Below are 71952 nucleotides of genomic sequence, written 5' to 3' on the forward strand. Positions count from 1 at the left end.
TGTGTAGTGAAAATTCGATGACGAATTTTCTTAAGGGGAGATTTGTAACATCCCAAAAAGCAGGCTAATGACTAAAATGTAGTTTTTGAAACTTTGTGATCAATTTTTTTAGGGACTTAATTGGGATATCTTTGTGTAGGATTGAGTATCAAAGAAGTAATAATAAAAGGGTATAATGGTTATTTGATAAGAAATGAATTAAATATCTCAATTTAGGGGTCCAATTATAAGTTTCTGAAACTTATAGTCAGTTTTAGAAGTTGCGGGAAATTCAGGGACCTTGTCCTGAATTTACCCATTTTTCTTATATGTTGAAAAATAAATTCCTTCCTTGTTTGTAATTTGGTTTTCTCGATAACTTACCCAATTTCCCCCTATAATTATCTTCCCCATGACCTTCCTTTGTTGCCCCGATTCTCCACCGTCCAACCAATAGACTCGCCATTAAGTAGAGAACAAAACCCGACCTCTATCCCATTGTGAATAGGCGTCGTTCGCCGTAAAACTCAACCGGAAGTTTCATCAGTTTTAACTCGATCACCGTTGGTTTTCCGTCGATTTTGGTCAATCCAGCCACCCGTTCATCACATCTCCTACACCATCGAACTCACCATCACCGTACGTTCAAAACCCAACCGAAATCGTCTCGTCGTTATTGCTATATCATCGTCACTAACCGGCTATCGTCAGATAAGTTGGTACGTTTTAAAATTCTACAATCCGTTATGTTTTGGTGAAAAATTTCACGCCGAACCAACGATCTAAGCCGCCGCACGCGCCGCCCCTTGAGAGTGGGCATCGTCTGCCAGCATGAAATGTGTTGAACCGGTATGAACCAGCTAGACCGAGCCAAACTGAGCCGAACCGAGCTGTTGACCATTGATCGACCGTTAATCGTTGACCACCGTTAACTATTGACTGACCGTTAACTTTTTTCGCCTATACCTATCCTGAGTTCATTTTTGAGGTCTATTTTGCCCAATTCGAACCTGATATGTTGTTTTTAACTTATCAATCACCCGATTTGATCCGTTTTCACAATTAAGCTTCGTTTCTGATGAAATTCATGTTGTTATATATCTGAGGAATTATTGGAAGTTGGTTTCAAGTTCGAGAGTGATCGAATGGTGATTAATTGGTTGATCGATATGACACGAAAATCGAGATATCGATTGAAAGCAATAATCAGACGGGTCAACGAGATAAGATTGATGAAGTGAGAGATAAGAGTTATAAGTATTGTTTTGACTAATGAGGCTCAAGTGAGTGCAGTTTATTTATTTAATTATTTTGATCGATGATGACTTGCGATAAGTCAACCTCACATTATTTTTTTCAAAGATATGATTTATGTTTTAACTATGGAATTATATCCATAATATTTTTAATAAGTTTTATGAATGATTTTGGGTATGAACTGCCCATGTCACATTTTACGTATGTGAATTAAATATATATCTGATTCTGATATGATTTTTATCAAATGATTATGAAATGAACTAAAAAGTACGTTGCATGTTATATGGAGAGTCATAGGTACAATTGGCATGCCATGAGGTGGAGTGATTATATGTACTGATTCTGATGTACTGTGGTGTACCGGAGTGTACACTAGTATATATATTCTGAACTGAATGCACTTTGTGTGCATATTGTTATTTCCAATGCGATAACACTTTGTGTGCTTATCTGTTTCGACTCTGAAGATCTGAGATATGTATTGCGCACACTAGTCTGACTCACGTACCTTATATTCTCTTAAAATATACTTTGGGCTAAAATACAGAAGTTCTGAAAAGTGTCTGATTACAAAAGAATATGTACTGATTATTCTGTCTGATCTGATTTATTATGATTTGTTGAAAATCATCAGATGATTCTTTTCAGGTTTCTGATAAAGTTGAACATGATATATCTAGTTTGAAATTCTGAAAGTTTGTTTATTTTATTTTAAAATAAATTTATATATTTTTTGATAATTTATTTATTTGTTATCACCTTTAGTATTACTATCTCATTAAGTTATACTTAACGCGTGATGATTTTCATGCGTAGGGTCTGATTTAGATACAGACGTTTTACGAGGAGCTTTCCAAACATCATGTGCATATTATCTTTAATACCAATATTAGTAAGACATCATTGAAGTTTCTTTTGACTAGTAGTGACATGTATAATTATGTCAGTAATTTTTATTTATCGTATTTATTTTAAATAATTTGTAATAGTAAACTAGAACCATTTTAGTTTATTTTACTTAGTTTAGTTTTATCAGTATCTAGGAATGAAAATAATATATTACATTATTATGTTTTTAAAAAATTTCACGAAAATACATGGTTTAGAAAAATTACTGATTAACAAATGAATTTACTTTCCTGTGACAAAAAAATAAATTATAGTTGAAATATACTGTAAAATAGATTTTTAAATTTAGAATAAGAGTGTTTATAATGAAACAATTTTTTAGGCAATTTCAGTTCAGTAAATGCTTTTAAGTTGATGTAAAATTCTTTAACTCGTATATCGAGACGTATATAGGTTAAGAGTGTTACACGTTCCTCAGATCAATTGACTGACATCTTCACAAAGACTCTTCGACCTCCCATACATCGTGGTTTTATTGTCAAGTTGGGTCTTCTTAACATCCATGTACTTCCAGCTTGAGTGGAGGGTATTAGGATATATCAAACTGTAATTAGTTAGTCTATAGTTAATTGTTTTAATCTGTTTTAATTCGGTTAGTTAGTTAGTTAACCTTATAACTGCTATAGCTGTATATAAACAAGCTATGTAATCTTCTTTGTATGCAAGTAAAGAAGGTATTCTTTCATTTCTAATCTTCTTGAAGCTGAAGCTGAGGAAGACGTCCCATTGGCGCCTAAAAGACGACGGAGTTGAGGTTGAATCTGCAACGTCGTTCGTCATTTTTTGTTTTGATTCTTTGCTTTTGAGTTTCCACCGACTGAATTAGTGGTTTTCGAACTTTATCTGCAGTAATTAGCTGAGGAAGAACAATATGTTTTACTTTTCGTACTCAAGCTGTATGTGACGGAAATTAGATTTATAAAATTATAAATAAAAAATATTTAAATATTAAATATAAAACGTGTAGTTTTGTTAACCCATAATTGAAATTCATTATTGCATTTGGTCCGCATAAATTATTAGTTCAGCGACTTGAATAAAGAAAAATCTCATTTTATTTTATGGATTATTTCTCTCTTGGAAAATATCATACAATTAATATATATATTTAAAATTATGAAATCTTATATTTAAATTATTTAATTTTTAAAAAAAATTAATTTATAATATTTTAGATATTATAATAATAACAATATAAATTAAAATAAATTTCAATAAAAAATTGATTTAAATAATTTTAAAAACCAAAAAACCAATTGACTTAAAACATATGGTGGTAGGAATTGATTTGACAGTATGTTGACTTAGCATATTGGGAATAAGATATTTAAGGTTAATTTTTATTTTATTTTATAATAAAGATAAATTACGATATTATTCACTTAAAAAATTCCTTTTATGAAAATGAAGAATTTCTAATATTGATATATTTGATTTTGTGACTGGTAATTTGAATTTCACTTTTTTCTATCGTTATATATGTATTTTTATTCAATTTAATAGTTGGATTTTTTTAATATGATACTTAATTTTATTGTTTTTACTTAATACTTTGAATTTGACCTTTAATTAATAAAAACTAATTATTAGCCTATTAAAGTATAAAAAAACAGATATTCATTCATCTCTTTAATACATAATGTCATAACCATTTTTTTTATAAATTATTTAATTTTAAAATGATTATGATTTTTTTAAATTTGAAATTTGGAGACGCCATCGACCTTTGAGTTAGGTAGGTCGAATACTTAAAAAATATTTTAAAACAATTTTAAGAAAAATCATTTTTAAGACATAAATTAGTATGCGCATTACCAGAAATTCGTTTCAAGGATTTAGGAGTCGATTACGAGTAGTGAAGAGTGAGCACCCCTATAGCGTCCAAAATTGGTAACCTCAATTATATGTTATCTAAAATGATGGAATTCTACGTATTTGAACTCGAAATTTGAGTTATGATCCTTTCATTTTGATGAGTTTTTTTAAATGAGAAAAATAATTGACTCGATAAATGATATAATTCACTCGACTTTATTTGAGAAGGATGTCATCTCACTACGTGAATTAAAAAAATAAAATATAATTATGTTGGACGTAATTTCGTTAATACACGACGCAAAACAAATTTGATAATTTTTTTTGAAAACAAGAATATGATGTATGAATGCAACATGAATAAATGACATATATAAAAATGGATGAGATATTAATACGATGTAACAAGTAACTAAATAAACCGAAGAATAACAAGAACTAAATAAATAAAATAGATAATAAATATTTATTTATTAAAATAATTTCATGATAAAAATAAAAATATGAAAATTTTACATTCATTTAAAGTGAATAAAATATATCTAATTAAATTAATATAACATAAATATAGATAAATTAATAATAATAATAATAATATTTTTATTTGAATAATCCTAGAAAGGACACCTTAGGTGTTTGGAGGTCTTCCATAGATTAGTTGAATAATTAAAAAATAATTAATATTATAACTTTATAGTATTTGATAATATAAAATATAAGTTTCCAATATAATATTTAAAATACACATTTTAAAGAAAACATGCATAAATTTCTCACATAAATACATGTCACATATTTAATACTATATAAAAATATGGGTTAATTACCCAATTCATACATGAACTATATCCGATTCTCAGTTTCATACATAAAGTTTAAAAATTCTCGATTAAGTACATATTGTTTTCTGTCCTTAATGTGTATGCTTATTTCCGTCACGGAAGATGACGTGGAACCCTTTGACCTATAACAAACTGACACGTGACATTTAAAAAAACATGTTTTTATTTTTTTTAGGTAAATTACATCATTCATCATTCAACTACCTTCTCACTCTAATTTTAGTCACTAAAATTTAATTTTTTTAATTTGATTATTATCCAGCCATGACGAGTTTTACCGAATTACACTGAGTTGTGTCGGTGTTTTTCCTCATGGGTACTGCTCCAACTCACTGCCCATCTGGAATCACTGCAGGTTTCCATGCCAAATTTGATAACAGAACTGAGTTTTCAAGCTCCAGTTTCCCATCCACTCTTAATCTTATGAAGCTTAGCTTTCACCCCCAATTCCAAGATATTATCAAAAAGTTGCTCCATGCGTCTTCTCTAAGAAGCCATTATCAAAAAGCTCAAATATCATCCACCATTGCTTCTCTATTACTTGGCCTAAACAAAGGAAACGCTAATTTTTGATAAAATGGTGGCCCTCTGTAGACTTTTCAGAACTTTATGTGCTTGATTGCACCTCTCATCCCATCGTGTTTAATGCTGCAAGGAAAATTCAGTGTTGAACGATTCAACATTAGGAATCAGTGGTTTTGGTTTCTTACCATGTAGTAAGCTCTATTTCAAAGCAACTCAGCCTCCTCTAACTCGGAACAAATTCATCCATGGCTTCAGTTTTACATCATTTACTTTCAGCTTACCTATTGTTGCTCCTACTTATTGTTACTGCTCAAAGTGGTGCCGGTGAAATCGGGGTCGGCAGCTCCATCGAAGCGTCTCGGGATGCAAAACCCTGGGTTTCTCCTTCCAGTGATTTCGCATTTGGATTTCAACAGCTTGAAAATAACAAAGATCTTTTCATCATCACCATTTGGTATTATAAAGTACAGAGTCGTACCATAGTTTGGTATGCGAATGGAGATAAGCCTGCGCCAACGAGATCAAAGACCGACTTAACAGCCGATTGAGGACTCGTACTCAGTGATCCTAAAGGTCAATTGATATGGAGATCTGAGATTGCCACTGGTGAAGTTGTTGTTGCAAGAATGAACGATACAAGTAACTTTGAGATTAAAAATATATTTAATCTTTAGTGACTAAAATAAGAGTGAGAATATAGTTGAGCAATGAATAGTATATTTTATCTAAAAAAAATAAAACATGTTTTTAATGTGCCACATGTCATGGTTATAGGGTTCCACGTCACTTTTCGTGACGGAAGTGTGTGAATCAGTTAACGGTAAAAAATATTATGTAGTTAATCGAGAATTTTTAAACTTTATGTATGAAACTGAGAATCGGGTATAGTTCATGTATGAATGGGGTAATTAACCCTAAAAATATTATATACGTTTTTACTATACTCTATAAAAAATAAAATAAAATGAAATAAAGATAAACAAAATAATATGAGGACTAAATTGAAACAAAAAAAACATACAATGTGTTATTGATATATTTAACCTTAGCATTTCACTAAATAACCAACATATATAATGATTAAAATGAATATGGAATAAATTTGTGAGGATCCAAAACATAAATATAGCAAATTCGAACATATATCAAACAAAAGGATTGGAATATAACAAATATCAAAATAACAAGCTAAACAAAGGATTTAACCATAATATTTAAATATGCACGCACAATGACTAAAATGTAAGAATAAAAACATTCAAGCTTTGAAATCAGAAATATCTCATTGCATTTTATGACTACAACAGAAGGTTACAAAGCACCAGGGACCAAAAATGCAATTTACCCCTAAAAGTTCAAAAACAATGGTAAGGGGAGTGTGAAACTACATCGTTTTGTGCACGATATATAAGCCTCAAAATAAGGCTAAAAATCCAAATCTTAATCATTTTATCGTTTTGTTTCAAAAAAGGAGAGATAGAGAGAGTTCATAAACTCTCTAAATTTCTCCTCGTTGGGAGAGATGACAATTGTTTACCAGCGGTGTGTCACAGCCACTCACGATGACCAGAGGGAGTAAACACTCCCAAAACTTCCCCTTTTGATTTCTTAACCTGAATCAGGGGCTACCCTCACCTAAAACTCATCTTAATATTCTAGATCTAACCATATACTTTTAGAATTTTTGAACTTCGACTACCCTTTAGCTTCCGACGAGCGTCGAGCATGGTAAGGCATTCCCTCATTTTTCTTTTTGTTTTTCCAAATGCTTTTGTGCTTTCTCTCTTCCTTTTTTTATTCCGATTTGAAAAAAATTGTTAGTTTCTTTTTGTTTCGTTCGAATACCCTCGTTTTTAATATCATCTGTCTGTGCCATTTGATGGATTTGATAATGTTTGGTGTGGCTAGAAGGAGGGGAATGATTTCCCCTAAACCCACATTCAAAGTTCCAAAATTTTTGGGATTTTGAAATTTTTAATAGGGTTTGTAGTTGATTTTCACTGTAATGATATTGTTGATTTTGTTGTTGTAGATGACGATGATGGAGTGATTGGATCGACTTTTTGATAGTAACGGTGAACTACAGTAGTTTGTGGCGGTGGTGTTCCTTTTTAGTAGTGGTGACACATATTTTGTTAGGGTAAAACCCTAAAAATTAAAGATATAGACTGTTGGATCTATTTAGATCCAACGATAGGGATGGCAAGCAGTTGCTTAAAAAAGAATAAAACCCTAATTGCTGCTTAGGCTAATCTAGTTTGGGCTTTTGGTCGTAGACTTGGGTTGCATTTGGGTCTAATTTGTAATTTGGGACAATCTTGTAACCTATTAACACATTAAAAAATAGTATATATATATATATATATAACACGTGTTTGATATACTAATACTAACATAAAACCATAAATTAACTTCTAATTAAACGTAATTAATATTAACAATTATCAATTTTTAACAATTAAAATTAAGACGTATAATTTAATAAACAATAAAAACCCGAACAAAATGTAATGTCTACACCTGCCCTTCTTTGCCCGTTATCGGGTGATGAGAATTGGGCAAAGAATCTATTTTGTCCGGCCTCGATGTTCTTTTTTAATATGGAGTTCTTTATTCCGAGGTAAAGAATATGAAAATGACTTTGTTCCTTCTTGTCAAGGATGTCGGGTCGCATTTCGATGATCCAATCTTTTATTTTAAGGACTTCAGTCTTGCTGATAACATTGTTCCTTCATATTGAGGTAATTTAGTTGTGTTTGAATGAATGTATATCTGAAGACAACGTGGCTCTTTCGTGTTGAGGAAATCTAATTGCCTTTAGATAATTTGCCTTTGATGATGACATTGTTCCTTCACGTTGAGGAGGTATAATCAACAAACGACATGATTCTTTTGTGTTGAGGACGTCTAGTCGTATTTTGATAATAGAGACAACACTTGTCCCTTCGCGTTGAGGAAGTCTAATTGTCCATGGATAATTTGATTTTGTAAACGACACTACTCTTACGTGCTGAGGAGATTTGATCACTTCTGGGTGATTTGATCGATGTCAAATCTAATGATGACATTGCTCCTTTGTGTTGACGAAATCTAGTCATAATTGAAAGATGATGGATCTACTACTGAGATGGATTTCTTGAATCCTGTTAAAACAAGTAATATGCTATGATTCTATACATGTCATATGCATCATGTCCTAAAAATGATCTAATGTGGTTTGATATGATGAATGTTGGAGATCTAGTCATAATTAAAAGATGATGGATCTACTACTGAGATGAATTTTTCAGATCCTGTTAAAATAAGTAATATGTTATGATTCCATACATGTCATATGCATCATGTCCTAAATATGATCTAATGTGGTTTGATATGATGAATGGTGGATGCAATTTTGTATGATTTAATCAGGGAACTATGAATTCATCGCTTTTGGTGAATGATCTTTAGTCATAGCAGATGGAGTTTCCCCTATTGTCTGATTTGATGGCCTTGGTCCCTATAATATTTAACCCTCGTGGCCAAGTCCTTATACTACTTGGTGATCAAGTTCCTATATTTAGCGGTTAACCGCGGTAACCAATCTGCTTATTGTTGCCTTTAATTCACTTTCTCTGATTTGATAGGAGAACCAGATCCCTTGCAAAAAATTAACTTTTATTAAAATTATTTGAAGTCCAACCAAGTATATCCTCAATAAGGATTTGCGTTGAAGGCAAGTTCATGTCTTGATTGTTTCTATTTTGATGAATTGATTAAAATCACTTTGGTTCATATCCTGATCTATCATAATGGACTACTAAGGGGTAGATTCATTTGTTTCCTGGAAAACACTTGTTTTTGATATCCCTATACCCTAAACTTTACTCAAAGCAAAACACAATAATCCTTTTGTATAAAAAAATTGTTATTAATCAATATTTTTATATGCATGATGCTTATGAACAGAAGCAATAAAATATAATCAACTGGGACAATACTTTTGAGTCACTTTTCTTTCAAGGAGAAGGCAAACATTACAACAAGAACCAGGTACTCCTGATATCAAGTGTAGGAATCCTTCAATCTCTTTACCGACAACCTCTTCTGAGGATTAACATGTGTCTAGAGGATTCATATCGTACTAGAGATGTTTGAGAATGAGAATCTCTCCCATAATTGTCAAGCTTCTAAGGGAATCCACCATTCATTAGCCTAACCCTGAATATTTAAGCCATCTTTTACGAATTTTCAACTTAAATCATCATTTAGTTTCAAGAAATCTATTTTTGAGTTTTCATATTGAACCCCCGTTTCATTCTCTCTTTTTTCATTTTTTTCTTTTTCATATTTTTTTCTTTTTTTTCTCCCTTTTTTAATTTTTCATTTCATTTTTCATTTCTTTTCTTTTCTTCATGTGTAGTATCGTTTGACTGAATCAGAATTCATATGATTAGGCAACTCATCTCCATCCATTTAAGTCAAAATTAGAGTTCCTCTATAAAAAGGCCTTTTTCATGACATAAGGGTCTTCCCAATTTGGCATCCACTTCCGTCGAAACTCCTTTTGTATAAGGAGAATCTTTTTCAACATCAAATCTCCCTCATGAAATTCTCGAGGTCTAACCTTGTTATAAGCTCGCATCATTCTCTATTGATACATCTGGCCATGACAAATAACTCTCAACCTATTTTCCTTAATTAAGTTCAATTGATCGAGCCTATTTTGTATCCAATCTGCTTCCTCTAATTTCAGCTCCATTAGTACTCTCAATGAAGGGATTTCCACTTCGATTGGTAAAACCACTTCCATCCTATAGACTAATGAGAAATATGTTGCCCCAGTCGATGTATGAACAGAGGTACGATAAGCTATTAATACAAAGGATAACTTTTTATGCCAATCCTAATATGTCTCAATAGTCTTTGTAACAATCCTTTTGATGTTCGTGTTTGATGTCTCTACTGGTCTATTCATCTTTTGGCGATAATGAGCCGATTTATGATGTTTGATTTTGAACTTTGTGCTTATTTCAATTATTTAGTCATTGTTCACATTTAAAGCATTATCTGAAATAATTCTTTCGGGTGTTCTATATATGTAAATGATCTTTTTTTTAAGAATCAACAGACTACTCCCTTTGTGACACTGGCATAAGATGCAAATTTGACCCATTTGGTGAAGTAATCGATGGACATAAAGATGAAGTGATGCCCATTAGAAGCCTTTGGTATGATTGGTCCAATGACATCCATACCCTACATTGAGAAAGGCCAAGGTGCAATCATTATATGTAAATGTGAAAGAGACACATAAATTTTATCATCATAGATCTGATACTTATGACATTTGCAGTCATAGCTGATACAATCCCCTTTCATTGTAGACCAGTAATATCCTAACCTCATGATTTGTTTGGCCATTGTGAACTCATTGGCATGTGTTCCAAATATTCCTTCATGGACTTCCTCGAGTATCTTTTTAGCTTCAACTCTATTAAAGCATCTCAATAGTATTTGTTATTTTCCTTTCTTGCAGAGGACTTCCCCATCGAGTACATACACATAACTAATCTTCTCAAGGTTCTTTTATCGTTTTTAGTAGCTTCATTCGGGTAAGCTTGGTATTTGACATATTAAAGGATGTCATAATACCATGGGAGACCATTTTCTTCATCTTCCTCAATGTTACAATAATGAGATGGAGATTCTCTTTTGCTCATTCGGATTGACATCATTCGAGCGTGATCGTTAACTTTGAACATTGAAGCTAACCTAGCCAGGGCATCAATCATTTGATTTTCTTTACGCGGGAGACAAGTGAAAGTAATTTCAAATTCTTTTATCAAATCCATGACCAGATTCTTGTATTCTATCAATTTGAAATCTCTAGTCATCTGTTTTCCATGAAGCTGATAAATGACTAAGGCTGAGTCCCCAAATACTTATAGGATATTAACTTTTTGCTCAATTGTAGCTTGAATTCCCATGATACATGCTTCGTACTCGACTATGTTGTTTGTACATTCAAAAGCTAGCCGGCTAGTAAAAGGATAATGATCTCCTTCTAGTGAAACCAACATTGCCCCAATTCTATGCCTCACAACATTTGAGGCACCATCAAAGTTCACCTTTCATACTTATTTTCTTGGGGCCTCTTCTTCTTTTATGTTGGAGATGAATAATAAGTCATCATTAGGGAACTCAAATTTCATTGGTTGATAATCCTCCAATGATTTACTTGCCAAGAAGTATGCAATGTCATTATCTTTCACTGTCTTTTGGCTCACATAAACTATGTCGAATTTAGACAACAACATCTGCCACCTGGCCATCCTCCAGTTAAAGTTGAGGATTCCATCATGTATTTCAACGGATCCACCTTTGATATTAACCAAGTAGTGTGATATAACAAGTATTGTATTTGTCAAATAAATACATTGTGGTATCTAAATAAATTAAATAATTTTTATGTTTCATTATCATTGATGAAAAATAATGACATTAAAAATTTACTTTATATATTTAAGAATTCACCTAACTTGATTTTAAATTTAGTTGAACCCAGAATAATAAATGAATAGCCTAGAGTCCAACAAATTTCGTTAGAAGATAAAAGGGGTGTTAAAATTGAAGTTGGTGGAAGAGAAACAAGTTTTAATGTGATTTATTTATTTTGTTGACAATTTAATGTGATTTAATACAGCTATGAAGGGGACCTCCAAACTCCACATCAATTCATCATCTCTTGCTTTATTTGTTGGACATTTATCTTGGGGTACAACTATTGCTTTTGGGCACGAGATGTTGCTAATTATGGGATTAGATATGCCATTCCCATTTGGTACATCCAAATCAATTACTATAGTTAAACAGTATTTAAAAGCTTTTAAATTTCAGAAATATTGAATATCTCATTAATTATTATTTAGAAATATTAAAAAAAAATTAATTATAGTTGAGGATTAAATGAGATATTATTTATTAATTTAATGTGTCATATCATTTCTTTAACATATCAGTGGTTAAAAGGATGATTGTTATCCTTAGAGATATCATATTTGAATATCAGCGACTGCAAAGTATTTGAGCATTTGTTGTTAAATGGTTTAGAGTCTTTATAACATATACTACCACTTATAATCATGCACCTAAGATTAATAAATTTTTTATGCAATGCTCATTTTATAAAAAAAAAAAAAATCAAAAGTTTAATGTCACCAACAACAAAGTTGATTAGTGAGACAAAACATTAGATTCCTTAAGTAATACTAGAGTTTTAAATACTGACGTTGTGATTTGAGTAAAATGGGTTGAAAGAATCACTCTCATAATGGGCATTTGCAATACCCAATTTAAATTAGTTGATTAATAGATTTTGTATCAATTATTAATCTAAAAGATACAATGTCTATTTTATAAATTTTGAAAGTTCAATTATCAAAACAATGATTTTATCATAATTTAATGATCATTTTGAACTTAGCACAAAATATTTTGCTTTTCATGTTTTAAAGTGCTATACAAGGGGCATGAACCAAACAACCTAAAGAAATTGTTGTTATTTATTGAGGTCTAAAGTTTAAGCATCAGGAATGTCAATGATATGACTATGTGAGTGTTCAATGTTAAATGGTTAAGAGTTATATTTAAGTAGACATTATATTGTACTTAGCTCAAATTAATAAAAAAAAGGTGATATAAAATGAGTAAATTATATTAGTTGATCATTCAACTATAAAAATATTTCATATTAGTTATTGAAAATAAATAAATTACAAACAAATCAATTCGATTTTTATTTTAATACCTCGTTTTTAATTTTTGTTAGTGATGTGTCTTCATATACTATTGACACTTGTCATCTTTTGATTTTTATCTTGATAAGATATTAAATTTAAACCTAAGTCCCCAAAAATACTTCATACCTACTAACCACTACTCTAGATTTTTTACATTTATTAAATTGTTGACAATATAATATTTGAAGTAAAATTGAAACAAAAACATTTTTGTATGACTAATTGTGTAGTTTACCCAGAAAAATAAAGTAACAGAATCAGTAGGTACTTGAACACAGCAAATGGACTGAAAATCGGACCGGATCGGCTGGTTCAACCGGGAACCGCTGCCTAGTCCGATTCATTCTACACCGGTTAAACTGCTACTAGTGATCCGGAAGGAACCGTTGAACCGGTTGTGAACCGTTCGAACTGAACCGAACCGTGAACCGATTGAAAACCGGTTCTGTTTTTTTTTTCTAAAAAATATTAAATCAAACAACGTCGTTTGTTAAACGAGCCGAGTTGAACTCGAAAAATTTAAAAGTAAGTTCAGCTCGACTTAAAAACTCACGAGCTAAAAATTATCAAGTTCAACTCAAATTTGAAATATAATATTAAAACTTGAACTCAAAAAGGCTCAAACTCAAAAAAAATTTAGAAGCTCGATTAAAGCCTGAAATTTGAGCTCGATTGAAGCAAAATAATAGTTCGCTCTGTGCTCACCAAAAGGCTCCATGATTTTAAATGTCAAATTACCTCTATTATTTATAGAAGTCAGTTGGGATACTCTTCTATGTTTCTTAGTCATATGAGATTGTTTTGTTTTCATATTTTTACTCTCTAGACTTTTGTGATGCTCTTCTATTTTTCTTAATCATGTGAGATTTTTTTTTTTAAAAAAATTAACCAAACGACATTATTTGTTATGATTTTTTTAATCCCAAATTTATTTTTTGATTATAGTTATATAATTATATTTATTACTTAATATGTTTTACCTTAAATATTATGTTGTAGTTGATTTGAATCATTTTGTTTTACTTGATTTTATGATTTTTAACTTATATATGTTATAACTTGCTTTGAATATAACTTGTGATATAAAAAAAATATTTTTTATTAATTTTTTTAATATTTTTTTAATTTTTTAAATAATTAATTAATTATGACGTTATCCGGTTCTTCTGACTGATTCGACCGGTTGAACTAATAAATCGATAGCTAAATTGATTCGTTGACCGATCCGATTCCGAAAATCATGGGTTAGACAGTTCGTTAATCGTAATTTCGCAAAATTCTTGCATGTCTCATCAATCGCCACAAACAAAATATCCCATTAATATGATCCACTTTCCCACAAATTGACACTCAAATCCGATCATTTTTGCTTTTAAAATTTTAATCATTAATCATATCACCTTAATTTTCTACTAATCAAGTAACACCAGTATATTTATACCCTGGATTTTGTAATCCAATGGTGGATAAGTGAAACGAGAGATGTGAGAAAGATAAGGGTTTTTTCTTCTTCTACAAACCATTAAAAAAAACCCAGTAAACCTCACTGGAAGTGACTCAGTTCGCAACTCCAGAGGAACTCTTTCAAAGCATCAAAGTCGAAAACAAGTAAACGCAGTTGCTAATAAAAAACCCCATCATCTGTTGCTAATAATTTGAAACAAAGTTTGCATTTTTGCTCCGTTTTGGGTTTTTTATGTGAGGTTTGAGAGTGATTTTTTTGGTGATGGATCCACCGGCTATGATGAGTGATGGGGGATACAATCTAACAGAGATCTGGCAGTATCCCGTTCCTGAATTTGGGATAAGGAAGGGCCAATTTGGGAATGTGTCGGGTCATTTCGTGGATCCTAATCGAGAGGTATCGGGTAATGATCCGTTGACCTTAGAGCAGCGGCAGCAGAGAGGGGTTGGTTTGAGGAGGAGGCGCAATGGGGAAGATGAGTCAGCTAAGATTGTCTCCACCAGTAGAGGCAATGGCATGGCATTCATTTTCATTTCAATTTGTTTAATCAATTGATTTTCATTTTTTGTGATCCTCAATTCTACTAATTCACATATGCAAATGCTCTGTTATTGGCAATGTTGGCTTCATAATTTGGGCAGGATATTGATGATGGGAAGAAACTTAAAGCATCTGAATGTAGAGACGAGAATGGTGATTCTAAAGTTGAAGCAGAACCCAGTTCAGGCAAGCTAGTGGGACAGAATGCTCAACAAGCTGAGCCACCTAAATAAGATTTCATCATCCATGTCCGAGCTAGAAGGGGTCAAGCCACTGATAGTCACAGTTTAGCAGAAAGGGTAATTTGCTTTCATCATAGCCCTGAAATCATTTTGCAGTTCTTGCAGTGTATAAAAACCGAGATTTCGATAACGAAAGACAATCCTTTATATTTCATTGATCTGAAATTGTTTGATTGGCAGGCTAGGAGAGAAAAGATTAGTGAAAGAATGAAAGTTCTTCAGCATCTGGTTCCTGGTTGCAATAAAGTATATACTGATGAAATTTCTGAACTGTTTCGTGCTACAAAATCTAATTTTTTGTGTATAAGGAAACCTATTGCCTGGTTTGCTTCTAATCCAAAAGCGTATCGAAATTTCTCTTCAGTTCCCCTGATTATGGCATTCTTAAGCCACTTGCTAAATAGTTTGTTGTATTCAGGTTATTGGCAAGGCTCTTGTTCTTGATGAGATAATTAATTACATCCAATCACTACAGCGTCAGGTTGAGGTGTGTATCCTTTTTCTTATCTATCACTGTACTTATTTTACATTTTCACTCCACTAATCCCGAACTTATATTCTGAAACGTTATTACTGGTGTTGCAGTTCTTGTCAATGAAGCTTGAAGCAGTTAATTCAAGAATGAACCATGCCATTGAAGTGTTTCCTCTCAAAGATGTTAGTATTTATTCTGTCGTTGACTATCTAGTTTTTATTTAATTAAACTTATGATCGAAAGTTTTATCACTTTCTTTTCTAGCTGCTAGCATCGACACATGCTTTCTACCTCCAGTCATACATCTGAAGTTAAAGGTTCATAAGTCATGTTGAACTTGAACCATATTTGGCTTAGAATTCCTGCCTGGTTGAAGAATAAGCCTTCTTGATAGTTGATAGCCAAAATAAGAAGAGCAGATCTATACTGTGTTAAACAACTAGTTTCTGTAGAAGTTTGTTGGTTGATCTGTTTTTCTATAATAATTGTGATTAGATTAGTTTTGGATTTAGATTTTCTGAAGATAACATGCTATAATGCTATTATTGTTACTCAAATCCGTTGCTTTGTGTTTGTGTTTGTGTTTGCTATTCTTGCTTTGTGTTTGTGTTTCCGAATAAGTATATTGCATCCTGGTAAACCAAAGAGACAGTATATTTTCTTTCGCACAACATGAGGCATCGAGTCGCCATTGCCATCTAAAAGAATGCTAAAGTTAGTATCCGAACATCTTTGTTGTGTTTTGGAGAATGTGTTCTTTTACTCCATATATGAAATGTCAGGCTTTACGGCCTTCCCTGTACTAAATACCCGAACAGAATCTGCCAGAATCATTATTGTTGTTGTACAAGAAAGTTGCCTGTTCAGAACTACTGATGCTTACATGTTGAGTCAACTCTGTGTTTGTTAACAAATAAGATTGTAATAAATAAGTGCCAGTTTACTGCTATCTGAAAATTTTCTGGCTTCGGCGCAATTTCTGCCGATGCTGCACCTTGGTCCGAGATTAAATGCATCTGCATATCTAATGACAGCGCCTCCTCCACCTGCTCGGCTGGTGTTTTTGTTCCTTGAGCACTTCTTTTATTTCATGGCCGCTGTCGTTTTGGCGAACAACTCCATCATTTTCTTCAAGAGAGCTGAAAAACTTGGCTAATCTCTGAGACACAGTCTGCTGGCTCTCATTCGGTGATTCTTCATTGCCATCGTAATTGTCGTCGTTCTTGTAAACTAAAAAAATCCCAGCCTTCTTCAGCTCTACGCCCTTCACATAGGGAGGGTTTCGAGCCGTCACTTTAATCTTAAAGCCATCATTCAACAATGAAACCAAGGGGCGATGAGTAGGATATCGACACAAGTGAACATGGTCTTGGTTCATATTCGGTACCCCAATCAAGTTCAGGACAGTGGTGTGTATTGCCCTGTCACCATCAAAGATCTGTGCTTGCCAATTCCTAGGAAATATGCTGATTTCATTGTTTTCAAAGAAATAAAATTTTATTGCATTATCTACCACTGAAGCAGAATACATTTCAGCCGGTAGTTGTTGTGCACAAGTTTTATGGATGAAACAACAACTTTTAGATTATAGAATTGATGTTAGTACCATACCTATCAAGTGTTACAATACTAGTGACATTTGTCTCACTAAAAATCCCATCCAACACTCTAGAACTAAGCACATTGAAATTAGACATTATTTCATTAGAGATCATGTCATTAAAGGAGATGTAGTTCTAGAATATGTTGATACTTTGCATCAATTAGCTAATATTTTTACAAAACCTTTAGATAAAGAGAGATTTTGGACACTTAGGAGAGAATTAGGTTTAACTAACCTACCTTGACTTAGTGTTTAAAATAATTTTAACACTTTTAATTATAATTGAAAAATGCTTATAAAAATAACACTTTTGATTGCATTCTTTGCTATTAGTTAAGGGGAGTTTACGATCTTTAGTGAAAATTAATTATATGTTCAAATAAAATTTAAGGATAGATTTGATTGATTAAACATTGTTAATTTTTGATATATGAGTTGTCAATACCACTAGAGCTAATAATTTAGCATTTTGAGTGTTTAAATACAGATTTTAATATTTGTGTGCACAGTGCATCCTTACCTATGTATCGATGCATCATCACTATGTATCGATACACTATGATAGTGTACCGATGCATTCCTTGAATGTGTATCGATACACTCAAGAGTGTACCGATACACTCGTCGGGTTTTAGGCTTAAAATCCCTAATATCCATTCATTTTGTCAAAAACCCCAAAATATACTCATTGTCATCGTTCCTATACAAATCACCCCTACTCTCTCTTTTACTTAAAATCAAAAAAATCTAGTCGGAATCCAACTATTCTTTAACTTCTAAACCTGTTAGAATCATCAAATATGTGCAAACATCATCTAATCTCACTCAAATCCGAAAATCTTCAAGGTATTTTTCTAAAACTTCTATTTTATTAATGTTTAACTTAGGACTAGTTTTAATTAGTTCTAGGTTGAATTAGATATCGGGCATTACTCATATTATGTTTTTAACTAGATTCTACAACTAATTTCGTCAAAAACACACAATTTTTGTCAATTTTTTTAAATTCAAAATAATAAAAAAATGTTTTGATTTTAAAATTATTGTTTTTGATTTAATTATGTTGTTTTCATGAAAAATATACATAATATGATTTTTCAAACATCATTTGCAAAATAGTTATTAAATTTTGCTCATTAGGATATTATTTAGAGAACCTTAATTATTGCGGATTCATATTAAGTTTTGGGATTGATTATATTGCATATATGTGTTTTATAATTGCAGGTAACTCTATCCATTCCGATTATGTCTAAACGCCCTACGTCATCCTCTAGTCGGTCTTCAAACCAACCTCAAAACCGACCTCCCATTCCACCTCCCAATCCAAATCTAAACCTGAACGAACTGGAAATGACAATTCTAAATTCTTATTTTAACCAACCTGGTCGTAGATAAGATCTCTACCATAGGTATGTTAATTTATTCCAGTCATATAAAATTCGTGAAGAATGTATCCCCTCTATCCAAGTTATGGTCGATATAAATTCGAATATCTTCCTACTCTTAAATCTTGGAAATTTGATAAACTCTTTCACCTCTAGCCCGTCGTTTATCACCAACTAGTCCGCATTTTCTATTCCAATGCGGTGTGTGTCCAAAACGAGTCTCGTACTGAAACCATAGGTATTCGGTCTTATCTCTTAGGCCAATTTGTTTACATTGACTCCGACACAATCGCTTCCACCTTTGGGTTAGATAACGAGGGTCTAGACAATGAAAGAGAGAATGTGGCTACTCCCTATAAAGCCAAAGCTAGTGCAAGTACACTTTTAACCTATCACGAGCGTTTTCTTCACTTAATCATCTGTTGGTGATTTAGACCATCCGAAGGTAGATTTTCTACGCTTAGAGTACTAGATCTTTGGTGGATACATTGTATCCAAAAGAAAAAGAAAATAAATCTGCCACAAATCATCTTTGGTGAGCTAGTCGAAACCGTGAACAACGTCCTGTCTAAATATGTTGAAACCTTAGTTTACGGTTGTCTTCTTAGAAACATGTTTATCAAATCCAACCTTAGGGTCTCGCTTGATATAGGCATCCCGCTTAAGAACCAAATAAATTTCACATCCTTAAAGAAATCGGGATGGTTCGAGGATAAAGATCATTGGGTTCGATGCAATGAGAAAACACCGGGAGCTAGCACTTCACAAGCTCCTCCGACACCGACAGATGATGATGATCCAGAGCTTCAAGAGCTTATGCGAGATATTGAAGATCACATACCTGATGACGAGCCGGCACAACAAGAGAGTTAGATGCCTCCATACTTCCGATCTTTTATGGAGAATCTTGACATGAGGTTTGCATCCATCGAGTCCCATTTAACTGCTAACAACAAAGCGATGAATAATCGATTCGATGCTATGGACGAAAGGGTCAAAGCGCTAACACGTGATGTGGCCAATATATGGGCACATTTATCACCTCTTGCTCCACCGATGGATGATTAGACCTTCTTTCTTGTTTTGTTTTCTTTGGTTGATTTAGACCTTAATTGTTAAAACATTTTGAATGTTTTTGGATTGATATGTTTTGGATGTTTCAATGTTTGATTTTAATATTTGGTTTGAACTTAAATGCTTATATATATATATATGTTTGGTTTTGGTTGTTTGAATTTGGTTTGATTACTTTATGTTGGTTTTTTTTAGATTTTGCATCATTTACATTTTAGTTGAATATGACCAATTTATCATTCCACATTGTTTATGAATATTGATTTTAGAACTAATGACTAATCTTTCTCTTGATTGTGATCTTAGCAGCTTAAGCTTTATCTAAATATCAATTGGCTAATTTTCTTATAAACTTGTTTAAAACGTTTTATAGAGTCTTTTTGATTTAATAAAAAGAGGGAGAATAAAGTAAGAGGGAGTAGTAATTTTCAAAATTGATTTCAAAAATGATTTTCAAAGAAAATCTTAAAATTACTTAAATGTTTTGTTATATCAAAAAGGGGGAGATTGTTGAAAACATTTTGATGTTTCGATATAATAAATAGAGTATAAATGATTTTAAGATTTTATATCCAATTTTGAATATTCGATTAAATTATTTGAATATCAAATATATATTACTCCAAGTTTTCAAATGTTAATTTTAATCCTTACTTAAGTGTAAAATTGTGTATGGGTCTTAAAATATTTTTGAAACAATTTTTACAAAGTATTTCGAACTTTAATAGAGCCAAAAATGATTTTTACATAGGGATGTACCGATACACTCTTTGATGTATCGAACACACCAAACATCGAATGCATTTTGTGTACCGATACACAACCAATGCATCGATACACAAACGGTCGAAATATTTGAATTTTACACTAAGTGTATCGATACACCTTGAGAGTGTACCGATACACAGACACTCCTAACTGATTTTTAAATGATAATTACACCATAACGGCTCTATTGACTTCACCAATGATCCCAAACATTCAGAAGTGATTCAAGACGTATTTAAACAATATGAGAAGCCATTGATCAAGAAAAAAAAATAACAATTAAGAAGATAAGCTAGAGAATCAAAGAGAAAGCATCAAACCTCATTGTTTGAGCATTTCAAGCTTATTTTCCATTCAATATTCATTTTGCTTTCAAGAACACTATTTGTGCTAAATTGTATTATTCTTGAGTGTTTTTTCTTTGTTCTAGAATTGTGCAAATATCCTACCTTGTGAGGTTTTTCTGTACGTTTGCGAAATTTATAATATTCTCTTTGGGAAAGAGTGTTATCAAGAATTTGGGGTATAATTCTTGAGGGAGTTGTAAGGTTACTCTTTGTCCTCAAAAGAAATAACAAATTAGTGAATTTGTTGGAAAATCCTTAGTGTAGATAGCTAAGGTAGTGGAAGTAGACTTTAGTTGTGAAAGTCGAACCACTCTAAATCGTTGTACAAATATTTTCTATTTTCTACAAAAGCTTCCACCAAAATTTTTAATTGTCAATTCTCCCCCATCTTGGCTATTTCATCGATCGATTAACTCAACACGTTCTTTAATCTGAATGGCATCACCTTATAGCAAAATGTGCCCTACATTGTCATAAATTTTGTCTTCTTCATATCTTCGGGGTCTATCTTGATTTGATTGCACCCTAAAAAGCTATCCATAAAAGAGAAAATAGTATGTTTAGTTGTGTTATCAATCAAGGTGTTAATATGAAGAAGTGATAAGTTATCTTTGGGACTTGTATGATTATGATCCCAATAGTCAACGCACATTCAGACCTTCTCATATTTCTTTGGAACATGTACAATGTTAGCTACACATTCTAGATATCTGGACACCTGTAAGAATCCAACATCAAATTGCTTTTTCACTTCTTCCTTTAACTTTAACATGTCTGATCTTATTCTTCGAAGCTTCTACTGTATTGGCTTACATTCTTGCTTTATTGGTAGTTTATGTAGTACAATGTCTGTATCCAAACCTGACATATCCTGATACAACCAAGCAAACACATCTTTGAACTTATGTAACATGTTTATTAGGTCTTGCCTTCTTTCTGCTAAGAGCGAGGTGTCAATCTTGACCCCTTTTTTATCTTCCTCCGTCCCCATATTCACTGTATTAGTCATCTCTTAATGAGACAAAATTTATTTATTTTCTTGCTCAATCATTCTGACAAGTTTAGGGTTTTATTTACATTCTTCATCATCCTTATAACCCTCATATTCCTTTAGATACATATCATTTTCAAAATCAATATTTGGTTCAAAAATATCATTATTTGAGCACTTGTATCTAGAGACCTACGAATAAAAAAGAATGTGTTCGGGCTATGGAGAAGAATTCAATTATATATTTATCAAAAGAATAGTTGTAATAATGTAATAAAGAAATAAATAAAATGTTTGTTATAAAGAGAATGAGTGAAATGAATTACTTTGAAACGAGCTTGTAGAATATAGGGAGTAGTTCAACAGTATAGCTGTTCAAATCATATTCAGGAGGACAAAGATGAATCAAAGCTCGTGAACATTCAGCAGTTGATACATCTGTGATAACATTGATGCTCAAGTTTTCTATTTTATCTCGACTTCCGCAACACGTGGGTGCTCTAACGTATAAACCATGAAGCCCCTAGATGAGAAGCTCTGAGTGATGTGCAGTATAACCATAGGCTCCCAAGTAATATCCTGACCACCTATCCTTGCCATTCTTCTTTCCCTAAGCTTTTTTGGCACCCCTAACCCTGTCCTGATAAATAGTTTTTGTACCTAATTCCAAAGCCATTTATCTTGGACACCGGAGCCGGACCCTCAATGATTCATTGTAACCTTTTACTGAATCATTTTCCAACTCGAGCTCCACGAGCTATGGTTTCTTTCAGCTGTATTATAGTGGTCTTTGGTAGTCTAGGGGAGGGCATATTCTTTTCCTCGAACAAAAAAATTAGTATTAACAAACTCCAAAGACTGGAATGATTATTCAAGTGCATTCTCATTTACCTCCACATATGGTTCATCAGTGGTATAGACACTATGATTTCTTTTTCAGCTTTGACGGTCACCAAAGTTCTTTTGGAAATGAATTGAAGCTTCTGTTGTAATGAATAAGGAACTGCACCAGCCATATGTATCCACGGTCTTCCTAGCAAACAGTTGTAGTTTGGATGAATGTCCATGACCACAAACTCTACATTAAATGTAGTTGGGCCAATACGGAGGGGAATTATGATTTTACCCGTAATGTTCCTTTTAGTTCCATTAAATGCACGAATAGTGTTTCCACAGACCTTCATGTGTGAAGTCTCCACGGGGAGTTTATTCATTGTTACCCATGAAATGACATTCAAAGTTGATCCATTACCTATCAACACTCTAGAAAGAATAACCCCTTTACAATGAGCAGTTATATGCAACACCTTGCATCTACCTTTACCTTCCTCGTGTATCTCTTCATCATAAAATAGATGAAGTTGTCAGCGTTGATGTGATTTACCAACTTATCAACGTGTTCTACTAGTATATCCTTTGGCACAAATGTCTTATTCAACCCTTTCAACGTGTTTCGATATACCTCAAAATGCAGAAGAAAAGATAACATCAAAATTCATGTCGGAGTCATTCGGAGCTGATCTACAATGTTGTATTCACTGTGTTTAAGAAATTTTAGGAATTCTCGGGCCTTCTCGGTGTGAACAGGCTCATTCACCCGAGATTTCAATAAAAAAGACAATCCTTTATATTTCATTGATCTGGAATTGTTTGATTGGCAGGCTAGGAGAGAAAAGATTAGTGAAAGAATGAAAGTTCTTCAGCATATGGTTCCTGGTTGCAATAAGGTATATACTGATGAAATTTCTGAACTGTTTCGTGCTACGAAATCTATTTTTTTGTGCATAAGGAAACCTATTGCCTGGTTTGCTTCTAATCCAAAAGCGTATCGAAACTTATCTTCAGTTCCCCTGATTATGGCATGTTTAAGCCACTTGCTAAATAGTTTGTTGGATTCAGGTTATTTTTTTTTTGATAGGAATAGTAGGACTCCTTAGGAACCTCCCTCATAGTTTACATTTGATGTAAACTGATTGAGGGAGGAAAAGAGCACCTCATTTTATTGAAAAACCAGAATTACATAAGATACACAAAACATCCTGATCCTGAGAAACACAGGATAAACATAACACTCTAACCCTCGAAAATACACCATGACCATAATACAAAAAGCGATGGGGAAAAAAACACCCATCAGCCTAACCCCACACCAACACTATCGTAACGAACAACACTAAGCCTTCAACACTCAACTGATTCCCTGCTTAGCTAACCTATCTGCCTCCATATTGCAACTCCTAGAAACCCATCTCAGAACAACACCCTTTGTAGAAACAAGAACTCCTATTTCCTCCACCAACTCACTGAAAATAGTAGGGGAAGGACTCCGTTTTAAAATCCAATCTACTGCATATTTGTTATCACTTTCCAAAATAAGTCTTCCCTTGTTGGCCCAATCGGATGAAAAGAAGAAGAGCAATCCTTTCTTAATCGCTTTCAGTTCAGATAGAATAGGGGGACCAGGGCCCACTGCGGAAGAAAAATTAGCTAAAGTGCAGCTGCAGGAGTCTCTCAAAACCCCACCAATACCACCCTGCATCCCATCTCCAGTCACTGCCCCGTCGACATTGAGTTTGAACATATCAGATGGAGGAGGAGTCCAGCAACTAATCTTCTTAGAACTCGAATTAGAGGGTAATAAATCCGCCCGCGTAGGATCCCCTACTAGAAGGTCTGTCAGAATCCGAACCCCCGGGTATTTAGCCAAGAACCATTTAGCCAATCTAAATCTAGTAATGAAGAACAGAACAGTAGAGTCACATATGCCATTTTCAAATACAACCTCGTTTCTGGCCTTCCAAATAGACCAAAATATGACAGCCGGAATAAACCTCCAAATAAGGGAATTATTCCTAAGGTTCGACCACGAACACAAAATTGAAGAAGGGTCTTGAGGCATCACCGTAGAGATATTCCATAACCTTAGAAATTTACTCCACAATTCCGAGGCAATAGGGCACGTTAGGAACAGGTGTGCAACAGTTTCATCCTGATCATGACACATAGGACAAAGAACATCCGAAATCTGAAGTCCTCTTCTCTTCAATTCCACTCTCACTGCCACTTTCTGATGACAGATCTGCCATAATAAAGTTTGAACTCTTGGAGGCGCCAATCCATCCCAAACCCACTTCTTCCATGCAAAACTCCCTTCCGACCTATCTTGTAACGATAATCGACAAGATTTGACCGAGAAAATGCCATCCCCCTTTCCTGACCAGCCCAAAAAATCATCCACACATCGTGACAGCGACGACTTGTCAATCAAGACATAAATGCAATCCACTGGTCCAATTCCCAATCACACAACATTCTTCTAAGTTGTATATTCCACACCCAAACCTCATCTTCATACTCACCAAACTCAGAGATCATCCCCCATTTGTTTGTCGACAAAGCATAAATTCTTGGGAATTGTCTTTTTAAAGGCAGATTAGTAATCCAAATATCATTCCAAAAAGCAATCGACCGCCCATTCCCTACAATGACCTTTGAATTATTTCTCAAACATCCACCAATCTTATCATTCTTATTATAGTTACTGAGAATACCTCTCCATATCCAGGAATCAAAAGGTGTAGACGCTTCTGAAATTGAGAGAGACAAAGTGCTAACGTTGGATTTGCTGCAAATCAGATTCTTCCACTGACTATATTTTTCATTAGCAAATTTCCAAACCCATTTCCCTAGAAGGACCCTATTAATCACCCTTAAATCCAGTATACCCAGACCACCCTCTTCGATTGGTTGACAAACCGACTTCCAATTCACCCAGTGGATTCGTTTTTTTCAAGATCATATCCCCAAAGGAAGTTGGCCATCAGCGAGTTCAACTTCTGAGACACTTTGTGTGGAATCTTGAAAATCGATAGGTAAAAAATTGGCAAAGATGAAAGCACCGATTTAACCAAAACAAGTCTGCCCGCCAACGACAGTGAATTTACTTTCCACCCAGCTAACTTCTTATTAAAATTCTGGACAACCGGATCCCACATACCCACTGAATTTTTCCTAGATCCAATCGGTAAACCAAGATAAGACATTGGAAAATACCCCACTCCACATCTTGCTTTCCTAGCACAATCCTGAACCCTATCAGCATCCATATTAACCCCAAATACAGTACACTTTGACAGATTTAAATGCACCCCAGACATCACACCGAAGACCCTCAACACTCTTCTCAAGTTTAGAAATTGCATTGTTGAATCGCTGCAGAAGAGTATTAAATCATCAGCAAACTGTAGATGAGTCAACTGGAAGGAATTGCCAATCCTACCAATGCTAAACCCTTGAAACAGCCCTTTATCAACTGCCTTAATCAACATAAGATTTAATAATTCCCCCACTAAATTGAATAGGAGAGGGGAAAGGCTGCACCCTTGTCTCAACCCTTTACTAATATTGAATTCCTCGGTAGGGGAACCATTAACTAACACGAAATAGATGCCGTTGAAACACAACATTTAATCCATGAGATCCATTTATCCCCAAAACCCATGTCCTTCAATATCCTGAATAAGATAGGCCACTCAACCGAATCATAGGCCCTACGGAAGTCAGCTTTAAAGACAATTCCTTTCCTCCCTTGTTTTCTCCAATATTCGATTCCTTCATTTGCCAAAAGTGCACAATCTAGCAACTGCCTACCCGGAATAAATGAGAATTGTGAAGGGCTAACCAAACCTTGAATAACAGAGACTAGTCTTTTCGAGAGTATTTTAGAAATAATCTTGTAGAGACTGCCCACGAGACTAATGGGTCTGAAATCTTCAATTCCCTGTGGGTTAACCTTCTTTGGAATTAACGTAATGAAGGAATGATTCACTCCCTTTTCCCATAATTTCCCTCTTTGAAAATCTTGAACAAACTGCATGACAAGGTCTTTCAATATAGTCCAGTATTTTTTAAAGAAACCCATAGTAAATCCATCCGGACCAGGTGCCTTAGCACTGTCCGCCTTAAAAACAGCATCCCACACTTCCTGTTCAGTGATACTAACCTCTAATCCAGCCTTTTGTTCCACGGTCAATTTGGCAAAATTCAGATTACATTCCTCCACCTCCAGAGATGATATCTCATTGTAATTTACTTTAAAGTAATCAAAATAGCCGATTTAATCATGTTGGGATCAGAAATATCAATCCCAGCCACTTTCAAAGACGAAATAGCATTCATTCTGCTCCTATTCAGAGCGCAAATGTGATAAAATCTGGTATTTCTATCCCCATCCTTGATCCATTTATTACGTGATTTTTGGAACCAAATACTCTCCTCCTTCCTATGCAGACCCCACAATTCATTCCTCCAAGCTACTAGTTGACCCCATTCTTGTGTTGAAATTCCCCGACCCTGAGACTTTAATTCCAAGTCGTTTATCCTATTTTCGAGCTCTGAAATCTTTTCTGACATCCCCATATTATTGTTGTATGGCCACTTCTTAATGGCTTTCTTCGTTCCATGAAGAATACTCAACATACCCCTTCTTGCATTCTCCCTCTTTAAATCACCCACAGCATCATGAACCAACCCATCAAACCCTTCATCCTCTAGTAAATAGTTAAAAAACCGGAAAGGTTTAGGGCCCCAATTGTTGTGGTCATCTTCCAGCATTATAGGGTTATGATCAGATAAGGATTTCGGCAACAATTTCTGGATAACTTTTGGAAATATCTGGAAAAAAGCACCACTTAATAGAAACCGATCTAATCTAATCCACGTTGAAGCTTCTCTATTGTTGCACCAAGTAAATCTCCCTCCAACTAAAGGAAGATCCATAAGGTTAAGATTAAATACAAAGTTGGAAAATAACTCCATAGAATGCCAATTCTGTTGGACTCCAATTTTCTCCTCGGGATCTAGATAAGCATTGAAATCCCCCCCTAAGCATACAGGCAAATCAAGCTGTTGTGTAAAACACATTAGCTCACTTAAAAACTCCTCTTTATCAGACTCAACCGACGGCCCATACACATTAATAACCACACAATCAAAGTTAACAGTCTTAACCTTTCCTGATAAAGCAAGGAACCTATTATGCTTAAACTCCCTGCTCACTTCAAACAGATTTTCGTTCCACAGACAGATTAGACCCCCTGCAGAACCAGTAGATGGCTGAAAGCTAGACCCTTTTAGGAAATTTCCCCCTATTTTCCTCAACAATCCCTTTCGACATTTGTTCAACTTAGTTTCCTGGAGAAGCAGAATCATCGGTTTGATTTTTGAAACTAATCTAGCAACAGCTCTTGATTTTTCCTTTTTTCCAAGCCCTCTCACATTCCATGAAATCAATTTGATTTGTGACATAATTAATAAAAGCAACAACCTTTACTATCTTGAAAAAATCAGTCAATAGCTTCTACTATTCTCACTAAGCTCCATCTTCAAGATCTCCTTTTCCAGAATTTGATTACCCCCTTTGAAAGAGATCCCCAACATATCACAAACATCTCTAGAAGCAGCAGCCTCCAGTCTTGCTTCAATACATTTGTTTGGGGGCGCTGAATTAACACTGGTTCGATCCAAACTTTCCCTATCCAGACCTCTATCAAGTCTTTCATAAACTCGATCATGAAAACTAAATGACACTTCACCCTCCAAACCAGAACTATCAGACCTCGTTGGAGCAATCCTTAACTTCTTTTTCTTTATAATCCGCCCCTGGAAACCAGTTAGTATAACTGGATTCTCAACCCTTTCCACCTCTGTTCCGTCCGCATTACCCCCTCCTTTATCCCGAATTACTCTTTCCTCCATCAAGACCTCATTAGAAACAATATTCTGTAAACTGACTTTCGTACCATCCTTAAGCAAAAATGGTACGCAAAGCGGCGTAGCTCTATCCCGACCCTGCCTATTTGAGTAATCCATCTCCTTTTGCTGTAAGTCTCCAAGTTCCACCACCCCAGATTCTATTAGATTACCACAGCCCAGCTGCTTTAAAATAACAACTGGACCAGCCGTAGAAAGTCTAATGGGCTCACTCAAGTCCTCTGATTGGGCCTTATCATTTTCATTAGAAAAATATTCCTAATCCCAATACCCTGATAATTCCCTCTCAAATTCAAATCCTCTGCTGGAAAGTCTGACACCTTTACTCCACTAGATTGACCTTCTCCCTCCTTCCACAGTAAATTCTGACCTGCTTCATCGCCTACTAAAGCTGAACTTCCATCCCCTACTAACCATCTGTCTACTCTGTCCCTAGTATCCTCAACTGGCAGGTCTGGTCTACCACCCCCAACAGCGCACTGTTCTTCTTCATCCTCTGAAAATTCATCATCTCTGGACCTATCCTCTCCGGCAACCATTGAATTTCCTACCAAAAAACTTTCCTGTTTAATAAAGACCGACCCCACGTTAATTTTAACTTTAAAAGATCTCCCATACGAGCCCAGCGTAACAGACTCCTGAACATCATAGGGACTGGCCACCCTCAGTAAGGCCCTGGCCATCGCCATGTCCTCTCTTTTCACCGTCGAATCGTGGATACAGACTAGCTTCCCCCACTTTGAGACAAGTTTCTCCATAAAGAGGACATTCCAGCATAATAACGGGATACCAATTAACTCTACTGAACAGAAAGCCATCGGTACCCCGTCATCATTCAGAAGGATATCAATCCAATCAAACCAGAAGGACAATTCCACTAATCTGCTCGACCACGCCTCCTTAAAATCTTCCTCCGAATCAAAGGTTAATATGCAAGAGTTCCACGCATAACCCCAACTAGCTCCCTTAACCTTGAACCCATCACTTGCCAATCCCTTCAGCACTAGCTCCAGATCAAAGTGAGGTTTGATAATCCCTGTCAATGCTCTCTTCACCCAATCCCTTTCATCAGAGGGAATTTGCATCTCCCAAAGATTTCTAATTCCATTATCTTTACAAGGGTGACCCTCCCTACCCTTTTCATCAACCGGGACTTTCCTCATCCCATCAGACGAGGTTAAAGCAACCATATATGACCTCTCATCCCTAAACCGACTAAAAGACTCAGATCCCGCTCTACTCCTCTGTTTCGCACCCTTAGTCGACTTATCTTCATCTTTTCTGGACTTACTTCCACCAACTTGCAAGGACCTCTGCCTCCGATATTTAGCTACACATACCGAAACTCTCTTCCTGTCAATCCAAGTACCATTGACCTTCTCTATCGCCTCCAGCATTTCTTTTTCCTTCGCAAACTGAACAAACGCAAATGAATGATCTCTATAATTTGGTTTGTTAGAACTATTCGGGATATAAACTCTCAAAACACTCCCATGGTGACTAAAAATTTCCTTTAATGATCTCCAAGTGACTCTTTTGCTAAGATAATCAACAAACACCGTCCACTCCTCGCCAGAGTGCGGACCTCCTAAGACTCTCTCTCTCATTGTGCCCTTATCTCACGTTACTAATGACTTGTTGGATTCAGGTTATTGGCAAGGCTCTTGTTCTTGATGAGATAATTAATTATATCCAATCACTACAGCGTCAGGTTGAGGTGTGTATCCTTTTGCTTATCTATCACTGTATTTATTTTACATTTTCGCTCCAGTAATCCTGAACTTATATTCTGAAACGTTATTACTGGTGTTGCAGTTCTTGTCGATGAAACTTGAAGCAGTTAATTCAAGAATGAACCATGCCATTGAAGTGTTTCCTCTCAAAGATGTTAGTATTTACTCTGTCATTGACTATGTAGTTTTTATTTAATTAAACTTATGATCGAAAGTTTTATCACTTTCTTTTCTAGCTGCTAGCATCGACACATGCTTTCTACATCCAAGTTTCATACATCTGAAGTTAAAGGTTCATAAGTCATGTTGAACTTGAACCATATTTGGCTTAGAATTCGTGCCTGGTTGAAGAATAAGCCTTCTTGATAGTTGATAGCAAAAATAAGAAGAGCAGATCTATACCGTGTTAAACAACTAGTTTCTGTAGAAGCTTGTTGGTTGATATGGTTTTCTATAATAATTGTGATTAGATTAGTTTTGGATTTAGATTTTCTGAAGATAACATGCTATAATGCTATTATTGTTAATCAAATCCGTTGCTGTGTTTGTGCTCTTAGCGTCTAGTTGTCGGTAGTTTAATATGTCGTCTTGAGTTCACACCTTACCTGAAATTCTTGTTGCTATTTACATTTGAATTAATTAGTTGTAGAAATCATTTCCTTTTTCCCCAGGCTTTGTATATGTTATAACAATTGATTCTGCATTTCAGTATGGACAACAAACGTTTGACACTACTGCAATGGCATTTGGTTCGAAAGCAACAAGGGAATACAGTCGCGGTTCATCACCAGAGTGGTTGCATATCCGCGGTGGTTTCGATAGAACAACATAATCTTGAGAATTCCTCATCAATAAGCGATAAGAGCATTAATTTCTAATGATTCGTCCTTCAGTCATCATGCCCGAAGAAGTATATTGCATCCTGGTAAACCAAAGAAACAGTATATTTTCTTTCGCACAACATGAGGCATCGAGTCGCCATTGCCGTCCAAAAGAATGCTAAAGTTAGTATCCGAACATCTTCATTGTGTATTGGAGAATGTGTTCTTTTACTCCATATATGAAATGTCAGGCTTTACGGCCTTCCCTGTACTAAATACCCGAACAGAATCTGCCAGAATCATTATTGTTGTTGTACAAGAAAGTTGCTTGTTCAGAACTACTGATGCTACCGTGTTGAGTCAATTCTGTGTTTGTTAACAAATAAGATTGTAAATAAATAAGTAAAGCCAGTTTACTGCTATCTGAAAATTTTCTGGCTTCGGCTCAATTTCTGCCGACGCTGCACCTTGGTCCGAGATTAAATGCATCTGCATATCTGATGACAGCGCCTCCACCTGCTTGGCTGGTGTTTTTGTTCCTTGATTTGGACTTGAAGCACTTCTTTTATTTCATGGCTGCTGTCGTTTTGGCGAATAACTCCTTCATTTTCTTCAAGAGAGCTGAAAAACTTGGCTAATCTCTGAGACACAGTCTGCTGGCTCTCATTCAGTGATTCTTCATTGCCATCGTAATCATCGTCGTTCTCGTAAACTAAAAAAATCCCAGCCTTCTTCAGCTCTACGCCCTTCACATAGGGAGGGTTTCGCGTCGTCACTTTAATCTTAAAGCCATCCTTCAACAATGAAACCAAGGGGCGATGAGCAGGATATCGACACAAGTGAACATGGTCTTGGTTCGTATTCGGTACCCCAATTAACTTCAGGACAGTGGTGTGTATTGCCCTGTCACCATCAAAGATCTGTGCTTGAACGTCCACAACAGCAGGTATACGATATCTTAGTTCATCTGGTACATGATGGTTAATGGAAACAACTACCATTAGTATCACCCCGGTGATATCAAGGCTTTTGTGGCTCGAAAAAGTAACCGTATCTTGTGAAAGCCAATCCGGAATTATACTTCCGGGCATGCTTAGATTTTTCAGATTCTTGAGATAAACCTTTGAGAGACTTTTCTTTGCTGCTGAAGCACATTTGCTGCAATTACTCATGTACAATGTCCTCAAGGATTTCAAGTACTCAAGGCCTGGAATATCCACCAACATTACACAGTTTGTGAGGTTTAAATCTCTTAAGCCCTCTAAATTGGAGAGATCAGACAAATGCTTCAATGAAATACAGTTTGCAAGATTCAGATTCTCCAAACTCGAAGGAAGTGGAGGGAGGGACTCGAGCTTTTCGCAGTTGGGCAGCTGGAGATCTTTGAGAAGTGATAATCCGCTTAGGCGAGACGGAAGTTTATGAAAATCGTTGCTTCCTAAAAACAGAACCTCTAAATTCGACAACTTCTCGAAATCATCCGGGATTTCACCACATATTCTCCAGGCCCAAGCGTCGAATTCTTGTAGCGATGACAGATTCGTGAAAGATGACGGCAACGCTACTAATGGTGAATTCGGTTGCACTTGTGTACTGCGTTTCTCTCCTATTGTCAGTACCTGCAAGCTTGTGAGCATGCCAAAGCTTTCCGGTAATTCCTTCACCGCGGTTTCTTTCATGTATAAATGATGCAAAGACTTCAAATTTCCCATTGAGGATGGAAGTTTATGAAGCTTTCTACATTGGTTCAATCTTAACGTTATAAGATTTTCCAACATCCCGAAAGAGTCCGGTAACTCTGTAATACCGGCGTTGTATATGTTCATATATGTAAGAGCAAACAAGCTCCCGGTTGACTCTGGCAGATATTCAAGTGAAATGCAATTCCTTATCTCAATCTTCTCAAGTAATGTCAATTCGCCGGTATAACTTGGGAGACGAGTAATGGATGTGTCTGCGATATCAAGTTTCACAGCAGACGACAGCCCTCGAAATGAATCTGGCAACTTGCTAATATTCTTGCCTCCTACAAATAAGCTTTTCAGATATGATAAATTGCCTATAGAATTTGGTAACTCAGTAATTGCACTGCCCTTTATGAGCAACTCTTTCAATAATTTGAGATTGCCGACGGTATCAGGAATCACGGTGAGAGATTCACAAGATATTAAACTCAGTCGTTCCAAGTTCTCCAAAGATCCAACAGAGTCGGGCAACTTCTCTAATGCAGAGTGATTGAGACGAAGTTCCTTGAGAGAAACGATCATTCCTAAGCATGTTGGCAACCGTTTGATCCGAATGCAACCATCTAGGATCAGTTTTTCGAGCTTTTGGAGGCGGTAAATAGATTCAGGCAGCTTGTCTATGCCGGTGTGATCGACATAAAGTTCTTTGAGTGATCTCATGCTGCCGATGCCCTCCGGTAACTCCTTCAACTTGGAGCAATCGCTGAGGACGAGGGTTTGAAGATTTTTCATTCCTAAAACATCACTTGGAAATTCAACAAGGTTTGAACAACGTGTCATATCCAAGTGATGTAATGACTTTAAACTACCAACTGATTTGTGAATGTTTGTCAGTGCCACACAGTTCTTGAGAACAATCTTTTCCAGCTTTCCATGTCTAGATAAATCGGGAAGAGACGCCAAATGTGCGCAATAGCTCAGATTCATGACCTTCAAGTTTTCAGCAACCTGAGACAAAGAAATATTCCATGACAAGGAAAAAAAACAGTTCATAAATTGCCACAAACTAGCTAGTTACAGGCAGCGGAAACCGGGGTAAGTAGCGTTACCTCGTTAACATTCGAGCTCCACAACTGTTTAATTTTGCTATCCGAGAGATCAACGACAGCTAGCTTTTGGGGACAAAAATCAGAAGGAAGAGTGTCCAGTGCACATCCGTGCCATTGAAGCCACTTGAGTTCACGAGGAAGGAATTTAAACTTCCCTTCCAAGTTTACATGATTGACTCGAAGCAATCTCAGATTAACCATGGATTCGAAAGACTTGGTACCAAAAATCACCTGTTTCCGGTCGTTATCAGCTTTCTTCATGTTCACCACAATACCCTGAATTCTTCTTGTTCCCTATTGTCAACAATGTCCACAAAATCAATGTTTCAAGCTCAGTAAATCAGGTCAAGTATTATACATGTATGTGAATATATATTTATATACCTTGTGATTTTTCAAGACAGTGACGATTTCGTCATGATCCCACAGTCTGCTACGCATTCCGGGATCGGAAAAGCTCTCATCTTGCACGATTTGTCGTCCCATGTCCCGAAGCTGATCATGCATCCAAATAGAATCGTCTTCATGGAACTTGATCAGAGATTTTTCTTCAAGAACTCTTAAGCCTATTTCAGCTTTGAAATCACATCCTCTCAATACGTCAACTACGTCTTCTTTCTTGGTTTCCAAACTGGCAAACAAGCACGCTACATCTAAGAATATGCATCGATTTTCTGTGTCGAGCGCATCAAAACTTATCTTCAGCACATCTTGAACCTCGTGTGGACGAATATCTCTCAACTTGTTCAATGCATCTTTCCATTCGGTTACCTTCCTTTTGTCGAACAAAAACGACCCGAACACTTCCAATGCCAATGGTAAGTTCCCTGTGAGAGACACGATTTCCTCGGACAATTTCAGAAACTCGGTTGTTGGTTGGTCTCTTCTAAGCGCATGATAGCTGAAAAAGTTGTAGTGCCTGATCAAAATGCAGCTCCCTGACCTCGTAAATAAAATTCACGTAACGTTCATTCAAAATTCCTTTATTTCTTGTTGTGACAATGATTCGAATATTTCCATCTGTTCTCCATTTGAGTTCTGCACCCAATGCACTCAGTTGGTTTTCGTCGTCGACGTCGTCCAGGACGATTAGAACCCTTTTTCCATGAACATTCTTTCGGATTTTCGAGGCATTGACGTCGACATCGTTCGCAAAAAGATCAATATCAGCAGCGGAACCGAAGAGATCACCAACGAGTTTGTGTTGGAGGGACACTAAACCATCTTTTTGTTTCGAAAGTTCTCTAACATTCGAGATAAAACAGCGGTGCTCGAACTGTTCGAGTCCGAGTATTTTGTTAAAGACGGCCTTGGCAAGGGTCGTCTTGCCAATGCCGCCCATCCCATGAAGGCCGACAACTTTAATACCATGGGACTTCACATCTAAGAGATTTATGAGCCCCGTCACTCGCGCATCGAGTCCGACCGGGTAAGCGGCTACTTCCACCGGTGTATTGCTCAGATGTTTCAGAACTTCCCTCAGCAGAACCCGAATCACTTCCCCACCATCACTGCAATGGAAACTTGCAACATCTTAGATGAATGTTGAAGAAAAACCTTTTGACAAGTTAGAATTTGCACGTGTGACGTAGTTATATCTTTATGAAACAAATGTAGTATACACCATTATTAAAAACCTACGATTGAATCCAAGATTTTTTCATCCTATTATTTTTTTTAGGGCAGGTTACACTAAAGGTCACTCATGAATATAAAATTATTTGATAGTCAGCAGTCTTTTATTGTTATAAAATATCGTTCAACTTTTTAAATATTTATAAAATGATCCCTTGTAATCCTAAAATAGTAATAAACTTTGATAAATTTAAAGATCATTTAATAATAATTTAATAAATTTAAAGATATTTTATGATCGTTTTAGATGTCTGACAATCATTTTATAAGGTTCGAAAGAACAATAATAAAATCATATTTACAAAATTTATAAGATTTACATACTATATTGGTCCCTAATAAAGTAGTCAATAATCAATAAAGTTTCTTGGGTGAATTATGATTTCAACTTACTATAAAATTGTTTAATAACAATTCAGTTGAATCGAGTAAAATTATCCAAATAATATGTTAAAAAAAACTCTTCATACAAGATGTTAGAGAAATTATTATTTTTATCTAAGATGTTTGTTATAGTATTCTGTAGAAATCGTTTGGATTATCTAACACCTTCTGAAGTCGTTTAAATCATCCGGTAATTTTTGGAAAAAGATAGGATTTAATTGTATTGAGCATGCATGCATCTTGAGTCGCTTAAAATGTTTTATTTTTAGAAGTTAATTTAATAGAGACATCTTTTTAATTTTAGGAGCTTATTTGATCATCAATTTATAAGTCATATATTTTATTGTTCTTTAATAAGCATTAATTTTAATGGTTAAAAGATTGTAGTTATCTCTTAAGATTTAGAATTTGAGCAAAGTGGCATAAATATTGGTCGTTAATTTTATTTGTTGGAACATCGAACTTGATAAATCTGAATGAAAACCCCTAGCATCGTCTACTTAAATATTTGCAGATCTAATTGTATTAAGCATGTGAGAATTGAGGAAAGCAAGTAAATAAAGAGATAAATAACCTCTTGTTTTTGACAACGAAACCAGCAAGGGAGCCAACGTTGGCCATGGCTTCCCTCCACTCTTTGGCCTTGTCTTTTCCGAATCTGTTCTCGTGGCAGAGGAACGCATCCACAAAAGGCCCTATCTGTTTCCGAACATGCGAAGGATCAACCTCATAGAATACCGGCAGAACCAGTCGCCGGATCAGGCTCCGCCTCCCCAACTCGCAGATCCGGGTCAATTCTTCCAGGCACCAATGGGAGGAAGCGTAATTTTTGGACAGAATAACGATGAAAGCGGCCGAGTCTTCGATGGCTTCCAGCAACCCCCGTGCGATCTCGTCTCCACGGTTCAATCCGACGTCGTCTAGGAAGACGCGCACGCCTTTTCCGTCGAGCGAGCGATACAGGCTGGTCGTGATGCCGTCGCGCGTGTCTTCGCCTCTGAAGCTGAGGAAGACGTCCCATTGGCGCCTAAAAGACGACGGAGTTGAGGTTGAATCTGCACCTTCGTTCGCCATTTTTTGTTTTGATTCTTTGCTTTTGAGTTTCCACCGACTGAATTAGTGATTTTCGAACTTTATCTGCAGTAATTAGCTGAGAAAGAACAGTATGTTTTACTTTTCGTTCTCAAGCTGTATGTGACGAAAATTAGATTTATAAAATTATAAATAAAAAATGTTTAAATATTAAATATAAAACGTGTAGTGTCGTTAACCCATAATTAAAATTCATTATTGCATTTGGCATTTGGTCCGCATAAATTATTAGTTCAGCGACTTGAATAAAGAAAAAATCTCATTTTATTTTATGTATTCTTTCTCTATTGGAAAATATCATACAATTAGTATACATATTTAAAATTATGAAATATTTTATTGATTTTTTTTAAAATAGTTTCATTTATAATATTTTAGATATTATAATAATAAAAATAGAAATTAAATTATTTTTCAATTAAAAATTGATTTAAATAATTTTAAAAACCAATTGACTTAAGCATGGTAGTAGGATTTGATTTGACAGTTAGTATGTTGACTTAGCATATTAAGAATAGGATATTTAAGGTCAATTTTTATTTTAATTTATAATAAAGATAAATTACGATATTATTCACTTAAAATATTTCTTTTATGAAAATGAAGAATTTCAAATTTTGATATATTTGATTTTGTGATTGGTAATTTGAATTTCACTTTTTTCTATCGTGGTATATGTATTTTTATTCAATTTAATACTTGGATTTTATTTTTTAATATGATAATTTTATTGTTTTTACTTAATACTTTGAATTTGACCTTATAATTAATAAAAACTAATTATTAGCCTATTAAAGTATAAAAAATAACAGATATCCATTCATCTCTTTAATACATAATGGCATAACCATTTTTCTTATAAATTATTTAATTTTAAAATAATTATGATTTTATATTAGAAATTGTGAATTTTGTTTAATTTGAAATTTGGAGTCGTCATCGACCTTTGAGTTAGGTAGGTCAAATACCTAAAAAAATATTTTAAAACAATTTTAAGAAAAATTATTTTTTAAGACAAAAATTCGTTTCAAGGATTTAGGAGTCTATTACAAGTAGTGAAGAGTGAGCACTCATATAGCGTCTAAAATTGGTACTCTCAATTATATGTTATCTAAAATGATGGAATTCTACATATTTTAACTCGAAATTTGAGTTATGATCCTTTCATTTCGATGAGTTTTTTTTTTAAATGAGTGAATTTATTAAAAATAATTGACTCGATAAATGATATATTTCACTAAGCTTTATTTGAGAAGGTTGTCCTCTTACTACGTGAATTAACAAAAATTGGAATCCAGTTATGTTGGATGTAATTTTGTTAATACACGACGCAAAACAACATTGTATTTGATAATTTTTTTAATGCAACAGGAATAAATGACATATATAAAAAATGGATGAGATATTTATATGATGTAACAAGTAACTAAATAAACCAAAAAATAACAAGAACTAAATAAATAAAATAGATAATAAATATTTATTTATTAAAATAATTTCATGACAAAAAAAATGAAAATTTTACATTCATTTAAAGTGAATAAAATATATCTAATTAAATTAATATAACATAAATATAGATAAATTAAAAATATTAATATTAATATTATTTTTATTTGAATAATCCTCGGAAGGATACCTTAGGTGTTTGGAGGTCTTCCATAGATTAGAATTTATTTGAGAAGGTTGTCATCTTACTTCGTGAATTAACAAAAATTGGAATCCAGTTATGTTGGATGTAATTTTGTTAATACACGACGCAAAACAACATTGTCTTTGATAATTTTTTTAATGCAACATGAATAAATGACATATATAAAAAATGGATGAGATATTTATATGATGTAACAAGTAACTAAATAAACCAAAAAATAACAAGAACTAAATAAATAAAATAGATAATAAATATTTATTTATTAAAATAATTTCATGATAAAAAAAATGAAAATTTTACATTCATTTAAAGTGAATAAAATATATCTAATTAAATTAATATAACATAAATATAGATAAATTAAAAATATTAATATTAATATTATTTTTATTTGAATAATCCTCGGAATGATACCTTAGGTGTTTGGAGGTCTTCCATAGATTAGAATTTATTAAAAATAATTGACTCGATAAATGATATATTTCACTAAGCTTTATTTGAGAAGGTTGTCATCTCACTACGTGAATTAACAAAAATTGGAATCCAATTATGTTGGATGTAATTTCGTTAATACACGACGCAAAACAACATTGTCTTTGATAATTTTTTTAATGCAACAGGAATAAATGACATATATAAAAAATGGATGAGATATTTATATGATGTAACAAGTAACTAAATAAACCAAAAAATAACAAGAACTAAATAAATAAAATAGATAATAAATATTTATTTATTAAAATAATTTCATGATAAAAAAATGAAAATTTTACATTCATTTAAAGTGAATAAAATATATCTAATTAAATTAATATAACATAAATATAGATAAATTAAAAATATTAATATTAATATTATTTTTATTTGAGTAATCCTCGGAATGATACCTTAGGTGTTTGGAGGTCTTCCATAGATTAGAATTTATTAAAAATAATTGACTCGATAAATGATATATTTCACTAAGCTTTATTTGAGAAGGTTGTCATCTCACTACGTGAATTAACAAAAATTGGAATCCAGTTATGTTGGATGTAATTTCGTTAATACATGACGCAAAACAACATTGTCTTTGATAATTTTTTTAATGCAACAGGAATAAATGACATATATAAAAAATGGATGAGATATTTATATGATGTAACAAGTAACTAAATAAACCAAAAAATAACAAGAACTAAATAAATAAAATAGATAATAAATATTTATTTATTAAAATAATTTCATGATAAAAAAATGAAAATTTTACATTCATTTAAAGTGAATAAAATATATCTAATTAAATTAATATAACATAAATATAGATAAATTAAAAATATTAATATTAATATTATTTTTATTTGAATAATCCTCAGAATGACACCTTAGGTGTTTGGAGGTCTTCCATAGATTAGTCGAATAATTAACAAATAATTAATCTTATAACTTTATAATATTTGATAATATAAAATATAAGTTTCCAATATAATATTTAAAATACCCATTTTAAAGAAAACATGCATAAATTTCTCACATAAATACATATATAAATATGTCACATATTTAATACTATATAAAAATATTAATATACCGCTAAAAACATTATATAAATTTTTACTATACTCTATAAAAAATAAAATAAAATGAAATAAAGACAAACAAAATAATACAAGGACTAAATTGAAACAACAAAAACATACATGGTGTTATTGGCATATTTAACGTTAGAATTTCACTAAATAACCAACATATATAATGATTAAAATGAATATGGAATAAATTTGTGAGGATCCAAAACATAAATATAGCAAATTCGAACATATATCAAACAAAATGATTGAAATATAACAAATATCAAATTAATAAACTAAACCAAGAATTTATCCATAACATTTAAATATGCACTCACAATGACTAAAATGTAAGAATAAAAACATTCAAGCTTTGAAATCAGAAATATCTAATTGCATTTCATGACTACAATAGAAGGTTACAAAGCAAGAGGGGCCAAAAATGTAATTTATCACTAAAAGTTCAAAAATACGGGTGAGGGGAATGTGGAACTACGTTTTTTGTGCATGGTATATAAGCCTCAAAATCAGGCTAAAAATCCTAATCTTAATAATTTTATCATTTTGTTTCAAAAAAGGAGAGAGATAGTTCATAAACTCTCTTAACTTCCCCTCGTTGGGAGAGATGACCATCGTTTACCGGTGGCGTTTCACAACCGCTCACGATGGCCAGAGGGATTAAACACTCCCAAAACTTTCCCTTTTGATTTCTTAACTTGAATCTGGGGCTACCCTCACCTAAAACTCACCCTAGTATTCTAGATCTAACCATATATTTTTCAAAATTTTTGAACTTCGACGACCCTTTAGCTTCTTTCGAGCGTCGAGCACGGTAAGACGTTCCCTCATTTTTCTTTTTCTTTTTCTGAATTCTTTTGTGTCTTCTCTCTTTCTTTTTTAATCTGATTCAAAAAATAGTTGGTTTTTTTGTTTCGTTCGAATGCCCTTCTTTATAATATCTTCTGTCTGTGCCATTTGATTGATTTGATAATGTTTCGTGAGACTAGAATGGAGGGGAACGATTTCCCCTAAACCCACATTCAAAGATCTAGATTTTTCGGGATTTTGAATTTTAATAGGGTTTTTAGTTGATTTTCACTATAGTGATATTGTTGATTTTATTTTGTAGATGACGACGGTGGAGTGATTGGATTGGCTTTTTGATAGTAATGATGATCGACAATAGCTTGTGGCGGTGGCGTTCCTTCTCATCGACGGCAACGCATGCTTGGTTAGGGTAAAACCCTAAAAATTTAAGGATTTAGACTATTGGATCTATTTAGATCCAACAAAAGGGATGGCAGGTAGTTGCTTAGAAAAGAATGAAACCCTAATTACTGCTTAGGCTAATCTAGTTTGGGCTTCTGTTTGTAGACTTGGATTACATTTGGGTCTAATTTGTAATTTGGGTCAATCTTGTAACCTATTAAGACATAAAAAATTAACATGTGTTTAATATACTAATACTAACCTAAAACCATAAATCAACTTCTAATTAAATGTAATTAACATTAAAAATTATCGTTTTTTAACAATTAAAGTAGAGACGTATAGTTTAATAAACAATAGAACCCGAACAAAATGCAATATCTACACCTGCCCCTCTTTGCTCATTATAGGGTGACTAGAATTGGACAAAGACCAAAGAATTTATTTTGTATGGCCTTGATGTTATTTCTAAATCTAGAGTTCTTTATTCTAAGGTAAAGAATATGAAAATGAATTTGTTCCTTCTTGTTGAGGATGCCGGATCGTATTTCGATGATCTAGTAATTTATTTTGAGGACTTCAGTCTTGCTGCTAACATCGTTCCTTAATACTGAGGAAATCTTTCGTGTTTGAATGACTGTATATTTGAAGACAACGTGGCTCCTTCGTGTTGAGGAAATCTAAATGCCTTTAGATAATTTGCCTTTGATAAAGACATTACTCCTTCGCGTTGAGGAGGCCTAGTCAGTAAACATGGTTCTTTCGTGTTGAGGACGTCTAGTAATATTTTGATAATAGAGACAACACTTGTTCCTTCGCGTTGAAGAAGTCTAATTGTCCAGGGATAATTTGATTTTGTAAACGACACTGCTCCTACATGCTGAAGAGATTTGATCACTTATGGGTGATTTGATCGATGTCGAATATGATGATGATATTGCTCCTTTGTGTTGAGAAGATCCAGTCATAATTGAAAGATGATGGATCTACTACTGAGATGATTTCCCGGATCCTATTAAAACAAGTAATATGTTATGATTCCATACATGTCAAATGCATCATGTCCTAAAGATGATCTAATGTGGTTTGATATGATGGACGTTGGATGTAGTTTTGTATGATTTAATCCAAGAACTATGACTTTATCACTTTTGGTGAATGATCTTTAGTCATAAAAGATGGAGTTTCCCATATTATCTGCTTTAATGGCCTTGGTCCCTATAATATTTAACCCTAGTGGCCAAGTCCATGTACTACTTGGTGATCAACTTCCTGTACTATTTAGCGGTTAGTCATGGTAACCAATCTGCTTACTGTAGCCTTTAGTTCGCTTTCTCTAATTTGATAGGAGAACCATGTCACTTACAAAAAATAACTTTTATTAAATTGATTTGAAGTCTAACCAAGTATATCCCCAATCAGAATTTGCTTTGAAGGCAAGTTCATGTCCCGATTATTTTCATTTTGATGAATTGATTGAAATTACTTTGGTTCATATCTTGATCTATCATAATGGACTACTAAGGGGTGAATTAATTTATGTTTCCTGGAAAATGCCTGTTTTGACATCCCTATACCTTAAACTTTCCTCAAAGCAAACATAATAATTCTTTTGTATAGAAAATTTGTTATTAATCTATATTTTTATATGTATGATACTTATGAACATAAGTGATAAAATATAATCAACTGGGAAAATCCTTTTGAGTTAATTTTCTTTCAATGAGAATGAAAACATTACAACAAGAACCAAGTACTCCTGATATCAAGTGTAGGAATCCTTCCATCTCTTTACCAGCAACCTCTTCCAAGGATTAACATGTGTCTAGAGGATTCAGATTGTACTAGAGATGTTTGAGCATGAGAATCTCTCTCTTAATTGTCAGGCTTCTAAGGGAATCCGTCATTCATTAGCCTAACCCTGAATATTTAAGTCATCCTTTATGAATTTTCAACTCGAATCCTCATTTGGTTTCAAGACATTTTTTTGGGTTTTCATCTTGAACCCTCATTTCATTCCTTTTTTTTATATTTTTCCATTTTCATATTTTCATATACTATTATTTTTTCTCTATTTTTATTTTTTATTTTATTATTTTATTTCATTTTTTCACTTCTTTTCTTCATGTGTAGTATCACTTAACTAAATCAGAATTCACAGGATTAGACAACTCATCTCCGTCCATTTCAGTCAAATCAGAGCTCCTTTAGAAAAGGTTTTTTTTTCACGACATAAGGGTCTTTCCAATTTGACATCCACTTCCATCGAAAGTTCTTTTGTATAGGGAGAATCTTTTTCAACACCAAATCTTCCTCATAAAATTCTTGAGGTCTGACCTTATTGTTATAAGTTTGCATCATTCTTTTCTGATACATCTGACCATGACAAATAACTCTCAACCTATTTTCCTCAATTAAGTTCAATTGATCGAGCCTATTTTGTATCCAATCTGCTTCATCTAATTTTATCTCCATTATTACTCTCAATGAAAGGATTTCCACTTTGATTGGTAAAACCTCTTCCATCATGTAAACCAGTGAGAAAGGTGTTTCCCTAGTTAATGTGTGAACAGAGGTACGATAAGCTAGTAATGCAAAGGGTATCTTTTTATGCCAATCCTAATATGTCTCAATAGTCTTTGTAACAATCCTTTTGATGTTCGTGTTTGTTGTCTCTATTATTCTATTCATCTTTGGGCAATAAGGAGCTGATTTATGATGTTTGATTTTGAACTTTGTGCATATTTCAATTATTTAGTCATTGTTTAGATTTAAAGCATTATTTGAAATAATTATTTCGGGTGTTTTATATATGTAAATGATCTCTTTTTTCAAGAATTGGCAGACTACTCCCTTTGTGACACTGGCATAAGATGCAGCTTTGACCCATTTGGTGAAGTAATCGATGGCTACAAAGATGAAGTGATGCCCATTAGAAGTCTTTGGTGTGATTGGTCTAATGACATACATACCCCCACATTGAGAAAGGCCAAGGTGCAATCATTACATGTAAATGTGAAGGAGACACATGAATTTTATCATCATAGATCTGACACTTACGAAATTTGTAGTCATAGCTTATACAATCCCCTTTCATTGTAGACCAGTAATATCCTAACCTCATGATTTGTTTGGCCATTGTGAACTCATTGGCATGTGTTCCAAATATTCCTTCATGGACTTCATCGAGTATCTTTTTAGCTTCAACTCTATTAAAGCATCTCAATAGTATTTGTTATTTTCCTTTCTTGTAGAGGAATTCCCATCGAGTACGTATGACATAGCTAATTTTCTCAAGGTTCTTTTATCGCTTTTAGTACACACCCCATTGAATTTTCAAAGACCGTTAGGTACAAGATCAGTGGCTTTGTTGGAATTAGGGGTACTAGAAATGGTGTGTTTGATATGTAGTGCTTGACTTTATTAAAACCTTCTTGATAACTGTCATCCCAAATTCCTAGGTTTTACTTTCTCAATAAGTGAAACATTGAATCACACTTTTTTGTTGAGAGATAAACCGAGAAATATAATTCAACCTCCCTATGAATCCTTGAACTTCTTTTGAATTTTTTGGTGGTGGCAACTATTGGATTGCTTTAACCTTGTTAGAATCTACCTATATACTCTTTTCACTAACTACAACCCTAACAATTTCCCTGAAGTGACTTTAAAGGTACACTTGGCTGAGTTAAGCTTCAATTGATATTTCTTTAAACTCAAAAATAGCTTCATCAGAACTTCAACATTCTCTTCTTTGGTTTGTGATTTGGCAATCATATCATCCACATATACTTTTATTTATTTGTGCATCATATCATGGAACAAAGTAACCATAGTTCGCTAATATGTTTCCCTTACATTTTTTTAATCAGAATGATAACCCCTTATAGCAAAATGTGCCCCACATTGTCATAAATATTTTCTTCTCCATATCTTCAGGGTCTATCTTGATTTGATTGTACCCTGAAAAGCCATCCATAAAAGATAAAAGAGCATGCTTAGCTATGTTAACAATCAGGGTGTCAATATGAGGAAGTGAGAAGTTGTCTTTGGGACTTGCACGATTATGATCCCAATAGTCAACGCACATTCGGTCCTTCTCATCTTTCTTTAGAACAAGCACAATGTTAGCTGCACATTCAGGATATTTGGACACTTGTAAGAATCCGACATCAAACTGTTTTTTCACTTCTTCCTTTATCTTTAACATGTCTGGTCTCATTCTTCGAAGTTTCTGCTGTACTGGCTTATATTCTAGCTTTATTGGTAGTTTATGTACAACAATGTTTGTATCCAAACCCGACATATCCTGATACGACCAAGAAAACATATCTTTGAACTCATGTAACATTTTTATGAGGTCTTACCTTATTTTCACTGAGAGTGAGGTGTCGATCTTGTCATTCTTTTTATCTTCCTCCGTCCTCATATTCACTGTATTGGTCATCTCTTAATGAGATAAAATCTATTTATTTTATTGTTCAATTATTCTGACAAGTTCAGGGTTCAATTCACATTCTTCATTATCCTTATAACCCTCAGATTTATTTATATACATATCATTTTCAAAATCAACATTTTGTTCAGAAGTATCATTATTCGAGCAATTGATATCTAGAGATCTACGAATAAAAAAGAATGTGTTCGGTCTATGGACAAGAATTCGATTATATTTACCGAAAGAATAACTATAATAATGTAATAAAGAAATAAATAAAATGTTTTCCATGAAGAGAATGAGGGAAATGATTTACTTTGAAACGAGCTTGTAGAATATAAGGAGTTGTTCAACAGTATATTTGTCCAAAGCTTATCCAGGAGGACAAGAACGAATCGAAGCTCATGAACATTCCATAATTGATACATATGTGATAGCATTGATGCTCAACTTTTCCATTTTAACCTCGACTTCCATAACCCATGGGTGCTCTAACATATCAAATATGAAGCCTCTAAATAAAAAGGTATGAGTGATGTGCGATATAACCATAGGCTCCCAAGTAATATCCTGACTAGTTGTCCTTGTCTTTCTTCTTTCCCTATGCTTTCTGGGCATCCCTAACCCTATCCTCATAAGTGGGTTTATACCTAATTCCAAAGCTATTTCTCTTGGACACTAGAGTCGGGCCCTTAATGATTTCTTGTAACCTTTTACTAAATTATTTTTCTTCTCGAGCTCCTCGAGCTATGGTTTCTTTCAGTTGCATTATAGTTCTCTTTGACAGTCTAGGGGAGGGCATATTCTTTCCATCGAACAAAAAAAGTAACATTGGCAAAATCTAAAGATTGGAACGATGATTCAAGTGCATTATCATTCATTTCCACATATGGTTCATCAGTGGTGAAATATGCTATGATTTCTTTTTCAGCTTTGACGAACACCAAAGTTCTTTTGGAAATAAATTGAAGTTTCTGATGTAGTAAAGAATGAACTGCTCTAGCCATATGTATCCATGGCCTTCCTAACAGATAGTTGTAGTTTGGATTAATTTCCATGACCACAAACTCTACATCAAATATAGTTGGGCCAATATGGAGTGGAATTATGATTTTACCCATAATGTTCCTTTCAGTCCCATCAAATACATGAAAAGTGTTTCCACAGACCTTCATGTGTGAAGTCTCTACTGGAGTCTATTCAATGTTACCCACGGCATGACATTCAAAGCTGATCTATTATCTATCGGCACTCCAAAAAGAATAACCCCTTTACAACGAACAGTTATATGCAACGCCTTGCATTTACCTTTCCCTTCCTTATGTATCTCTTTATCATATAAACATATGAAGTTGTCAGTGTTGATGTGATTTACCAACTTATCAACGTATTTTACTGGTATATCTTTTGGCACAAATGTCCCATTCAACACTTTTAACAATGTGTTTCGATGTACCTCATAATGCAGAAGAAGAAACAACATTGAAATTAATGCCGGGGTCCTTCGGAGATGATCCACAATGTTGTATTCACCGTGCTTTAGAAATTTCAGGAATTCTAAGCCTCATCGGTGTGAACAGGCTCATTCACCATATCCTTGGGTTCATTCATCACTAAAACTCTTGTTTTTTCTAGCTAAACCAGGGGCTTAATATTTACCAGTCATAGTGAAGCCCCTAACTTCATCAACTTCATCTTTTTTTTCTTCATGGGTGTTAATTTGGCATGTGTAATTCCATGGGACCTTTTTATTGATTATATTTGGTGCTTGTATTACCACCTTTGACATTGTATTTCCCTTATTCAACTCATAATTGGGTTTATATTATAACCAACACTAGTTTTTTCATCATTCCTTGAACATTCTCTGAACTTTCTTCATACGCATAAACATCACCTTCATTTCTTGTTGAACCATCTTCAAAGAATTGTATTTCTTTTTTATCCATCAATTCTTGGGCCACCCGTTTGAACTCTTGGCAGTCCTACATATGATGACCTTCCTCCTAATGATACTCACAGCAAATCTCATATTTCTTATCAGTAGATTCCTTCTTTGGAATTACTAGTCCTCTAGCTAACATTTGTTTGTATACCCAACTTAGTGTCATGTACTCTTCTACGTTAGTTTAATCTTTTAAACTTCCTCGATGGCATTGACGCCTTGATTTTTGGTGATTTGGGAGCGGATTTACAGCCACGCACGATACGTTCCAGTCGTTAAATGATACTACCATTTTTTAATCAAATATTCCACTACCTTTTTGAAAGCAATGCAATTTTCAATTGTATGCCCCAAAATATTAGCATGGTACTCGCAAGTTTTATTATCTTTGTACCATTTTGGGTATGATGGTTTATATTGGTTCATATACTTTGCAGCTACTACATGTGTTTTGAGCAAACATGGAAGAGCTCACTAAATGTCATTGAAATGGGTGTAAATGACATCTTCTCATTTTTGTTTTCACACTTTTTCGTACCTTGTAAACTGGATCATCCCGTCTTTGGCTTGTTCACAAAATTATTTACATTATTCACTTCTCTTTCCTTTTTTTTATGAAGGTCTTCTTTGTCAAATTTTGTCCACCAATAATTTGGCCCTCTTTTTTAGTGCCCACTCAATCATTTCCCTGCACATGACTATGTCAGAGAAACTTTTTGTAGCGACCCCTTGAATATGATTAATATAAAGAGACTTCAGTGAGTCTATGAACATTGTTATGAATTCTCTTTAAACCAATGAAGGATGAACCTAAGACGCAACATCCTTCCAACGCTGAGCGTATTGACGAAAACTTTCATTTCGCTTCATCTTTATATTTTATAGAGCTACCCTATCAGGCATCATGTCCGTGACATATTGATATTCCTCCTTTAATGTGTTAGCTAAATCCTTCCAGTATCATATTTGAGCTCGAGTTAACTGATTATACCATCTTGCAATAGATCTAGTTAGACTTGCTTGAAAATCATGAATCAAAAGTTTATCGTCTCTAAAAAACTTGTCTTTCTCCTGATAAACATTGTCAAGTGTGCAACAAGACACGTCTTACCCTCATATTTTTTGAACTCGTGTATCTTAAATTTGGGAAGTAGTATCAAGTCAGGTACTAATCTCAATTATATCGCATTTGGCTCCTGGGAACTATGTCCTCCCATCTCTTTAAAAAAAATCCTTACACTAATCCTTCGGTGTTCAGGTATTTCATTCCTGGTTTTCTCAATCTCATCAAGGTCTGGTACCATATGCTCATGTGGGTCGCTTTGAAGATTCTTTACTACCACTTGAGTTTTAGTGGCAGATGACCCAACAGGATTCTCAGTGGTATTCTCAGGTGTGATGACCAATCTCAGAGTAGAAGAAAGTGGAGTACATTCAACAGTTTCCATTAGTGTAACAACCAACTCTTTCCTAGTTTCAACCTTTACAGTAGCCAACCTTGAGATAATCTGATCAACCATACTGGATTGGTTTTGCATGAAACTGTCTACAACAGACTTCTAAATCTGCTCAATTTTTGTTTCCTACTCATGTTACATTTTCATTAAATTCTTTTGCATCTCTTTCTTCATCCGTTTGAATTTTATCTTCATTCTTTTTCCTCGAGTGTTATATCAATGTGTCGTTTTTTCAGCAAGTATCTTTTGTCACATAATCTTTGATAAATTAATTATTATTATTATTTTAAACATGAATGTATGTTATGAATTAATTAATAAATAAATGTATGCATGTTTATGTAAGTGCAAAAATGCGATGCAAAAAGGCATTGATCCCTAATAGTGAATATCATAGAATAAGTTTCATTGGATCCAAAAAGTTTCAAACAGTACAAAGTAGTTCGATTACAGATAAGGCCTAGCTCTCATATTCATTTCTACAATTTCGTTCATGAGCTCTGCAACATTTTTTCTATAATCAGATACTAGATTTGGAAGATCCAAAATAATTTTTGCCCTATAAGCCAAGTCTTGCGTGTAGCAAGCCACATCACCCATCTGAGCTATTGCTTCACCCATCACGTGTTTTCGTTCTGCTACTATGTTTCGATAATACTCAATAGTGTCTTTTCATCCAGCATTGATATTATTGATCTCATTCTCCAGGTAGGTGATCTGAATATGATATTGCTGAAGCTCATCCTCTAGCCCCATAACTTGTCCTAGCAGACCTCTATTCTCTTCCCGAGACAAACTTAAGTTCATCGAAGCTAGTGGGACTTACTCTTGATATAGATACTCTTTGCTAGATTTGATCCATAAGCTCAAGGTTTATGTGTAACACCCATTCCCCATATATGTTTTCGTACATAAGTTACAGGTGTCACATGACTTTTAAAAAAATTCTTTATTTGTAAATCCATAAAATTTTGTTCCATTAATAAAGTAATTTAGTGAAATAAAAATAAAAGTTTATTAACTTTCAGTAGATAAAATAAATCTTAAGGTTATAACATATTACAATAACCATAAGACAAATACATTTCAGAGCATATTTATAAGTCCAATACATGTCATATAATTCTCAAAAGTTGACACAATTGTCCTAGAGTTACTGATGAGTCAACCATGGATTGATGATCTCTACTGCACTCCTTACTCGGCTAGTCTTTGCTATAACCTACACGTGAAATCAACACACGCTAAGTATTTACATAGTGAGGCATAGTAATACAAAATGTATTAAACTTAAATATAAGCATATCACAATTTATCAAAATACGAATAAAATTGTATATAATTCATATCAATTACATTAACTTGGCTTGGCGAACCAATCTTCAATCAATTAGCATGATATACTATCTTTAGTATGCCTAACATACATATCAATCAGTATTTTCCAATTTATCATTTATTTTGACCAATGTATGTCAAATGAGAATACAATGTACATGCATTGCACCAAAGCGTCGAAATGGAAATTCACAAACTTATTATGAATTCCATGGATTGCACACATAATCCCGAAATAGTCATTAATAAACATATTATGAATATCGTGAGTTACACATTTAGTGCCGAAAATGCACCGTTATGTATTAAACAAAATCGACCGATAACTTATATACATAATTGTATAACGAAATAGTAATTCAGAAACACATTATGATTACCATGATTGCACATTTAGTGTCGAAAGTACACTTAGTACTGATACGAAAATGCAATGTTATGCATTAAACAAAATCGATCGATACCATCATACACGAAGTATATCGAAATGCACCTATGACTCTCAATGCACATACAATGGGTTTTATGTCAAATCATAGATTTAAACATTCATTTTCATTTTAGAGCAGTTCATACTCTAAAACTTGTTCATAATACCATTCCCATAAACCTTATGAAAATATATTAAAATACTGTAAACATACTTTATCAAAACATTCGAGATTGACTCGTCGCAAGTCTCCCTCATTTCATAGAAGTACAATAAATGCACTCACCTGATATGCCTCGCTAGTATGCTGTAAAGATGTCCGACTATTCGAAAACTTTATCATTGCCCTTTTTCTTGCTTGACTCGGGAGCTTGGTTACAATCTACACAAGCATCCATTAATTACACATACCATACAAATGTTAGTATACTCTCTAACATATATACTTTTAATAATACTAAAAAGTACTATTATTTTCAATTTATAATAAAATTCTTCCTATCTAAATATTCCAGCCTCAATAGTATCGGTACCCCTAGTATGGTATCGATACTTCTATATTATGGTACCGATACTCCCTTCAGTATCGATATCATTTTGGCATTATGGAATCCTTAGTATCGATATCATTTTTGCATTATGGAATCCTTAGTATCGATACCTTCCTCTTAGTATCGATACACACAGTAGTATCGATACTAACTGCATCAATATCGATATTGTTCATCCTATTTTCTCAAATTTAAACATATAGTATCGGTACTGTTCTTCCAGTACCGATACCCTTACCTAGATTTTTCATTTTTCATTTCGATTTTTACCCAAAATTTTTTAATTCTCTTACTTTTACCTCCAACATTACCATTAAACTCATCATCACTAAACCCAACTAACTTTCCTTCATTAATCTTCCTATAACAAAAAAATCTCTAAAGAACACTCCAAACCAAGAATCACACTACTTTTTCATACATGTTTTTAATCACATCCAATTCTTCTAATCTCTTATTTACTTCTTTGACAAGTCAAATTTACTTGTAAACTTCAATAAAAACTCATATTTTATCGTATCACTCAAAAAACACATTTTCTTAAATCTCAAATAATTCATTAATCACTTAGTTTTAATCATCCTTTAACTTTCCTTAAGCCTCTATATCATTTAAGGTTTCAAAACCAACCCATAAACTAAACGAAAAACCAACTTGAAGAAAACCTACCTTTGGCTATAGGGGAGAGCACGCGACAAGCAAAAGAGAAGAAGATAACTTATCCAACTTTCCCCTTTTTCTTCTTCTTAAATATCCCTAATAAATAAACTTTTAAATCCATTTCCCCCTAAAGAACTAAAATGCCCTTTCATTTTTCTATTATTACTAAATAGTCTCAAACATAATTTCTAAACCATTTCTTATACTTTACCATCTATTCAATTTAATCCTCCAAATTTTAAATCTTTTCATTATGGTCACCGACCCAATATTTGGGGTATTACATTCTGGTTTGAGTAGGGCTCATTTTTTCCTCGTGCCTTAACTGCATCTCTCCCATTTTCCTGTTAAGTTCCTCAACTCGATGATTTTTGGTTGAGTACCTTTGCATCCAAGACTGGACTTTAACTTACTTTCTATCAAGGATACAGTTCCAACCTTGCATTTCATTGCAAACCTCATCATTTTTCAACTCTATTTCTTCCTCAAGTTCATGAATTCGTTGGCCTATAGCTTCGAACTACTCCAACATATTGTTCATTTCAGTTTCTAACTCCTGAATTCTAATCTTTTCTTTTCCATCTCCTTTAGACTTTTATTTTTTTAATTTTTTGATTTCACTGCTATAGACTTTGGTCTGCTTGATTATTTCCTTCCTGATAGCATCTCATTCTTCTCTCTTTTTTATTTCAGCTTTAAGATTTTTGAGCTGACATTTGTCCTCATCCTCCAATACTTTAACACGACGCTTTTGGAATCACATTTTTGCCAAACCTAGCCCTTCAGTCCTCTAAGTACAATCTCCTATAAACCTTCTTAATATTTTCATGAACTACTTCAAGTTTTTCCTTGTTTTTCTTGTACTGCTCAACGTTTACTTGCTCTGTCTAATCCCAGATGAAATATCACATCCTTCATTTCTCTAATTTCTTTTACCCATTTGGTTCTTTCTGCCTTGAATTCTCTCATAAAGATCTCAGCTTCAGAAGGCATATCCCTTATCACTTCTTCCATCAGGAAAATGTTTTCATCAGGCTGTGAGAGATTCTCATTATTTCTATGAAGCTTCCAATCTTCGTAATCAAGAGCCACCATGACCGAAGATGACATTAACAAGCTTCAAAAAGTCTTGCACCACCGTTCAAAAATTTCTCAAAATTTTAACTTATAATGTCCTATTTGAAAAGAGAATTTGGATGTGGCTAACCCTTTGGTTACAGGCATAAATTAATGTGCTCCATATTGCCTCAGAACTAGAAGTGGGGCATACCAAATAGCTCCCCAAATTCCTAGAAGCCTTACACAATCGTGGTCCTTTATGCAATAAAGGATATATCTCGGATGAATTCAATGCGTCTTCCACACGATTTTCTCCTCCTTAAGGTTTTTAAAAGCATTAGTCCATATATCCTCAGGGGTATTTGTTGTCCAATCCTGCTTGAAAAAATCTTCTAACGGAGAATAATCGAATAATATTTTCCTAATAATTTTTCCTTCCAAAAATGACTTTGGATCCAGATGATCAGTAATTTAGCACACCCCAAGAACCGTCCTCCTCAATTCTTATGGTAGGCACTTAGGGATCGAAAGGTTTCAGCTAACACCGTCGGCACAGGGTTGATTCCTCTTTTTAATTGATCAAATAAATTATACACAGTTGATTCCACATATCCCAAAATTTTTAGGAAGATCAAAAGGTCGTAGATCCCTAAGGCCAACAAGATTAATTTTTTGTCAATATCAGGGTGTGTTTCGATGACCTTCTTGATGGCTGACCGTGCAACCCCTTTACATTCATATTTCTTCTTATTTGTTCTATGGCCCATTTCTCACCGATCCTTTAACAACTACTATCTTGTTTTTGAAGGATTGAGGTTTTGAAGGCCGACTTTAAATTCGATCCACCTCAATGGTCAGGGTTAAATCCAATCTGTTGAAAGTAAAACAAGTATAGGTTGAGTTCCAGAATTGAGTCAGAGCTTGGATCAAGGGTTTTTCTACAATAACAAAAAGTAATTTTGCTATGTTCCCATACATACCTCGAAATGTTTTCTTATCACTACTCTTCAGACTATTCCAAACTCCTTTCGGGTCATCGATGTCGTTTTGATAGGCATTGATGTGAATATATCTAGTCAGCCTGATATATGGTATTCAGACAGACTATCTCCTCGTTTTTTTAGCAATTTCGGATCATATTCGAACTTTATTATATGAGCTAGTATGGTTCTGATACTTTTGTTCCATGTATGAAATTTTTTCCAATAAGATAGTCGTTTTGCAAATTAATGCATTCTTTTATGACAATATGATGGCATGCAATGACGAGTGAAAAAAACAAAGAAAAGAAAAAAAGACACAATTTAGTCGGGATTATAACATAACTATAAAATAAATAGTGTATATCCTATTATGGTATTTACTCATGCATACTTTTATTAAAGCAACAATCTTACCTAGACATGTTTTCTATCTACATGCTTGAATTATGAAATCATTGCCTAACCGCATGGTATCTAGTTCGCATGCATTTGTTTCTACAATAAATTTATTCTATGAATTTAAAGGCAAAGGTTAGGAAACGTTCTTCCTTTGTGTACTTATTAGGGTAAATAAAGTTGGACAGAGTTTCGACCTAATTTATGATGGGTATGGGTTCACTATATACATGTTTCGGTTATAAGGTAACAGAGGTACTCAAATTGTCCTTGTTGTTGAGGCCCCTTTGGACTGTTGAACCCTTAATCATCATCCATTATAGATTTAAGCGGATCGAGTTCAATTCAATGAAGTACATTTCTTATGTCTTCACGGTGTGCTGCTCACGAAGATAATAAGGACATGTACTTCAAAAATGATTTACTAGCCTGTACGAAGGGCTACTCACGAAGGCACTAGTGACTCATTCCCACTTAGTGAGATAGAGCTTGGGTATAAAACTTATGACATATAAATGATGTTGACGTGTGTAAGGAAGAACTCACAAACCTTTTACCCAAAAAACAAAAACATGACTGATTTATTTTGAAAAAAATATTAACTTATCTAGAAATAATGAAATTCAAATACATTCATTATTGCAATTATTTACAAAAATAATCAATAAAATATGATGCATGATTATGAGAATTCAAATAAAGGGATCGTAACTCAAATAATGGTTCAAATTTATAAAATTCCATCAACTCGGACAACATATAATCGAACGAGGTTTGACTCTCAAGTGTCCCCCAGCAGAGTCGCCAAGCTGTCATAACCATTTTTATAAATTATTTAATTTTAAAATCATTTTGACTTTATTTTAGAAAATGTGAATTTTTATATAATTTGAAATTTGGAGTCTCCATCGACCTTTGGGTTATGTAGGTCAAATACCTAAAAAGTGTCTTTTAAAAAAATTTAAGAAAATTCATTATAAGATAAAAATTGGTCTGCGTATTACAAAAAATTTGTTTTAAGGATTCGGGAGTCAATTATGCGTAGGGAATGGTGAGCACCCCTATAGCGCCCAAAATTGATACCCTCGATTATATGTTGTCTAAAATGATGGAATTCTATATATTTGAACTCGAAATTTGAGTTATGATCCTTTTATTTAGATAAGTTTTTTTAATGAGTGAATTTATTAAAAAAAATAATTGACTCTATAAATGATTTAATTCAATCGGCTTTATTTGAGAATGATGTCCTCTCACTACGTGAATTAACAGAAATTGGAATCCAATTATATTGGACGTAATTTCATTAATACACAACGCAAAACCACATTACCTTTGATAATTATTTTAAAACAAGAATACAAAGATATGATGTATTAATGCAACATGAATAAATGACATATAAAAAATGGATGAGATATTCATGCGATGTAACAAGTAACTGTCGTAACCGTCTTTCGGTTGGGCCCCGAAATTGGGCTTCGACTTGAAAATGTGGATTGGAGTCGCCACCGACCATTTTAAAACGAATTTAGGTGGGCCGGACACCATCTTACCTGATCTGCGTTATACCAGAAACGTGTCGGGTTCGGGAGTCGGTTATGGTCAAGGAATGATTAGCACCCTTGAACCGCCCTTTCGGTACCAATTAATTTGTCGGGTGTCTTTAATTGCGAAAATTAAGAATTTAAATTAAAATTTAAAAATCCGATTCGAATTGCTTACCTCTGATTGGTTGAAATTCTTCTAAAAAAGTCAAAAATGTTAGATAAAAAACAATACATAAATTTTAAATAAATCAAGGAAAAAACATAAAATAATAATAATAATAAATCAAAAGGAGAAAAAATAAAATAAAATAAGATAAATAAATCAAAGGAAAATAAAATAAAATAAAAATATATCAAATAAATCAAAGGAAAAAATGTAAAAATAAAAATAAAATAATAAATATAAGATAAAAAAATTAAAAATATATATAAATAAAAATAAATCAAAGAGAAAACATGAAATAAAATAAAAAATAAAATAATAATAAAATAATAAATGAATCAAAGGAAAAAATGAATAGTTGAAAAATTAAGGGACCAAAATAAAATGAAATACATATTAAGGAGTAATATGAAATAAAAAATAAATTGCTGAATCACAAGGGTACAAAAGTTTGTACCTTTCACAAGTAATTACCCCATATTTCTCCAATTTGGACTTTTCCACTAAGGCCAAGTCTGTTCACGCGTGTAGGTTTAATGAAAACCTAATTTTATACATACCCCCTATTTCCTTGTGCCGTTCTCTATTTTCCTATCTCCCTCTTTCTTTACTTAGGATTTTAGGAGATAAACCAGGAAAACAGAGGCCACCATGCACGACCAGCTTTTGATCCGGACTTCTGATTCCTTCTCGGGTCTGCTCCTGTTCGCCACCGGGTTCTTGCTGTTCATGGTCTCCTTCATTGTGTACATGGATTTTCAGTCGTTCTTTGCCAAAGGATGCACGTTTTCATGGTCGTGTGGCAGTTTTGGTTCGAGAGAAGAGTGGATGACTCGGTTAGGCAAACAGTTGGCGATATGTTATTGGCTCTTTCCGAGGTTTTCTCTTTTAGCTCGAAGCCTCCACTGTAAGTTTTTTTTGAATCACTCTTTGGTTATCTTTTTCGTTTCTATTTCGAATCTGTTGCTCGTGGTTCCCCCGTTTTTCGTTGGATTTTGTGTGTGTAAATCTCTCGCCAGTAATCATGTGTAATATGGTGTGTACTCTCTGTGATCTCCTGATACTGTGTATCTCTTCCATATGAGTTTGATTACAAGCCTATTTATACAAAAAATGCATGCTTGTTTTTAGTCCAATTTAAGTTCTAATCAAACTCTACTACCCCTATTTGTTTGACATCCACGGTTGTTGCTCATGGCCGAGAGAATCGGGCTTTGTTGAGCAGTTGGTGTCTCACATATTCACGTCGGTTGGAGGCCGAGAAAAGTGGGGGTCGTTGGGTGAGAAGTGGCGTGCCAAGGGAGGGAACCTCGATCGAGAACATGACATGCGGCGCTAGGGTTCTGAAAACCCTAGCTGATGCGGATGGAACGCGTTTTGGATCTTGGTTGGGCCATACGTTGACTAATTTCATTTGATGTAACAGGTCTGCACAAATGTAAAGAATAAAATTACTAATATAATAATATTAATAAATAAAAGACAAAATTAAGTGTCTTCAGCTGCCCCTCTTTGCTCATTATCGTGTAACGACAATGGAGAAAAGATTAAAAGACACAGATTTTGTCCATATCGAATATCCTCCGTCGTAGAGTTGAAATCCGATATTGAAACTAGTTTGTCAATTGACCACCACTCCTTCCTTGAGTTGGATATCCTTCGTTGTGAAGTTGAAATCCAATCTAGAGATGGATACTGCTTGTGCGCACGATTCCCTTCGTTGTGAAGTTGAAACCGTTGGTGGCCCCTTCGTTGTGAAGTTGAGCCTGAGAATTGGATACCCTTCGTCGTGAAGTTGAAATCCAAGTAAGTTGTATTGCTCCGAGTCCAATATCCTTCGTCGTGAAGTTAAAATTGGCTCTGGAACTGGGAAATTGTTTGTTGACAATCAGCCGTCCCTTCGTTGTGAAGTTGAACTTGTATTGTCTCGAGTCCAATATCCTTCGCTGTGAAGTTGAAATTGGCTCCGAAATTGGGAAATTGTTTGTTGACAACCAGCGGTCCCTTCGTCGTGAAGTTGAACTTGCGTTGTCTCGAGTCCAATATCCTTCGCTGTGAAGTTGAAATTGGCTCTGAAATTGGGAAGTTGTTTGTTGACAACCAGCGGTCCCTTCGTCGTGAAGTTGAACTTGCGTTGTCTGGAGTCCAATATCTTTCGTTGTGAAGTTGAAATTGGCTCTGAAATTGAGAAGTTGTTTGTTGACAACCAGCGGTCCCTTCGTCGTGAAGTTGAACTTGCGTTGTCTGGAGTCCAATATCCTTCGTTGTGAAGTTGAAATTGGCTCCGAAATTGGGAAATTGTTTGTTGACAACTAGCGGTCCCTTCGTCGTGAAGTTGAACTTACGTTGTCTGGAGTCCAATATCCTTCGCTGTGAAGTTGAAATTGGCTCTGAAATTGGGAAATTATTTATTGACAACCAGCAGTCCCTTCGTCGTGAAGTTGAACTTGCGTTGTCTGGAGTTCAATATCCTTCGCTGTGAAGTTGAAATTGGCTATGAAATTGGGAAGTTGTTTGTTAACAACCAGCGGTCCCTTCGTCGTGAAGTTGAACTTGCGTTGTCTGGAGTCCAATATCCTTCGCTGTGAAGTTGAAATTGGCTCTGAAGTTGGGAAGTTGTTTGTTGACAACCAGCGGTCCCTTCGTCGTGAAGTTGAACTTGCGTTGTCTGGAGGCCAATATCCTTCGCTGTGAAGTTGAAATTGGCTCTGAAATTGGGAATTTGTTTGTTGACAACCAACCGTCCCTTCGTCGTGAAGTTGAACTTGTGTTGTCTCGAGTGGCACGATATCCTCCATCGTGGAGTTGAAATCGCGGATGGCCACTTCGTTGTGAAGTTGAGCCTTGACTTGAATATCCTTCGTCGTGAAGTTGAAATCCAAGTATTGTATGTTGCGGGTGGACACAATTCCCTTCGTCGTGAAGTTGAAACCGTGGAGATCACTTTATTGTGAAGTTTGGCTTCGAGCTAGATATCCTTCGTCGTGAAGTTGAAATCTACTCTCGAGCAAATTGTGTTGTTTCGAGAGAAACTGTCTCAAGGGAGACAAAATTTGTATTGGAAATGTCGAATATGAAGATGAACGTTGATCTTTCAATCTGTCGAGTTGGTTGAAGTGTAGCTTCTTGCTGCTGAGTTAAGCAACCAACATCAATCTTTAAAGGTGCTTTTGAATCGGGTATCCTTCGTCTTGAAGTCAAAACTTGACTCTAAAAGCTGCAAAGATTATGTATGTGGAAAAAAATTAATAGATATGATGCTCTAAAATGTATGCATAAGATGTATGTAATATGAATTGGTTATGTTTTATCTCCTGAAAAAGGTCTGATAATTCACACTAGGATGTTGAATCCCCAAATGATGCCCCAATATCCAAAAATGCCCCAATATTTGATGTTGAATCTTCAAAGATGCCCCAAATGTTCCTCATTTCTTGCTTCAACATTGATTCAGAGCATGAGTTTTGTGTCTAAGAGTCACATGTCATTTACCAAGATCCACTCTAGAGAGACTGTCTTGTTTGAAAAAAATGTTTTTCTTTCTCTTTTATTTTCAAAGTTCTGAAAATATCAATAAAGAGTTTCGAAAAATGTTTAATCAAATGTTTTGAAAATATTGTCTCTTTCACGGTTTTACAATTGAGACGAATCATAAAACTAGAGTTCATTGGATATCAAATGTTTAATTACAGTGTTAATCCTTCAATAAATTATAGCTATTTGACACTTGCCAAGATCAAAGCTATCTTTGGGAAATGGTTAAGTAAGGAAAGGATAAAAAGGTCTCAGGTTATTATGTTTGGTCAAAGGTTTGGCATTTGATGCTCAAAGGTTTGATGGGGTAGCTTGCATGCTTCTCTACTGGAAGTGTTCTCCGACTCCCAGCTTTCATGGTCACATTTGGATTGTGCGATGACTTATCAAGGAATTTGTGTGATAGCCTCAGTTGCACAATTTTTATATTCGAGCCGCCTTTTCAGGTTTTTAACTCGAATCCTCCTTTGGTTTCAAGACGTTATTCAGGATTTACGTCTTGAACCCCCCTTTGTTATTTTTCTCTACCATGCATTAATTACATTGTTTTTTGTAAACAAAGATTAATCCTGATGGGCGGGATGAAATCTGAAGATAGTCTCTTTTGTTTAGAAATCCATGTGTGATTAGAAGGGACTTTTAAGGCACGTAATGTAGGTCAGGGTTCATGGTTATGAAAGAAAAGGATAAATAGGCCCAAAAAATTGTTTCAGGGTGTTAAACCAAGGATCAATTCATTCTGATGCCTTCAATCATGTCCTGCTCAAAATGTTTCTCTCTCTTGATGCCCTATGATCTTCGAGTGAAGTGATTCTGTGATTCGGGAATGATTGTGCTTGATCAATCTCATAGTTTGAAGTTTGATGTGCCATTTGTCTTTAGGGAATCTTTGCATGTGCTTTTTGTCCCTTTTTCTTTTTGATCTTTGTTCTTTCTTTTTTCCTTTTGTTCTTGTTTCTCTTTTTTCTTTGTTTTTTTGCTTTTTTGCTTCTTTTCTTTTTTGTTCTTGATTGGATCTTTGCACTTGCCATTTGGTCCACCTCGTGGTATCTCCTTTGAATTGATGTCTTCATTCATGTGAGCAGATTTCTTCCACATTGCCCCCCAATGTGGAGGGTGATCATTGGTTAGGGTTGAATCAGAAGAAAAATACTATAGGCTCAAAAGGGGACACAATGGATATATTTTTTCTCCTGTTGTGAAGGGATAAAGAAAGAAAGACGTTCATCATTTCATACATTGAAGTCTTCACAGAAGAGGTATCCCCAGGGGGATAGATTTGCAGGATTAATTCTATTCACATGAAAACAGTGTAATTAATGCGTGATAGAATTATTTCGAATGATTTTTTTTGCTCCCCAGATGTCTCAATGTTCAGGCTATCTATGAAATGCCCCAATTTAGGAGAATGCTCCTGTTCAAATGAACAACTCAATGCCTTGGGTTTTAATGGTAAAAAAAATGTCAACTTTGAGTCTAAAAAGACAGTGGTGTGATCTTATTGACTCAAAGAAAGGTATGGGTGTATCAAGAATTTCAAAGGGAGGTAATGTCAAAATTTGGTCTTTTTGGGGGTTTGAGACATGATAAAAAAGGTCTAATCTTGTCATATATCAAAAATCTATAATTCTTGAAGAATTAAAAGAATCCTTAATTCATTTAATATTCAAAGAACTAAAGATTAAAATTTGTTCAATTGCTCTACCTTAGAAAGTGGCATAAATTCAATCGTTTAACAGATTAAGCAAACATGAAAGATCATAGACGTGTTCAAACAAAACAATCCTCTAAGTGCAAATGGTATATGCCATGCCCCCTTCTTTGGCTGCCTATGCCCCTGAATCCATCAGGGTTTGGATCTTATGCTTCAGTGTCCTACAGTTTTCAGAGGAATGTTTGGGGCTTCTTATGTAGTAACAGCTTTAACATCGTAGCCCTTAGGAGATGGGTACTCTTTTCTCAGATCATCCTGGCAGGCTTAGTCCTACAATCAGCTGATCCAGCTCCTACTGTACTGATTTCAGTTTTTTTGATGTTACAATCTTGCTTTCACGTGGTGTCATGTGGTTAGAACCACTTCGTAGAATCTGCCATGACTTAATTTCATGTTTATGAAAATGCTTAGAAATGAAATGTAGATGCAAAATGCATGAAATGTTCTAGGCATTGATCCGAAAACATGTATGTTATTATGAATAATCCCTATTGGGGACAAAAATATTTTATCTTTTAAGAGACAAAAATATCCTGACAGCTTCTGACATGTTGACTAGTCTTCTGCTTTCGTCTTTCACCAGTTGAATAACCTGTCGAACCGCTCCGGCCTCTCTAGATGAACCGTGAAAATGTTGAGTTGTTTTTTGTACTGGTCCAAGAAGTCTCGAATGACCGCATCTCGAGCATTTACTTTTGTTGAGCCTGTTCCCAACGAATTCGTCATTGGAGCCCTTAATTGATAGGAACTATGTGAAGTTCATTAGTTTGTTTCTTGAATTCGCCAGCAATGGTCTCCAATTTCAGCTATCATTTTGCCATTGTCGTGTTTAAAGGGACTTCCAAGATACATAACCTTCATCTTGTCCCTGCAACCTCTGCCAATCAGTTCTTCAAAGATAAGCTTTCATTGTGCTTGATGTAGACCCGGTTCATTCTGAGTCCTTTATAATGCAGCAGAGTGATATACTCTTCAATTATGGGCACCAAGTCTTCTGGATTGAATGTGACACATAGTCGCCTTGTAGACTATCATCTGTATTTTCATCTCTTGTATTACAACCCCTTTATCCATTAATGCAGATTATTCATGTTTAACAAACACGCTTTTGGTGGATCAACACCTCTTTCGAATGATGCAAATGATAAAAAAATGCCAAAGAGCAACAATGAAAGAAAAAAAGTTAGTGAGATAAGGATAATAGTAAAAAAAATGATGAAAATGAAACGTCCTACCCCACATGATATCTACCCCACATGCTTATTATTCCTACTCGGACATGATCTCTATCCCGCATGCTAATTTCAAACAAATCCTAACCACATATTTGTCTAGTTCGCATGCTTTGAACAGAAAATAAAGCAGGAAACAAAGTAGCCTAGGGTTTGGAATGAGGTTTTGGGGTGGGCTCTAATTCTCCATGGTCTCTCGGTTTAGGTGCTAAAAAACGGTACTCGAGTTCTCCTTGCTGGTGCCCCCTTGGGCTTGTCAGACCCTTAGACCTAAACCCATCACAGGCTTGTGTGGACTAAGTTAAACTCGAGAGGACACATTCCCTTATGCCCATACGGAGAATAAATTCACACGAAGGCATAAGGTATATGAATCCCAAAGGTTACTTGCTAGGCCCATACGATGAATAAATTCACACGAAGGCGTCGCTTTCACCCCTACTTAAAATGGGTTCGGAGCTCGGGTATAGAGCCTTTAGATGAAAAAAAGTTGGGAAAGCTGAAATCATTAGAAAACGGTCAGTACAACTATTTATTTGAAAAATGATCAAAGGTAAATAATTGGAATCGAATAAATAAATTTAAATTTAAATTTGCAATTTTCGCTCAAAAAAGACAACCGTAAATTAATTTCGGCCTGACTCACTTACCTGTCCCCAGCAGAGTCGCCAAGCTGTCGTAACCGTCTTTCGGTTGGGCCCCGAAATTGGGCTTCGACTTGAAAATATGGATTGGAGTCGCCACCGACCATTTTAAAACGAATTTAGGTGGGTCGGACACCATCTTACCTGATCTGCGTTATACCAGAAACGTGTCGGGTTCGGGAGTCGGTTATGGTCAAGGAATGATTAGCACCCTTGAACCGCCCTTTTGGTACCAATTAATTTGTCGGGTGTCTTTAATTGCGAAAATTAAGAATTTAAATTAAAATTTAAAAATCCGATTCGAATTGCTTACCTCTGATTGGTTGAAATTCTTCTAAAAAAGTCAAAAATGTTAGATAAAAAACAATACATAAATTTTAAATAAATCAAGGAAAAAACATAAAATAATAATAATAAATCAAAAGGAGAAAAAATAAAATAAAATAAGATAAATAAATCAAAGGAAAATAAAATAAAATAAAAATATATCAAATAAATCAAAGGAAAAAATGTAAAAATAAAAATAAAATAATAAATATAAGATAAAAAAATAAAAAATATATATAAATAAAAATAAATCAAAGAGAAAACATGAAATAAAATAAAAAATAAAATAATAATAAAATAATAAATGAATCAAAGGAAAAAATGAATAGTTGAAAAATTAAGGGACCAAAATAAAATGAAATACATATTAAGGAGTAATATGAAATAAAAAATAAATTGCTGAATCACAAGGGTACAAAAGTTTGTACCTTTCACAAGTAATTACCCCATATTTCTCCAATTTGGACTTTTCCACTAAGGCCAAGTCTGTTCACGCGTATAGGTTTAATGAAAACCTAATTTTATACATACCCCCTATTTCCTTGTGCCGTTCTCTATTTTCCCATCTCCCTCTTTCTTTACTTAGGATTTTAGGAGATAAACCAGGAAAACAGAGGCCACCATGCACGACCAGCTTTTGATCCGGACTTCTGATTCCTTCTCGGGTCTGCTCCTGTTCGCCACCGGGTTCTTGCTGTTCATGGTCTCCTTCGTTGTGTACATGGATTTTCAGTCGTTCTTTGCCAAAGGATGCACGTTTTCATAGTCGTGTGGCAGTTTTGGTTCGAGAGAAGAGTGGATGACTCGGTTAGGCAAACAGTTGGAGATATGTTATTGGCTCTTTCCGAGGTTTTCTCTTTTAGCTCGAAGCCTCCACTGTAAGTTTTTTTCGAATCACTCTCTGGTTATCTTTTTCGTTTCTATTTCGAATCTGTTGCTCGTGGTTCCCCCGTTTTTCGTTGGATTTTGTGTGTGTAAATCTCTCGCCAGTAATCGTGTGTAATATGGTGTGTACTCTCTGTGATCTCCTGATACTGTGTATCTCCTCCATATGAGTTTGATTACAAGCCTATTTATACAAAAAATGCATGCTTGTTTTTAGTCCAATTTAAGTTCTAATCAAACTCTACTACCCCTATTTGTTTGACATCCACGGTTGTTGCTCATGGCGGAGAGAATCGGGCTTTGTTGAGAAGTTGGTGTCTCACATATTCACGTCGGTTGGAGGCCGAGAAGAGTGGGGGTCGTTGCGTGAGAAGTGGTGTGCCAAGGGAGGGAACCTCGATCGAGAACATGACATGCGGCGCTAGGGTTCTGAAAACCCTAGCTGATGCAGATGGAACGCGTTTTGGATCTTGGTTGGGCCATACGTTGACTAATTTCATTTGATGTAACATGTCTGCACAAATGTAAAGAATAAAATTACTAATATAATAATATTAATAAATAAAAGACAAAATTAAGTGTCTTCAGTAACTAAATAAACCGAAAAATAACAAGAACTAAATAAATAAAATAGATAATATATATTTATTTATTAAAATAATTTCATGATAAAAAATATGAAAATTTTACATTCATTTAAAGTGAATAAAATATATCTAATTAAATAAATATAACATAAATATAGATAAACAAAAATTACTAATATTAATATTATTTTTACTCGAATAATCCTCGAAATGACACCTCAGGTGTTTGGAGTTCTTTCGTAGATTAATCGAATAATTAAAAATAACTAATCTTATAATTTTATAATATTTGATAATATAAAATATAAGTTTCCAATACAATATTTAAAATACCCATTTTTTAAGAAAACATGCATAAATTTCTCACATAAATATATATGTCACATATTTAATGGTATATAAAAAAATTAATACACCGCTAAAAATATTATATATATTTTTACTATACTCTAAAAATAAAATAAAATGAAACAAAGACAAACAAAATAATACGAGGACTAAATTGAAACAATAAAAAGTACAGGGTGCTATTGATATATTTAACCTTAGCAATTTCACTAAATAACCAACATATATAATGATTAAAATGAATATCGAATACATTTGTGAGGATCTAAAAATAAATATAACAAAGTCAAACATATATCAAACAAAAGGATTGAAATATAACAAATATCAAATTAACAAGCTAAACTAAGCATTTCACCATAACATTTAAATATGCACAATGACTACAATGTAAGAATGAAAACATTCAAGCTTTGAAATTAGAAATATCTCATTACATTTCATGACTACAACAGAAGGTTACAAAGAATGAGGGACCAATAATAAATTTATCCCTAAAAGTTCAAAAACACGAGTGAAGAGTGTATGAAACTACGCTGTTTTGTGCATGGTATATAATACTCAAAATTAGGCTAAAAATCCTAAACTTAATCGTTTTATCATTTTGTTTAAAAAAAAAATGGAGAGAGAGTTCATAAACTTTCTCAATTTCTCCTCGCTGGGAGAGATGGCCATTGTTCACCAGCAGAGTTTCATGGGAGCTCAAGGTGGCCGAATGAAGTAAACACTCCCAAAACTTTGCCTTTTGATTTCTTAACCTGAATCCAGGGCTACCCTCACCTAAAACTCACCCTGGTATTCTAGATCTAACCATATACCTTTCAAATTTTTCGAACTCCGGCGATGCTTTAGCTTCCGACAAGCGTCGAGCTCGGTAAGGCCTTCCCTCATTTTTCTTCCTTTTTTTGGAATGATTTTGTGTTTTTTCTCTTCCTTTTTTTGAATCTTATTCGAAAAAAATGGTTTTTTTTTTGTTTCATTCGAATTCCCTCCTTTTTCATATCGTCTGTCTGTGCCATTTCATGGATTTGGTAATGTTTGGTGAGGCTGGAACCGAGGGGAATGATTTCCCCTAAACCTACATTCAAAGATCCAGATTTTTTTAATTTTGAATTTTTTAAATAGTTTTTTAGTTGATTTTTCATTGTAGATGATATTGTTGATTTGTTTAGCTGTAAATGACAACGGTGGAGTGATTGGATTAGCTTTTTGACAGTAACGGTGATCGACAGCAACTTGCGACGTTGTTTCTTAGCGGCGGTGGCGCATGCTTGGTTAAGGTTAAACCCTAAAAATTTGTTGCTTGGGCTAATCTGGTTTGGACTTCTGTTTGTAGACTTGGATTGCATTTGGGTCTACTTTGTAATTTGGGCCAATCTTGTAACCTATTAACACATAAAAAATTAGTATATATATATATATTTAATTATCTAACATGTGTTTAATATACTAATACTAACCTAAAACCATAAATCAACTTCTAATTAAATGCAATTAACATTAACAATTATTGATTTTTAACAATTAAAATTAAGACGTATACTTTAAAAAAAATACCCGAACAAAATGTAATGTCTACACATAATTAATTACGTTAAAAATGACCTTATAATCGATTATTAGCTAATTAAAGTCTAATAACTTGGGTTTTTTTTCAGTTCATGCTTGTAGCTTTAGACTTTTAGGAATTATATAACTTTGGGCTTCTAAAGTAAAGAGCTTTGGTTAGATTTTAGGATATGGCTATTAGTTTACTTATTGGGTTTGAGTTTATTATTTATAAATATAATTATTTATACTATTTATTAAATATATAAAGATTATTTTTTGATACTTTTATCTTTAAATTATTGAGAAGTCCCTACAATATTCAGTGTGAATTAATTAATCGACCAATAAATATGATGTAATAATTATATAAAAATATATATAACGAAAATTTGGACTCTTAATGTTTACAACTCAAATTTGACACTAATAATAAATATGATGTAATAATTATATAAAAATATCTTAGGTACATTTTCCCTAATGATTCGAACATCAAACTTTCATTTTCATAAATCTACTATCTGCATAAATACCTATATTCTACAGAATCAACTTGTCATGTTCACAGTTGAAAGTACTGCTTCAAGTTAGAATCATGTAATGTTTAATTAACTGTCGAAACCGTCTTTCGGATGGGCCTGAAATTGGGTTTCGACTTAGGAAAAAATGATTAGGAGTCGCCACCGACCACTTTAAAACGAATTTAGGTGGGTCAGACACCATCTTACATGATCTACGTTGTACTAGAAACGTGTCGAGTTCGGGAGTCGGCTACGGTCAATGAATGATTAGCACCCTTGAACCGCCCTTTCGGTACCAATCAAATTTTCGGTTGTCTTAGTTGCGAAAATAATTAAAATTTAAATTTAAATTACCATATTCCAATTGCTTACTTTTGGTCGTTTGAAATTACCGCTGAAAAAAAGTCAAAAATATTTGATTCAAACATACTCAATTTTAACAATATGCATCAAAATTATTATTCAAATTCTTAATTAAAGTCAAAGTAGAGATAATTATCGAATCCCCAAATTATTTCCTTAAGGCCTAATTATGAATAAGGATAATTAATGAGGGTGTCTAAGTGTCAAAATTAAAGCCAATTAATAAAATAATGAATTTCGTGAAGTTAATCATTTATAAAAAAAACCAATTAATAAGTTATTACAAACAATTGTTAATCGAAAAATGACCGTAATTAAACCGACTTAATGCCATAAGAAAACAAAACTAATTATGTGAATTAATAATTCAATTAAGCCGATTAGCCTAATTAAACTAATTAGTAACATAATCAAATATGAACTTATAACACTAATATTTTAATTTAAATTAATTTAATCAATTAACAAATTATTAATTAACTATGGAAGTGAATACGTAAACAAATACCATAAATGACTCTAACCAAATCAATTAACCCTCTCAATTAATTTAATTAATACCTTAATCGTCAATTCAATCACATTAAACCATGGAATTTTCTACCAATTATGTAAAAAAGAAAAAGCCACGTTCATTACCAATTAATAATCCAAATCAAATCACGATTATTGGCAAACTAATTAAGCTTGACTATTGTTCAATTTAACAATAATACCATAACAGCCAAAATTAAGAAAAAGAAATTCAATAATGCTGGCCAAGCAAAGATATAATCACGTTTGATTCTAAACGAATTAACCAGGGAATGCAAAACCATATATCACGATTTTCATGCCATACTTAATAAAGGTAATTAAGGTTTTAATCATTTCAATTCATACCATAAAAAACAAAGTCAACATCAATCATAGAAACGAAGCCACGTATATTACCTTCTTCAAGTCTAAAAATTCGCCGTTGAACGTTTGTTCGCCTGAGATTTGAAGGCTCGCTTGCCGTCTTGATGCTTTGACGTTTTACTTCTATTGACTCTTGGAACTTTTTCTCTCTTTTCGTAGATCTCTCTTCTTAAAAATTCGTGCTTTTTGCTTTTTTTCCTGAATTTTTCCTCCCCTTTACAATGTGTGAAGATGGGTTTAAATAGGGATGTATGAGAGATGATGGTGAGAGTCCAAATTTTATGGGACTCTTGGGGAAGTTGAGTTGTAGTGGGATATTGGATTTCATGAGATAAGGTTGTTGTTAGTTTAAAGGATGTGGTGGTGGAAGAGTCCTCCTTGGAGATGAACTCTTGTTAATTTTCTTTTTATGTCTATTTTTTTGGGAAAAAAACAAATAATAAGAAAATGAGTGTCTACATTAACTAAAAGCTATGCGCATCAGTTGAGCAAATTGCAGCTGTCTAGGAAACAAATGAACATCTCTCATGTCTAAAAGCTCACTATCTGAATATGTTTTGACCACCGACGAAACCAATTTCAGATTTTTCGGATGTGTTTTACAGAATAATTAACTAAATATCATGGTTAAGAGGATGACAAGCACTGCAGGAGAATCTCATTTCAAGAAATAACAATCCATTGCTGCTGAAGCAAAATGAAACATAAAATTCAGCAAGTACTGTTAATTATGCGAAGGTGCTAATGTTGATCGTTTATGGAAGTCTATCCGGGCAGGTTTGGCTCCAGCGAACGTGCAGGCCTTCTTGTGGAAAGCTATTCATCATCGCATTCCGATTAAATTTGAACTCTTGAAAAGGGGAGTGATTTCTCAAGATTCCGAAAAATGTGCATTGTGCGGTAAAATAGAAGAAACAGTGGACCATCTCCTCTGCCAATGTGAGCCGTCTGGGGACATATGGTAGGAGTGGTGTTTTTTCTTGGAGCATCAACTTTGTTACACTCGGGTCCCTGAGAAGTTTATTTATATCGTGTGAACATCTGTTGAATAAAACCGTCTTTTAAACCGTTGTGGCAACTTGCTTTTTTTTTATAACGTTTGGACTATTTGGTTGGCGCGTAATGAGGTAATTTTCAAGAACAAAACCTTCGATGTGAAAAGCACCTTTGATTTAGCGAAGCAGCATTCGAGGTCGATTGCAGGTTCTTTGTCTGCTCCTTCTCAAGGCAATCTAAAGTTCAACGTAGATGCGGCAGTGGAAGGCAGCGTAGGTGCAGCATGAATCGGAGGCATTCTTCGAGACCACAAAGGTGAGACCCTCATCTGATTTTCGAGACATATCGGACTGTCGGACCCTATTGGGAGGGAGCAAGCCGCCATTTGAGAAGCATGCCAAGTTTTTTTATCCTCTAGATAGGTGGAGGATAACGTTTTGACAATAGAATCGGATTGTTTGACGACTGAGAAATGGATTGAGAAGCTGAATAACTTGCCCATGGCTTTTTGAAGAAATTGTTAGAAAGTGCAATAAGATTTGTGCTATGCATCACTGGAAGGTAAGATTTGCACATAGAGAAAGTAATATAGAGGCCCATGAGTTGGCTGAAGAAGGTGTCCGGGGAGTCCATCCGTACATATGGATGAAGGCTTGAGGTGTGTAGATTGGGTTCGTTCTGGTTTGATGTGTTACAGGTCTACCCGTGCTTTTCTCCCTTGGCAGGAGACAAAGAGTTGTTCTTCAGTGAAGCTATTAAGCTGCTGTCATTGCTCCTCTTATGTGTCTTTATTCTTTCATAGCATGGATCAAGAGTTGAAGAATCAATTCCTGAATCTCTTTCAATATGATTGTCGAGTAAGTAAGCTTGTATTGGAATTGCCATATTTCAATATGATTGCTGGGAGGGGTTAGTTGAGAGTATCCAAGAGGGATATATTGGCTTTAATCTTATCTAGGAACCTTGTTGTGACAGTGTGGAGCCCTCGCATCTTTGATGCAAATGGAACCCAAAGAGTAAGTCCAAGGAGTCATGTATTTGGTTAGAATTTGTATGTCTGGAGGTTTCGCAGCATGCTTGTTTGTCTTTGGTTCAGATGTGGATTTTTTTTGTCGATCAATCCTTATCGATGGTTAGACTTTAGCATGGTATATTTTTTCCTCCACCTAGTTTTTGGGAGATTTTTTAATGAGGTCCATGCTCCTATCCGTGTGTATGAGCTAATTTTATAATACAAAACCTTTTTAAAAAAAAACATAAGTATTCATTTTTCTGAACATCAAGAAAATGACGAAGGAGATGACTTAATAGATCTGTTTTTGTTTCACAAATAAAGAAAAAAATGGCAAAGTGCGAAGAAAAAGATAGACATATCTGATGGTTAGCAGTTGGTGACTAGAAAATGACGACAACGGTGTGATGTTGCGCTTGTGGTGATGGTTGCATTGTGGTGGTTTCAATGTGATGGATGGGCGTTAGGAAAACTGTTGAGTTAATCGATTGACTGAATCGGCCAAGAGGGGGTGAATTGGCAATAAAAATTTTGGTGGAAGCTTTTGTAGAAAATTGAAAGAAATTGCACAGCGATTTAGAGTGGTTCGACTTTATCAACCAAAGTCTACGTCCACTACCTTAGCTATCCACACTAAGGATTTTCCAACAAATTCACTAATTTGTTCTTTCTTTTGAGGCCAAAGAGATTACCTTACAACTCCCTCAAGAATATACCCCAATTC

At 34.2% G+C, this 71952-nt stretch overlaps 2 pseudogenes; one reads left to right on the forward strand and one right to left on the reverse strand.

Moving 5' to 3' along the window:
* Nucleotides 1-14424: 14424 nt before the first annotated feature.
* On the forward strand, nt 14425-31471 carry LOC120148908 (annotated as a pseudogene).
* Nucleotides 31472-31666: 195 nt separating this feature from the next.
* LOC120148907 lies at nt 31667-37298 on the reverse strand (annotated as a pseudogene).
* Between the last annotated feature and the right edge of the window lie 34654 nt (nt 37299-71952).

Source organism: Hibiscus syriacus, unplaced genomic scaffold, assembly GCF_006381635.1.
Source record: "Hibiscus syriacus cultivar Baekdansim isolate YM2019G1 unplaced genomic scaffold, ASM638163v2 tig00110988_pilon, whole genome shotgun sequence".
Classification (NCBI taxonomy): Eukaryota; Viridiplantae; Streptophyta; class Magnoliopsida; order Malvales; family Malvaceae; genus Hibiscus; species Hibiscus syriacus.